This window comes from Suricata suricatta, chromosome 1, assembly GCF_006229205.1.
Source record: "Suricata suricatta isolate VVHF042 chromosome 1, meerkat_22Aug2017_6uvM2_HiC, whole genome shotgun sequence".
In the NCBI taxonomy this organism is placed as follows: Eukaryota; Metazoa; Chordata; class Mammalia; order Carnivora; family Herpestidae; genus Suricata; species Suricata suricatta.
In genome coordinates, this window is record NC_043700.1 from 15,815,344 (window position 1) to 15,878,216 (window position 62,873).

Consider the following 62,873-nt stretch of genomic DNA (forward strand, 5'->3'; position numbering starts at 1 on the left):
AGTTCTGGTTGACGATGCCATGTTCTTAGGAAATCTCCCCTTCTTAAGTCGATTGACCCAAACAGGGTCCACTCAGATCCTCCCCTTGGGAATCGGTGGAGGTTTCAAGTTGTGAGACTGGGGATAAATTGGCAGTTGAACCTCTGGGAAGAAGGTGCAGGGGAGAGAAGATGCACAAAAAAGAAATGGAGAGGATCCTGGAGGGTCCGAGTCCCACATTCCCAGTGACGCGGAAGTTCAGCTACACGCCTGCCCTGCGCACCCCAACCCTGGAGCCCAGGTGCCAGGCGGGCGCCATTTTGCCTAGGTTGGTCGTCTTTCATTTCTAACCCAAAGCCATTTAGTGTGTGTGAGCTCAGCTGCAGGATGAAGTAGGGTGCTCTATTCTTTGGACGTGATCTTCAGGCTCCTTTGTGCTATTCGCTACTTCCCCTCTAGTCTGGATAACATCAGCTGATACCATATGTCATTTATGCTAGTCATTTAAATGCAATCAAATTTTTAAAAATTAAGATTTAATCGACATTATCTTAGTTGTACTTGTATAACACAATGGTTTGATATTTGTGTGTGAAATGAAAAATGCAACAGCGTTTGAGGAAATGCAGAGTTCCCATTGTTCCTAGATCGTCGGAAAATGAAAAGTCCCATGCTTTACCTTAGAATAAATTGGGATTAACCTAACCTAAGAGTCTAGTTTCTTAGCTCCATCCCCAGATGAATTTGTCATGCTTTTCTTGCTTTAGTTACACCAGGTTCACCCCAGTTTTCCGTCTGGTTACCTGTGTTCCAAATTCCAGGGACAAATCTCTCATCTGAAGTTACTACAAAAGGCCCGTGTATTCTCTCCTCCCCTTCTTGTCCAGAAACTGGCCAGATGGATTATTTCTTTGGGCCTTTGACACTGAATTCAGTTTCTAAATGAACTTGCAGCCTATAGCTGTGCGTACTCCCTCCCGCTCTGGTGATCCTAGGAGAGAATTTGTTGGCACTTTCTTTTTCCTTCCCATCACTTCCTGTCTCCTCCTACCCAGCAGTTTCTTGTTGCCGTTTATGTGAACTCCTTCCTGTCTTTCCTGGTATTAGTCAATGTAGGCTTCTTGGAAATAAAGGCTATGCTCAAACTCCTATTTCTATATAAAAAAAGTATGATAGTCTTTTCCTCAAAAGAAAAGTCATTACTGTATCTAGACACTATTATCTTATTTCTAGAATGGCTTATCTTTAAATACTATATACAGGTTAAAAATACATGTTTTAGTTGAATGGTGAAGGGAATTCTGACACCCTCCCAGGATGCAGGCCTAACTCTCTTTTACCCATCTTGTACTCTTAAAAAAAAAGGTTTTTTTTTAACCTTTATTTATTTCTGAGAGGCAGAGCACAATTGGGGAGGGGCAGACACAGAATCTGAAGCAGGCTCCAGGTTCTGAGCTGTCAGCACAGAACCCAAGGCAGGGCTTGAACTCATGAACCATGAAATCATGACCTGAGCCCAAGTCAGATGCTTAACCGACTGAGCCACCCAGGTGCCCCTACACCACTGTACTCTTGGTCTCTTTTTTGCTCAAGTTTGAAGTTTTATTCTTATGGAAATAGAGTGAGTTAAAACTTTTAATCCACTCAGGCACAATTAAGTTTTTCCTATGGCCCCAGCTTCGTAAGCTTGTGATTGTGCTTGGGTTTCAGCCTCCCGCGCCTTCATGATTACTTGTTACTCCACTAGTAATGTTCAGTGTTGTATCCAATGTTGATCCGTTACTACCAGAGACAAAGCTGTTTATGAAAGCCAAGGGTGGAAGTGTCTCCTCCTGAGCAACTGAATGGAACCTCAAGAGGACACCTGCTCCCCCCAGAGGACAGTCCCAGAAACAGAACCAGTCTGGCTCTTAGTCCAGTGTTCTCCCTTCCTTCTTTCCTCTCTCCCCTCCCCCTTCCTCCCCCTCTTTCTTTCTTTTCCTTTTTTCTTTCCTCTTTCTCTTTCTCCCTCCCTCCTTTCTCCCTTTCTCCCTTTCTTCCCTGCTTTTCTTCCTTCTTTTAAGAGTATTTAGTTTCTTATTTATTCGTTATTTCACTCTCTCCTTCAATAATTGTCCGCCAAGTACTCTTCAGGGCTCTGGGGATAGAGACCAAAGACTAACAGCAAGGTGAGGACTAGTGTGCGGCAGAAACACAACATGAAAAAAAGCAAATAGGTAGCACGATGTCAGCTAGTAGTAGGTGCTCTGAAGAAAAAGAAACCATAGTAAAGACACAGGACGAATAGAAGACCCCTTTTTAAATGAGATGCATAAGGATGGCCTCTCCTGTTTCCTACTGCCCCTTTCCTCTTCCTGATTCCTTACAAAGGGCAGATCATTCTACCCTCCGCTTCCAGCTGAAGCGTCACTGCAAAGGTAGTCACAGTGGTTCTGTTAAGTTCTTTATTTTGTAATTTATTCGGTTCACATATATTTTACTTTCATATGTAATTATAATAATGGTGTTATATATGGAAAATACTATAGTTCTCACTGAGGTGTACCGGGAATAGCAGAGCCTAAAGTCTGACCCTCCTCAGGGACCTTGAACGCCACAGTGAGGCAGACAGCAGAAATCTCTCAGGCGTCAAAGGTGCACCTCCCAAGACCTTGGTCAGTGAACTGAGATTCTTTTCTTAATGAGCCACACAATGTAGCTTTTGTTCATCTGCCTCTTTCCTGGCCACACAACAGCTTCCTTAGAAATGCAAGGCTTTTCTCTTTAAAAAAGAAAAAAAAACAAGGGGGCGCCTGGGTGGCTCAGTCAGTTAAGGTCCAACTTTGGCTCAGGTCAGGATCTTGCAGTTTGTGGGTTCCAGTCCCACGTCCGGCTCTGTGCTGACAGCTGGGAGCCTGGAGCCTGCTTCAGATTCTGCGTCTCCTTCTCTCTCTGCCCCTCCCCTGCTCATGGTCCTTTCTCTCTTAAAAATAAATAAACATTAAAAAATTTAAATAATTAAAAAAAAAACAGCAAGACACAAGTTCTCTGAACACTACCAGGGCAGGCCCCCACCGGGGCTCCAGCCCAGCCTCCCACCCAGCCTCCCACCCCCGAGGGGACTCTCTTCCATTCCTTTCCCCCAATGTGTCTACGCCAAACCCCCTCTTTCCAAGCCACTTTCACTTCGGATAAATTCACTTCTATATCAGTGTCCTTTTGCGTGTCTCAGCTGACTGCAATCTTAGCAGTTTAAAACCACCTTACTTCATCCTTCTGTGTTCTGTGGCTCAGTAGGTGGGCTTAGCTGGGCTCCTTTTGTCTGTCTCACAAGCCCCCAGTCACTGTGGGTGTTGTGGGAAGAATCCTCTGTCAAGCTCATTACTCATTTGTTGGAAGTATTGCCACTGTGGGGTCCTTGCCGGGGGCCTATCTCCCACCTGGTGGCTGCCTTCCCTTAGGCGAGAAAGGATGTGTTGGGATCAGGCCCCCACATAATCTCCATTTTGATTAACTCAAAATCCACTGTCCAGTAATTACACCTGCAAAACCGCTTCTGTCACGTGACACAACATCATCCTGGACCATCATACATTCGGTCCCTGGGATTAGATGGGGAAATCTTGGGGACATTTCAGAATTCTCCCTCCCCTGCCTCTTTTCAACTTACTTCTCGTTTGGTTCTTCAAAAAAGAAATTTTTAGTTATTGCGTTGCTAGACCATAATGTTTTGCTATAAGAGAAATTAAAATGGAACCCAGAAGTATATGCGAGCAGGTTAAAGTCTGTAATCCCACCTCTGAGGGAAATCATCTCTGAGGGTTTCTGCTGTGCTTTGGAGGCAAAGGTAGATTTGCTGCACTCATTCATTTTTCTGCTGAGGCTGGTAACAGATAGGACCCCTAATTTAAATTCTTTTATACGGCACAGGGCAGAGGACTTTTGTTGATTGCTGCTGGGCTAGTTGATACCCTGAATCCACAAGGCAGCAAGCACAGCATGCACATTTGAAATTTGCGACTTCATTACAGCCAGAAAATATTTTACTGGCAACTAATGCTACATTTTTAATAAACACAGCTCTGCATTGCAGTAATATGCATAAAATATTTATGTGAGGATCAACTCCTTAAAAATCTAATTTACTAGCTGGAATGATGTACTGTAACTTTGAGGGTCAGAAAACAAAGGAAATTTAGTGGGCAAGTGATTATGGTCTTTAGGCAGTTTAAAAAGCACACACACACAAAAGAGAATAAATTATTTTATGTGGATCTCATAGGCAAATCTAGGACTGAAGGATAGAAGTTGCAAAGAGGTATATCTCAGTATATATGGAGACTTTTTATTAAAAATAAAAATAAACTAGAACTCCCTGAGCAGGAGCAGACGTCTGGGAAAAGCAGTATGGTGGTTTTTTTTCCCCCAGATGAGGCATCCTGACGGGGAAGTCAAAACTCGGCCAGGAGTGCTATATTGCAGGTTTCAGCTTGCTTTATCTGAAAAGAACCAGATAGTAAATCCTTTCTGCTTGCAGGCCATACTGTTTGTCACAACTACTTAACTCTGTACCCTAGGCAATTGCAAGGCAATACATGAATGAATGGGTGTGGCTATGTTCCAATAAAACTTTACTTAAAAAAGCAGACACTGAGGAGTGCCTGGGAGTTCAGTCAGTTAAGCATCTGACCTGGGCTCAGATCATGATCTGGTGGTTCATGAGTTCAAGCCCTGCAATCAGGCTCTGTGCTGACAGTTCAGAGCCTGGAGCCTGCTTTGGATTCTGGGTCTCCCTCTCTCTGCCCCTCCCCCACTTGCACTCTGACTCTCAAAAATAAATAAACACTTAAAAGAAAAAACAGGCACTGAGCCAGATTTGATCTGTGAACTGTGGGTTGTCAGCTCCTGCTATATCTCATTTCTGGAATTTGGTAGAAGAAGGACCTTAAAACTTCAGTGTCACTTTACATGCTTCTTTGACTAGCGTATGGAAAAGCATAGACAGCATTTGTCAAAAGATCCTCCCAAAAGGAGCTATCTATACTACCCTTTAGCCAGCTGTCATCCAGGTCACTGTGATAGAAAAAGTTCAGTTAGATGAGATTTAGGCTACATGACTCCAAATAAGTGGGGATGTTATGAACATTTCTGAAAATGGAGATCCGTGCACGCATAGGGCGGCCCTAACATGAAATAGTTAATATATTAAATAGCTGAACACAGGAATTGGACATTCATAGAATATGTTGACAGGACAAAAAGTTGGAACTGTTGGCCAAAAGCCAAAGTCAATATTGGAGCCAAGCAAATACTGCCTGCAGTGTCCCAATAGGAAGCCTTGAGGACCATCCATTTTTAAGTGGCGAGAGACACCATCACCTCTAGAACAACGGAAGCAATTTTGCTTTCAGGTAGAGGATTTCTATTATTCTTATTGCTTCCAAATTTTGTGTGTCTGTGTGTGTGTGTGTGTGTGTGTGTGTGTGTGTGTGTTTTAATTAAGCATAGTTCTGCTTTGAGAAGAGGCTATCAGTGTATGTTCTAATTTCCGGTGTATTTAGAGAGTGCAGAAGGAACTGATGTTCTTATATATGAAATCTTTTAGTGTCAAGACCTTTTAAAAGGAAAGGGAATATTGACTACTTTAAATTTTTAAATGAGCTTGAAGATGTTGAGTGCTTTTCTTTACGTAGGGATTCTGGATGGACATTATTGCCATTATTTAAAATAATGTTCTTTTTGCTCAAATCAAGAGGTTTCCCAACTGTTTAACTCTCCTCTACCAACTCCCTTTCCATAATTATCAACCACATAGGTGGCAAGTGACGGTCAAACACAGTTGTGGTCTAGAGGTCTCTCTGGGAATCTTGTGCCAAGTACCCAGCATTAAATACACAGAAAGCTCTTGTTCCTGGTACTGGTAATTATGTGCTTAGATTTGCGATGCAGACGGAGGAAAATCTTCCTCACCGCAAGTTAGGCTTCCTGTTCCCCGTGATCTGTAACCAGCAGGATTATGCATGTGTTGCTTTCTCTTTTAGGATGATGTCATTCAGGCAGGCGGCTTATTTCACTTGCTTGTTTGTTACCGTTTCCTGTGGTGAGTGGATCATTTCTAAGACCTAAAACTGTATGTGGGAGAGGAGTAGTTAAGAAGACTTGTTAGCCCCAGAGAAAGCCACTGAGCATATGGCCTCGGGAAGGAGGCAGACCCCAAAAGTCAGGACGTAAATCCTTTTAATATTCAGAGGTAACTGCTGCTTCTCAGATGTATTGCCCTGGATACACCGGGGCTGGGGAGCCCGGCAGTGAGAACGTCTTCGGACACATGTTGACAGAAACTTCTGTCGGTAAATGACTCTCTACTACAAAGCAGGTCTTAAACACTCTGTTCTTATTATCAACATATTTAAATTTTTTTTTAATGTTTATTTATTTTTTAGAGAGAGACACAGAATGTTAGCGGGGTAGGGTCAGAGAGAGAGGGAGACACAGAATCAGAAGCAGCCTCCAGGTCTAAGCTGTCAGCAGAGAGCCCTACATGAGGCTCGAACCCACAGACTGTGAGATCATGACCTGAGCTGAAGTCAGCCGCTTCACTGACTGAGCCACCCAGGTGCCCACTATCAACTTATTTTAAAAATCAGCTTTAAAAAAAAATCAGCTTTACCTGAATATTCAGTGTAGACATTTTATAGTGTCTGGGTCAAGCCAAATATTCTAATAAATACCTGGTGCATATTTTTACTCTTTTAGGCCACTGGGGAACTACTTCAGAAATGAAAGTATTTGGTTTGAATTTAAATTAGTAACTCATCCATTGGAGTCATTCTAGTTTCACTACCAGGCATGGAACCGATTTCTCTTTCTATCCATTCCATTAAAATTTCAGGGAATAAAAATGATTCTGGACAGTGTTTGTCATTGTTATAGGATGGCGTTTTCTCTGAGCCACCATTGTGGGTAGAGTCTGAGTCTATGCTGACTTAAAAAGACCGCACGCACTGATTATTTACTCCTCCCCTCCCAGATGTATGGCTAAGATAAATACCTCTTGGGTAAGAGTTACATTTGTAAAGAGATATAATTTCTTAAGGAAGAAGCTGATTCCCACCCCTCCCTGCCCAAAATGGAAATCCACCCCCATGTCTAATTGCTCTCAGTCATGATCATTACCATGTACAAATCCACTGAATACTGAGGAGTAGAAGCGAGGGATGCTATGGCCCATGGCTACTTCAATTTTATGTTTTTGGCAAAAAAAGTAGCATTCTAGGAAAATGAGAGGCGCAGGTAAGCAGCAAATGAGTAACCACTCATTGTTTGATGTCCTACAATACAGAAATGGCCACTGTGAAAAATCTTTTTTAGTCTTTCAGATGCTTTTCTACATGTGTCTATTTACATATATAGCAAAGATGTTATTAATTATGGATACTTTTTTATAATCCACTTCCCATTTATAGCTCTCTTTTTGTATATATGACATTTTTTGGAGCTGTGTCATCTCCACTACTCATGGTATTTTTGTATGCACATTTTTATACCCCTTCAGTTATTTCTGTAGAATAGAATTTTGGAAATAAAAGATGTTAGATACAAGGGAGTGAGTATTTTGGAAGGTTTATGATATACATAGTGGAATTGTCTTTCACAAGGGTAATTCTCTGGTTCGCCCTCTCCACCAGCAGATAGGAGTAATCATGTACCCCAGTTAGGTCACCTCCAGTAGTGATCCATTGTTTTGTGGCTGGACATAGACTCACCTTTCTGGAAACAGTATCCTAATTTGTTTCTGGGAAACCATTGTTGCCAAGTTTGGGTCTATGTACTTGTGACCCAGTTAGGCCGGGACAAGTAAGTAGGGGTACATATCCTGCTGGCTACAGTGACCTGACGAGAGCCAAAGCCCTGGAACAAGACCTTTGCTTACGCTTCTGGAAGTAAGAGTCTTCCTCTTATTATTATTTCCAGTTGGACTTGAACTAATGGAGAATACAAAGGCCTGAGCTTCTGGCACCACCTTGTCACTATGCGGAGCTTGAGAGTGATAGCAACACCATGGAACAGAGTGAATGTATGAAAGCGAATTGTATCTTGATGGGATCAGCCAAGTACGCTGTCCGGCTATTCCTGAAGCCAAATCCGCCATGGACTCAGCTTCCAAACCAATATATGTAGTTTATACTAAGTCACACTGAACTAGGATTTTTATCACTGGCAGCCACAATCAGTACATTAGCACTGGGAACTTAGATAATTAAAAATTTTTGCTAATCTGGTGAATAAAATGACATTAGTGATCAACATTTTTCATATTTTCAGTATTCAATATTCATACCATATTTATGACTTACCATTTTTCATACACTATTTGCTTGCATTTATTTTGCAAATTACCTTCTCACTTCCTTTGTCCAATCTTTTAAAAATAGGGTATTTTTCTTCTCCTTGTTGATGATGCATTTTTTTTTTAACAAGACCATATAACCTGCCCAAAATCCATGGACACAGAGCACACTGTGACATGTTTTATGTTATGGGATAACTTATGTAACTGCTTTAAAGCTCTGAAACACAATACAAATGAGCCTATCGTCATTATCATCATCACCGTCATCATCATTACCAATTTTTGAGGCTAAACAAGAACACCTATTTGAACTTTCCTCCCAGTCCACTCCAATGTTGGTGTGTTTCAAACCAATTGTACCTTTCCGTCAGCCGAGTCCCGTGGCAGAATGCGAACCCCCGCCTAGCACAGGATGTTGTTTGTACTCACGACTGTGCACTGGGACGGGGGAGGAATCCTGCGTGATACCTACTCGTCAGCCAAGCGCACCGGTTGTCTGAAACACAGGTCACTTTGCAGTAGCATTGTCACTGGACCAGCTTCTCAGTGTTTTGTGTGTAGCTGAAATCTAGCCTGTGCGCTTGGCAACTTGTATTCCCATAAGCTCCCATCTGAAGAGATGTCTGCCTTTTTTCTAAATATAAAACTTACCCAAGGGTTAGTCATCTTAGCCATACCTCTGAGAGGAAGAGAAGCCAGAAGCGGTCTTGCTGGGTTAGGTCATCATAATAGAGCTCAGGGCCACCATCCCCAGAGGGGTGGGTTAGTGTAGAGGACATTTTAATCTTCAGTGCTTAATGAAACACATGTGTCTAAGCTGTGCATTCCCTAAAGGGCAATATGAAAATAGACGTCCCAGAGGATGGACCAAGTTATCATTGGAATATCTTATGGTTAGCGGACTGTAGACTGGCAAGCAAGTGTGCTACCTGAGCTGGAAAAGCTCATTAAGCTGACTTTAAAGTGGATCTTTCTTTCATCAAAAATAAATAAACACTAAAAAAAAAGGTTGGGTGGGGGGCGCCTGGATGGCTCAGTTGGTTAAGCTTCCTACTTCGACTCAGGTCACAATCTCCCCATCCGTGTGTTTGAGCACCATGTTGGGCTCTGTACTGACAGCCCACAGCCTGGAATCCTGCTTCAGATTCTGTGTCTCCCTCTCTCTCTGCCCCTCCCCCACTCATTCTCTGTCTCCTTTCTCCGTGTCTCTCAAAAATAAATAAACATTAAAAAAATAATGCAGGTCTTTCAAGGTAAACCCAAATTCATGTATTAAAAGTTTACTTTTAACATATGAAACAGTAGATCATATGTTACTCTGTAACATACTCAGTAGATTATATTAATATTCTGATAATATGTGAGATGCAGGGTCCTTTAGAACTGTGAGCAATTCCAAACAGTGAAGAGTTCAGAATGGATTTTCAACTTAGCATAGGCATGCATTTGCATTTGCTTGTAGAAACCAAGCAAATAAATGTGTTCTCTATATGATCCCAATAAATACCCAATAACTCATAGTTTGCTTAAACTGAGATGGGGAACAACATTTAACATTGCATGCTGGGAAAAGGAACAGGGTCAGTAGTGAGAAGAGCTAGGTTTCCCTTCCAGGACGTTCATGAGCTACATGGATCTTGGGAAAGTCTGTACTGCTCTGATACTCAATTACTTAAAAAAAAAAAAAGTCAGAGGCATATAATGAAGTCTGTCCCTAACTTCCCTTACAGAGCTGTTGTGAGAATATAGCAGAACCCTTTGTTATGAAAGGGTTTTGAAAAAGAGATCATACGTAGTTGTGGTTTGTTAGTTTTAAATTTTTATATTTGACTAATGTTGACATATAATGTTACATTAGTTTTAGATGCACGACATAGTGATTGAACTCCTCTATGGTTATGCTGTGCCCACCACAAGGGTAGCTACCATCTGTCACCAAGGATACAACGCTATTACAATACCAGTGACTGGGTAGCCTATGCTATGCCTTTTAGTCCCGTGAATTATTCCTCCCGTAACTGGAAGCCTGTTATTTTTAAGGCATGGTATTTTCATAGCATGTTGGGCAACAGGGAGAAACCAAGCTAGCATTGTATTTTCTTGGGGATAATTTTTGTGCAAATTATTGTTTGATTTAATAAAACTCAACCAAGCTTTTGATATAGAAGTCTCCATTGAATGACTCTAAATCACATGACACCTTGTTCAAGTAGTCACCTTAATATGTCCCATTTCACCTCTTAAAGTCCTGTTGTAAAGCTCATTGGATATTTAGTGGAGGAAGTAAGAAGGTTCACAGCACAGATGTGTTTCTATCAAAATAATTGTTTGCATTCATTCCAAATTAATGTCTCCTTCTAATGATTATGTCCCAGGATGCCTGACTCAACTGTACACAAACACCTTCTTCAAAGGCGGGGATCTGACCGCCAGGTACTCCCCCAACGCTGAGCACTGTCGGATGATGTGCACGCTCCATCCTAGGTGTTTGCTCTTCAGCTTCCTTCCTGAAAGTGCCACCAACGACACAGATAAAAGGTAAGAGCTGATATTTCATTATTGGAGAAGCTGTCCATTTTTCAAACCAGAACCAGTGGTGTGCAAAAAGATGTAGCCATCTCAGGGTTGTTTCCCGAACGGGGTCTGAGGGCCAGCTTCGGTGGAATGATCTGGAGCGGTTCTTACATTAGCAGAGTCTTAGGCCACAGCCTTAGACCCAAACCGTTTGGCCTACAGGACCAGAGTGCCTCGGGGCTGGAAACACATATGTCAGAACAATTGCTGCTTTCACCGACAGTAGTAGAAACTAGGCATTGCCTATCCAGGGCCTCAAGGAAAATTCTTGAAAACCATTGGGTTAAGCAATGGACTCAAGGGAGGGTCTAAAAACAGGTGACTAGTCCACCTGAAAAGGAAACATACTTTTTGTCTGACTAGTAATTGGTAGATAACACCATCCTAGGAAAATCTAACAGAAGGCAAACATTTTGCTGAGAATAAAGTTGAGTTAGATCCAGAATCTGTGACCTCAGAAATGGTCTGGTCTGAAGGGGACTGTAGTGAATGAGTCTGGGCACCTGTGGAAAGTACCGTGTGTGTGTAAGGGGGGGCCGTACATGTACGTGCAAATATATAGTACTAACTGGCATTTTGGAAAAGTAAGAGCACTGGAAAAATAGTCACCAAAAATCTTATTTGGTCATAAAGTTCATTGAGTACAGCCAGGGTTTCATCATAATTTTCTTTCATTTTGATCAAAATACAGAATGAACATTTATGAGTTGTTCCATTTCCATAAGTCTTTTATCTTAACTCCATTTGAATTTAAAAATTAGAAACTAGACAATCATTCTCTGATTCTACATGTTAAACGTGTACGGAAAATCCAGACTGTATGTGAGAGGCATCAACTTTTTAAATAGAAAGTTGAGTTAGGTTCTAGAATCCTTGTGAAAGATTACCAACAATATTGATACAAAATCAGAAAGAAGTACTCCATTAGTGTGAACTAGAAAGGGTTAATAAGCCAGATGAACACCCTATAGAGATCCAACTCTCATGATTGATTTAATTTCTTGACTAAAAACAATCCCCAGGTGAAAACATAATCCCCCGAAAGTTTAGAAACATGGGGAAAAATCTTTACCTCTTTAATATGATTGGCTTTCTGTACTTAAAAAATATTTTTTGAAGATAAATAATGCCAAGGTTAGGTATTACAAAGACTGTTAGATTTTGTGCAATTGCCTCTAAGAATACTCTTTCTATCAACCGTCAGGGAAGCTCATTATTTTCCTTATTCCTGGCCGTATTTATTAGTATATAGAAAATGTGAGACACGGCCTCAATGTGTGTTTATTATTCTACTTTCTAACTGACACTACTTTTGAAAACAGATTTGGTTGCTTCCTGAAAGACAGTATTACAGGAACTCTGCCAAAAATGTCACGGGCAAGTGCAATTTCTGGACATTCCTTAAAGCAGTGTGGCCATCACATAAGTGGTAAGCTGTTGATTTCTCAGCTAAGTTTGAGTGAGTAATGGGTTTGCCTTAAAAGAGCTTCTGCTCAATGTCTGTACCGCCTTGGACTTCTGGAAGGGAGCTCTCAGAAAGCTAGCAGACTTGGGGCGCTGTTGTGGATGTGTGCTCCCTCCTGCTGTTATCAGTTACATGCTTCAGGAGGCTCTCTTACTCATGAGGTTAGCCCTACAGCGTAAGATTTGCAGAAAGTGGGTGCCCATTCAGACGGCAGCCCCTTCCCCACCCCCAAGTGCAGATAAGACTCTCAAAGAGAACACAGAGAGTGTCTCTTTCCCTGAGAATTTCTACACCAGAGGTTCTCAGTAGTTCTCGACCAGGGGTGACTTTGTCCTTCATCCATGGGACATTTGTCACAACGTGGGAGGATGCTACTGGCAGCCAGTGGATAGAGGTTGGAGCTGCTGCTAAAGATTCCACAAGACATAGGGAAGCCCCTATGACAAAGATTTGCTGGTCCCAGATGTCAGTAATGCAGAGGTTAAGAAACCCCATGCAGTCCCCAAACTGAAGGCCTGAGCACTGTAAGTCTCGCTAATAATAATACCTCTGGGGCAGCTGGGTGGCTCAGTCAGGTAAGCAGCCTGTTCTTGATTTCTGCTCAGGCCATGATCTTGTGGTTTGTGGGTTCGAGCCCCATATCGAGCTCCATGGTGATGGTGTGGAAGCTGCTTAGGATTTTCTCTCTCTCTCTCTCTCTCTCTCTCTCTCTCTCTCTCTCTTTCCCTCCCTCTCCCTCTCCCTCTCTCTCTCTGCTCTTACCACTTGCTCATGTATGTATGCTCTCTCTCTCTCTCTCTCAAAATAAAGAAACTTAAAAAATAAAGAATAATATTTCTTTGAAAAAATAAGGCCAGGAAATTTAAATTCTAACACATATTGCTACTAATAATCTTGTGAAACAATTTCCAACCCTATCCTAATTTAAGGCAAATGAACCATTTCCCTGACATCACTGATCTGAAAGTGAAAAGTAGAGAAAAGAATCTCTGAATCAATGGGCTGGCAGAAACTTTGGACGCCCACGTTGTGACTCTACATCACCGCTGTTTTACCTTTACTGTTTACAGTTAATTCTGTCGTCACAAATTTCAGGTGTTTTAAAGGCTTTTTAAAATTTTTTCAATGTTTATTTTTGAGAGAGCGAGAGACAAAGCACCAGCAGGGGAGGAACAGAGAGAGAGAGAGAGGGAGACACAGAATCTGAAGCAAGCTCCAGGCTCTGAGCTGTCAGCACTGTGCCCCGTGCCGGGCTTGAACTCAGGATCTGTGAGATCATGGCCTGAGCCAAAGTCAGACACTTAACTGATGGAGCCACTCAGGTGCCCTGAAAGTTTTTTTTTTTATCCTTCCTCCCCCCTTAACCACCAACCACTCCCTCAATACTTACGTATATGCTTTGTGCCTGCAGTTTGTATCGTATCTCGTCCTTCATTATAAACATGGGCATCTGACTTTGCCAATATGTAGCTTACTTATTTGAGGACGGGTACATGTCCCATTTTATAAGATCAAATTTATGTCCTCATACAACTTAGTGTAAATTATTCAATTAGGCATTATTTTTCATTACGTTATCATAATGAAATTTAAGGAAAAATATTTTGCTTTTCTCAATACCCTTTAGTCATTGTTACTTTTCCCCAAACTTAGTCTTACAGAACTTAATGTTCCCTTCTAACTCTCCCTGAGTATCTCAGATTAAAGTGAATAATTGCTCCTAAGGATATAAAGTCCCTAAGCTCAGGACCAATTTTTGTGTAAAACAGTTATAGGTAGATTTATAGCTTTCAACTGATCATAAAGAAAAGTTTTAGTTTGCAATTATCCCCTCCCAAATCAGTGAGTTTCTTTCCTCATGTGCACCAGAACTGGAAAGAGACTTCATTTCTAGAATCTACACTCCTGTGTGTGTGAATCATTGTGAATCATCCACTGTCCCACTTACCTTAATATATTGTGTTCCTACTAGTGTGTACATTTTCTGTCATTCCCACCATTAAATCTAGTTTTATGACATTTAAAAAAAATGTTTTATTTTTGAGGGAGTGAGAGACAGTGCGAGCAGGGGAGGGACAGAGAGAAAGGGACACACAGAATCTGAAGCAGGCTCCAGGCTAGCTGTCAGCACAGAGCCCGATGCAGGGCTCGAACCCACAAACCATGATATCATGACCTGAGCTGTAGCCGGATGCTCAACCCACTGAGCCACCCAGGCGCCCCAAAAGGCAATTATGACATTTTTAACCATACCCCTTAAAAGTGGAACATTACATCCAATACATTATGGTTTATTTTGCTGGTTTCTTTATCCAAGGGTCACTAATGAATTTGAATGCTTAAAAAAAAATTGGGGTGTCTGGGTGGTTCAGTTGGTTGAACAGCTGACCTCAGCTCGAGCCTCACATCGGGCTCTGTGCTGACAGCTCAGAGCCTGGAGCCTGATTCGGATCCTGAATTTCCCTCTCTCTCTGCCTCTCTCTTGCTTGCACTCTGTCTCTCTCTTTCTCGAAAATAATCATTAAGAAAAGAGTTTTATAAAAAATAAATTTAAAAAAGCCTAAATCATAAATTTGGTTGACTGCCTGTTAAAAGAATGATCTATATTTTTTGTATATAAGGTACATTTCAACTGAAAGAATGCTTAAGTGGAATTTAACAGAATTTTAAAGCAAGAATATGAATGGTTTTGTCATGAATATACAAAAACTGTTCACCTTTTATGATGATGAATTGACACCTCTGTGTCAAAGGCAGGGCTTACAGATGAAATTCACCTCTAGGCAGGAGTAGTTGGAACAGAAAGCCAAGAAATAAGCAGAGAGAGAAGCTTCTTCATTCATGGCAGGAAGTCAAAGGCCCAGCGGTTAGTATAAGAATGCAAATCCCTAGAACAATCAGGGGCTCCTTACTGCTCCTTATTTGTCTCCCAGTGCTCATAGTTAATTTCAGGGTGAACTATTACCCATCTGGCTGCAGGTGCCTTACAGTTTGGGAAGCAAAGTAACCCATTCTTCATGGTCGTGCTCTAAAACCTATTGGAATCTGTTTATTTCAAGCAGAGTTTGATAATCTCGTAACAAAATGTTAAATCCGCTAACTAAAAGGGCAGCTGTGAAAAAACAGTATTATCCTTCAAAACTACCCTGCCGAATTGATGATGTACTTCTAGAAGTAAACGGACTGAATTTGCTCTCTGCATCTTATTTGTACAGCTTGCCACCGAGACATTCATAAAGGCATTGATATGAGAGGAGTCAATTTTAATGTCTCTAAGGTTGAAAGTGCTGAAGAATGCCAAAAAAAGTGCACCAACAGCATTCACTGCCAATTTTTCACATACGCCACTCACACATTTTACAAAGCAGAGCACCGGTGAGTCAAATTCTTAGGCTTTGTCCTTTCTGATGGTGCCTTTGAGATTTAATTGTACACTTTATTACTTTTTTCTCCCAATGGAAAACCAAACAGGGCTTCTAGACCTAACCACTCTGCTTATTTATTTACTCAGTTTTGTTGTCCATTTTTCTAAGGAGACTCATTTCCATTGCTTGGGGAATGAGGGTTTGGTTGACTATTGTCTCCCACCCCATTCTCACCCTAACCTTCCCTGGGCAGAGCAGAAAGATGTCTCTGATTAATAATACAAACTCCAGACCCACTCATTTTCAAAGTCATTGCTCTGATTACTTCACTACCCGCCAACCGTGGATCATTTCAATGCAAAATGGACTTCTGCATGCATCTTGCAGTTTAGAGAGAAAAGTAACCTCTTTCCTTCCCATTCAGGAACACCTGCCTGTTAAAGCACAGTACGGGAGGAACCCCCACCAGTATAAAAGTCCTGGCTAATGTGGCCTCTGGATTCTCACTGAAGCCCTGTGCACTCTCAGAAATTGGTAATTATATGGCTACTATTTCATTTTTTAAAAATGTGTCTAATGTTTATTTATTTTTGAGAGAAAGAGACAGAGCGTAAGCGGGGGAGGGGCAGAGAGAGAGGGAGACACAGAATCCAAAACAGGATCCAGGCTCTGAGCTCCGACATGGGGCTCAAACTCATGAGTGTGTGGCTACTATTTCACTATGTGATTGTAGTAGGCAGACTTAGAGTCTCCCAAAGATGTCCACACTTATTTCCTGGAACACGTGAATATGTTACCTCACATGGCAACGTAGATGTGATTTGTAGATGTGATTAAGCCAAGGATTTTCAGATGGGAGATTATTCTCTATCTGTGGGTGGGCTCAACATAGTCACGAGAGTCCTTATAAGAGAAAAAGGAAGACACAAGCATCAGAGAGAGAGATTTGAAGACGTGGCACTGCTGGTTTTCAAGATGGAGAAAGGACTCCCAAGCCAAGGAACGAGGGTAACCTCTAGAAGCAGGAAAAGAGCTCCCCAGAGGAACAAAGCCCTGCCGACATCTTGATTTTATCCCAGTGAGACCCATTTCAGCCTTCTGAGTTCCAGAACTGTGAGATACTAAATGTGTGTTGTTTGAAGCCACTGGGTTTGTGTTAAGCGGTTATAGCAGCAATAGAAAGGTAGGACTGTTACATTGCAGGGAAAATGAGGTCATTTCTTGGCAGTGCCCACTGTCTAGTGAAACCCACTCAACCTTAATTGATCAGTAAAGTGCTGTGGTTTCAGACATTTAGGTGATTTCAATAGAATTATCCAGAAAATTGTCAAGACCTTCCACCATATTTGGTTTATCAGGGTGTTAATGATAAGATATTGCTGAGACCCAATCACCAATGACCAATGCTACCCAGTATCCAGGGCTGTCTCTGTGTCAGGCTTTGCGTCAGGTGCTGGGCTAGGTCCCCTCTGCATGAGATTGAGAACTTGGCAACCCGGCATCGGTTTTCCTGTTTCCTTTTCCCTAAGGTACCCCCTCCATGCTGCGTACCAGATTTCCAGTTCAAATTTACTGATTATTTAATTTTTAAAATTCATATTTGGTTCTTTTTAAAAAATATAATCTCTATCTCTTTCTTGATATCCTTTATTTGACAAGACACTGTTTCCTATTTTTAAGTTTTTTTAAACATGGCTTCCTTTAGGTCTTTGACCATATTTTAAATAGCCAGCTTGAAATCTTTGCATAATAAAAAAGGAAGTTTATACTTCCTCAGCAAAGGTTTATATTAACTGCCTTTTTTTTTTTTTTTTCCTGTGCACGGGCCATTCTTTCTTGTTTCTTTGCATGGCTTGTAATTTTTTGTAAAAAATTGAGAACTTTTATTTATTTAAAAAACATTTTTAAACATTTATTTATTATTGAGAGAGAGAAAAACAGAGTGTAAGCAGGGGAGGGGCAGAAAGAGAGGGAGACACAGAATCCGAAGTAGGCTCCAGGTTCTGAGCTGTCAGCACAGAGCCCAATGCAGGGCTTGAACTCACGAACCGTGAGATCGTGACCTGAGCCGAAGTCGGATGCTTTACCAACTGAGCCACTCAGGTGCTCTGAGACTTTTTAAATAATAGCATATGGTCACCCTGGAAATCAGATTCCCTCTTTCCTCTACTTCCCCTTTTTGTTGTTACTGCTATTTGTTTGGTGGCTTTTCTGAACTGACACTGTAAAGTATTTATTCTTTGGATAATATGACCACTGATGTTTCTGCTTGGTTTTCTTAATAGTTAGCTAATGACTGGACCAGGATTTCCATACATGCCTGCAATCCATAAGTTCTCCGGTCTTTGACAAGGGATTTTTTGTGTCGAAGCCTGATTTCAGTGTTCAGCCAAGGCGTTTCACAACCTCGCCTTGATGACCTTCCCTTTCTGCTGATGCAGGGCCAAACGGCAGCCGGCCTGGGAGCCTAGGACTTCCTCAAATCTTTCGGGAGCACGATCACAGCCCTGGTCATGCCACACAGCCCTGTACTCGCACGTGGCCTTCTAGATTCCCAAGAATATGCCCAAGACTTTCGCCACCACCATCTTTCCCCTGGTTTTCCTTTTAAGATTTTTGTCAGCCTGTTGTTTGCTCTGGCTGTCACTGCCCTAGGAAGCTGCGATGTCACATAATTGCCCCCATTTGTTTGTTTGTTCTAGACAAACACTTGCAAGGAAAAGGCTGCTGGTTAACACTGAAGAAGCTCTCAACCTTGTAAAATAAACTCAGTCCTTATGAGTAGGACGTTCTCAAGAATTTCCAGCCAAGTCAAACAATGGCGTTTAACTGGGGGTGCTGAGGGGGCATTGGAGCAGCCCAGCCCCATCCCTTCCCCTCCAGGGCTGCCGGACTGTGGCCTCTCTTCACCATGATCGTGAGGCTGTTTTCAAGGCTTCCATGAACCTGGGGAGGGAAGAGCAGGAACAGGGCAAGTTAAAACCCCACAAAACTCACTCTTCTTTTTTAATTTTTTAAAAAATATTTATTTATTTTTGAGAGAGAGTGAGAGACAGAGTGCAAACACAGGAAGAACCAAGAGAGGAGGAAACACAGAATCCAAAGCAGACTCCAGGCTCTGAGCTGTCAGCATGACATGACTATTCTTTCTTTCTTTCTTTCTTTCTTTTTTTTTAACATTTATTTATTTTTGAGAGACAGAGAGAGACAGATCATGAACAGGGGAAGGGCAGAGAGAGAGAGAGGGACACACAGAATCGGAAGCAGGCTCCAGGCTCTGAGCTGCCAGCACAGAGCCCGACGCAGGGCTCGAACCCACAAACTGTGAGATCATGACCTGAGCCAAAGCCGGACCTGAGCCAAAGTCTGACTCTCAACCGACTGAGCCACCCAGGCACCCTGACTATTCTTTCTTTTAATGTTTATTTATTATTTATTTTAGGGGAGGGGCAGAGAGAAAAAAAGGAGAGAATCCCAAGCAGTCTCTGCACTGTCAGCACAGAGCCTGACTTAAGGCTAGATCTCACAGAGCGTGAGATCATGACATGATCCGAAATCAAGAGTCAGATGCTGAACTGACTGAGCCCCCCAAGGGCCCCCAAACATACTGCTCTTATAGAGAGTCAGCTGTTCTTGAATAAACACTCCCTGGACGGTTCTAATCTGATTAATTTCTAGAGTCCTGAAAACACATGCCCGTGCTTCCATTACTTTTACGGAAGAGAGGATTTTCAGAGCCCTTCCTCTGCCGTTTCCATGACCATCCTGGAGTGCTTTTGATAAAACAAATGAAACACACACACAAAAGTAGCTCTAAAAAAGAAAATCATCAAATAAGACAGCCCCTGGCTTCTATCATCTGGATGGGTCAGATAGTGACGGAAATTGTATTCAGTTCTGAGTTGCAATTTCCTCCACAGCAATGGATGCCTGGAGCACTTCAAAAGTGGGTACCGGGACCATGAGAAATCTGGAAGTAACGGAGAACAGGAAGTGGCTAAAGGGACGGGTTAAAGGGATTTAACCTGAAAGAGAGTCAGGATGACTATCTTAATTCTTTGTTTATAAAGGGCGGTCTTTGGAGAAGGGATGAGACTAATGTGTGTGGCTCCATTAGGCAGATCTAGGTATGTGCGACCACGAAGAAACAAGAAAAACAATCCCTAACACCTAGAATGGTTCAGAAAAGAATTAGGCCTTGTTGGGGCACCTGGGGGTGGCTCAGTCCAACTTCGACTCAGGTCATGATCCTGCAGTTCATGAATCTGAGCCCTACATCAGGCTCTGTGCTGACAGCTCAGAGCCCAGAGCCTGCTTAGATTCTGTGTCTCTCTCTCTCTCTGCCCTTCCCGTACTCACACTGTCTCTCAAAAATAAATAAATATATTTTTTTTAAAGAATTGGGCCTTGTTATGAGGAAGTGAGTTCCTATCACTATAAATATCTAAGAAAAGTTGAACAACTTGTCACGGATGTTTCTCAGGGGATATAGTTGTAGATTGGCACAAGTTTTCTTTCAGCTTCCAGAATCTCTGTTGTTTTCAAAAAGATGTAATTAGTGGAGGCCTCATTTCCTAGACTGCCCATATGTAGGTATTATGTCATGGGAGGTACTTGCTTTTGATACAACTATGTTCATTTAAATTAGGACTCCTTTTGTCCTTCCTGTAAATGCTATCATTATTCTTTAGGCTCCCATCATTTTAATAAAATTTATGGTATCAGGTTGAGTAAAACAGAGTAAATAATATGAACACAAGTAAAATACATAATTAAGAGATTAGATTTATCAGGGCCCCTGGGTGGCTCAGCCGGTTAAGCTCCGGACTTCAGCTCAGGTCATGATCGCACAGTTGTGAGTTTGAGCCCCGCATCGAGCTCTGTGCTGACAGCTCAGAGCCTGGAGCCTGCTTCGGATTCTGTGTCTCCCTCTCTCTCTGTCCCTCCCTGGCTTGCACTCTGTCTCTCTCTCAAAAATAAATAAACATTAAAAAATAATTTTTAAAAAGGAAATAAGATTACATAAGGGTAATGAAGGTGGGGTTTCTCCTAATTTCAGCGTCAGTCACCTGATATTTTTGTTAACTCTTTTTATTAAAAATTTTTTCATAATATTCAGGAAAATGCACCACAAAACCTTGGGCTCCTAAGGCCTGGAATTCAGGGTCGAGGTAATATGAAGAAAATATGAGGATATGCAGAGTAAACTGAATACTTTGCACTGGTCGGCATGGAGCTGGACACACAGACTGAGCTATTTCATTTCTTTGATGGAGGAATCTTTTATCAGATTTCGACCAATTTTTCCTTCTTCCAAATGACAAACAAGTCTGAGGGTATTTTAACGGACATGTTTTTTCCCCTGATGCTGTTTAGTGTTATGAATAACAAAAGGTCATAATTTCCTTAGTGATGAGGCCAAAGCCCAGGTTACTCTGGCATCGTGTCATCCGAGGACCGTCTTCCCTCTGAGTTCACAGGCTGCCACAGGGACATTTTCCAGCATCTCACGTTTTCCGATGTGGACGTTGCCAGAGTTCTTACCCCAGATGCTTTTGTATGTCAAACCATTTGCACCTACCATCCTCGCTGCCTCTTCTTTACTTTCCACACAAAGGAGTGGCATCTGGAACTGCAAAGGTAGGAATGTATAACATTCGCTCTTGTTCTGTCATCACCGTAATTCGATAGTTTGAGTTTTTGAAAACTTTTGTTCATCTCCCTCAGAGCACTCTAAACCACAGTAGGTCCTCTTCTGTCAGGTGCAGGTTAGTTAGGAGCTTAACTGACTTTTCCATCTACCTTCTTTTTTTTTAAATGTTTATTTTTGAGAGAGAGAGAGCGAGCAAGCCAGCAAGATGGAGAGTGAGCATGCCTGGGTGAGCAGGTCGGGGAGGGGCAGAGAGAGCGGGAGACTGAGAATTCCTAGCAGGGTCCCCACTGGCAGCCCAGTTTGAACTCACAGTGAGAGCATGACATGAGCCGAAACCAACTCAAAACCAAAAGTCAGACACAGGGATGCCCGAGTGGCTCAGTTGGTTAAACATCCAACTTTGGCTCAGGTTATGATCTCGCAGTTCATGGGTTTGAGCCCTGCGTCAGGTTCTGTCCTCACAGCTCAGAGCTTGGAGCCTGCTTCAGATTCTGTGTCTCCCTCTCTCTCCCCTTCTCTGGCTTGAATTCTGTGTCTGTCTCTGTCTCTCTCTCTCTCAAAAATAAGTAAACATTTTTTAAAAAGCACACAAAAAACAAAAGTCAGACACTTAACCAACTGAGCCACCCAGGCACCTCTCCACCTACCTTCCCTTATTAAAACATACCATTATATCCATGGAGCAGCAGCAATAATTAAAAAAGGATCAGATACCTTTCTTAACAATCTTAGTGTTTTATCTTATTAGCTTGAAGTAAAAACCTTTTGCTGGCACTTTCTTTAATGCTGTCTCTGGTGCCCATGTTTCAGAAACCTGTTTATCCTGCTTGACCTCTTTATCCTCCGATAACCTGTGTTTTCCTTCTCTACGAGGGGGCGCTGAGGGACAGGTGCAAAGTTAGACAATAGCGGGAGCAGCAAAAAACCCCAGAATTTGTTCCGAGCTCTTTTTCCTTTCTCTTTTTAATTAGAAGGTGGAATGTTACCATTCCCCTCTTTTCAGGTTATCTGTGCCTCTCGGTTTTCCTCAGAGGGAGATGGGGCTTGGTTTTTACATTTAATCTCCACAAGTGTTTAGAGGCGTGTGGTCTGTTTTACTTTGCAAAGAGTTTCTCAGAAGAATAAAATGTGCAGAGGTGCTTTTCAAAACAAAATGCTTTTGGTGTTTGCCCTTAACACAGTTTTGTTTCTCTTTCTTTTGCTTCTTCTTCTTCTTTTTTTTTTTTTATAGAAATGTTTGCGTTCTTAAGACTTCCAGAAGCGGGACGCCAAGTTCCCCAACTCCTCAGGAAAACACCATGTCTGGATACAGCCTTTTAACCTGCAAGCGAACTTTGCCTGGTAATGTGGCTCAGCAATGACAGTACATAGAATGAATGAAATGTTGTGATCTTTTAACAAGTAATAGCAACGAAACAGTCTTCGGCATACCATCAACTTGTGTAAATGTGGTTTTTGCTGCTCTCATTTTATGTCTTTTTCTGTCTCTAATTCACACAGAGCCCTGTCACTCCAAAATTTACTCAGGAGTTGACTTTGAAGGGGAAGAGTTGAACGTAACCTTTGTTGAAGGAGTGAATGTTTGCCAAGAGGCTTGTACTAAGATGATTCGCTGTCAGTTTTTTACTTATTCTTTACTCCCAGAAGACTGTCGGGGAAAGAAGTTAGTGAACCTTTATTTGTCAAAGGCAGTCAGCAAGACAATTTCATGAATTATCCTCCTCTGTGAAGGTTTAATCTTTATACCGATCCTTTTATCTAGGTGTAAGTGTTCCTTACGATTATCTTTGGATGGGTCCCCAGCTGGGATTACGTATGGGACCTGGGCGAGCTCTGGCTATTCTTTGCGGCTGTGTAAAAGTGGGGGCGGTTCTGGTGAGTGAGCCTCACTTCTTCACGGAACTGTAAAGGGTTGTCTGTGTTATTTTGATAGCTTGCTTAGTCTTAAACAACAGCATTATGTATTTTGTTTCCCTTGGCTAAAGAGAACTCTGATTCACCTCTACTTCTAAACATTAAGTTTAATGCGCTCTTTTCAGTCTGCTCAACAAAAACAGACACACGCATTGTTGGGGGAACCAACTCTTCTTGGGGAGAGTGGCCTTGGCAAGTCAGCCTGCAAGTGACGCTGAGAGCCCGGAGCCACCTGTGCGGAGGGTCAATCATCGGACGCCAGTGGGTCCTAACTGCCGCCCATTGCTTTGATGGGTAAGTGTTGGGTGCGTCTTACTCAGGATTTTATCTTGCCTTTTTGTCCCAAAAAATCTAAGTTCAGTTTCTCGGTCTTCATGTCAGTTTATTAACTGAAGTTTATTCTTCTTGAATAAAAGGCATTTTAAAGCGGGGCTGGTATTCAAAATGGTGACCAACTAGGTAGGGCCTGTCTGAGCACTGAAAGGCATGAGCCATCAGCACAGTGTGGCCTGTTGGCAGGACTGACTGACGTCCCTGGGGGCTGTCACTCCTGCTTTAAAGAGTAACGAAAAAATGCCCCGCCTGCCGCTACCTCTATCCGCTGCTCCCTGAGTCTATTCTTCAAAGACTTCATTTTCAGGCCTATAGAGATTTTACTTTCAGCTCTCTGACTCACACATATACTAAATAATATTAATAGTGAAAACAAAAATGTGAGAGTTTATTACCTATATATTTCAGAGAGTAAAATCTGATCTAATATTTCTGTTTTATTGGGCAAACTGTACACATGGCAGGATTTTAAAGTTTTAAAACACTTAGACTTTATAGTTAGAACAGAGCATGAATCACAGCTCTGACACTTATCAGAGGTATGACTGACCTTGGGTGACTTGTAAATAAATCTTTCTTAGCTTTCTTTTCCTATCTGTGAAATATGAATAATGATAATATCTAATTCACAAGGTTGTTGGATTAAGTGACATACTTAAAATCCTTAGGACTATACTTGGAACATCATTTTTTTAAAAAAATAAGCTATAATTGGGGCACCTGGGTGGCTCAGTCGGTTAAGCCTCTGACTTCCGCTCAGGTCAGATCTCACGTTCGTGAGTTCGAGCCCCGAGGCAGGCTCTGTGCTGACAGCTAGCTCAGAGCCTGGAGCCTGCTTCCAGTTCTGTGTCTCCTTCTCTCTCTGCGCCTACCCCTCTCATGCTCTGTCTCTCTCTGTATCAAAAAAAAAAAAAAAGCTATAATTAAATAAGAAATGTAAAAATGGACAAAGCATAGGAATAAGCAAGAAATACTCATAGCTCAAAAGTAAAAGATAGTTGGTGTCTCTCAAGAAGTATTTTGTTTTCATAAAATTCTCCTTCTTCCTCCGTCTAAAGGGTATGGCCTGAGCGGCATGTGTCAGGACTGAGGATCCTGCTGCTGAAATATGCCAGGGTCAGTGGCCCCGGTGGGCAGAGCTGGGTCCTTCATGGCTGCCACATAGCAGCATGGGCCCCAGGTAGCGGAGCATGGGCATGGCTAAGGGGCAGGCTACTGACCTGGAAGGAAGACCCTTGAAGGGAAATAGTAGGTCCCCTTTTGACTAAATGCCTCCCAATTTGGGGTCAAGGATTTTCATCCTTTTTTTCAGCTTTATTGAGATAAAATTAATATATAACATTGTGTGAATTTAAGGGGTGCAATGTAATGATTTCACACATGCATGCATTGCCAAATGATTAGTACATAAAGGTGAGTTAACATATCCATGCATCCATCACCACACTGAAATGTGTGTGTGTGTGTGTGTGTGTGTGTGTGTGTGTGTGTGTGGCGAGAACTTTTACGATTCACACTCTCAGGACTTTCAACTATTTCGGGTGTTGTTACCTGAGGTCACCATGCTGTATATTAGGTTCCCAGGCCTCATCGTGTTATAACTGGAAGATTGCACCTTTGACCAGTTTGCTCATTCCTGCCGTGACACGCTCCTGAAAACCACCAATCTCTTCTCTGCGTCTATGAGTTCAGTTCTTTAGATTCCACATAGAAGTGAGAACATGTAACATTTGTCTTTCTCCGACTTCATTTAACTTAATACCCTCAAGTCTCATCCGTGTTGTTGCAAATTGCAGGATTTCCTTCTTTTTTGGCTGAATAGTATTCCATGATATATCTCTATATAAGTATATATATCAATACACAAACACGTGCATAAATATGTATGCACATTTATATGCATATATATAATACATTTATGTATATATAGTGTGTGTGTATAGAGAGACATTTTATATATATATATATATATTATACCACATTTTCTTTATCCATTCATCCATTGAGGAACACATAGGTTGTTTCCATGTCTTGGCTGTTATACATAATGCTGCAATGAAGGGGGTGCAGGTATCTCTCAAGGTAGTATTTTCATTTTCTTTGAATATATAATCAGAAGTGGAATTTTGGGATCTTAAAGTAGTTCTATTTTTTAATTTTTGAGGAACCCCCATACTGTCTTCCACAGTGACTGTGCCAATTTACATGAAGAACGTTCACTCTTGGGGGCACCTGGGGGGCTCAGTTGGTTAAGCGTCCAAATTCGTCTCAGGTCATGATCTCACAGTCTGTGAGTTTGAGCCCCGCATCTGGCTCTGTGCTGACAGATCAGAGCCTGGACCCTGCTTCAGATTCTGTGTCTTCCTTTCTCTCTGCCCACCCTCGCCCAGCTCACACTGTCTCTTTTTCAGAAATAAATAAACATTAAAAACAATTTTAAAAAAACCTTCATTCTTGAAGGCTCAGTGTTGTTGAATCTGTAAGAGATAATATAAATGGAAACACGGATTTAATGTGAAAAAAAACCACTTTGCACCTCTTTGCATGGTTTCCTCTGGAGTTTTATGTGAACATATCTCACAACTCTCACTGAATGATGATAAAAATTTCCCAATCTTTACACAAGATAAGACTTTGATTTTGATCACAATTTTAGTTTTACTTTATGTTTACTCGTATTTTATTTATTTTATTTTTTAATATTTATTTCATTTTTGAGAGAGAGAGAGAGACAGAAGACAAGTGGGGGAGGGTCAGAGAGAAGGGAGACATAGGATCTGAAGCAGGCTCCAGGCTCCAAGCTGTCAGCACAGCGCCCAAGGCGGGGCTCAAACTCACAGACCACAAGATCGGCACTTGAGCCTGAGTCGGTGCTCACCCGACTGAGCCACCCAGGTGCCCCTCTATACACTCATATTTTATAGAAGTAATTTAAATGTTCATACTTCTTGAAATATATTTTATTTCATATTTTATATCTATTTATATATTTTCTTATATATATATATATATATATATATATATTTCTTTTTACCATGCTCCAAGGTGTGCTTTATTTTCCTTAATCTTACAAATAATTTTCTGTAAGAGCCCAGAGCAAACTGGAAGATTGACAGTAGGCGCGGGGGTCCCCAGAGAGCCCCCCAGGCTGGTTGCATCTGCTCCGGGCGTGGGCTCACAGCCAGCTTGTTGCTCATGTGCACCTTGCAGGCGGCTCTTCTCCAAGTCGGGATTGAGGTCCTGAGTCACGATGGCAGGGGTGGCGAACCCTCCAGGTTCTTGGGAACTTTCACTCCGCCGCTCCGGTGTTCTCCCTCACCCCTTTTCTCTCCAGCTTGGCCTTAGGGAAGTCTGCAGGCTTGTCTGCCATTTTCTCAAACCACCTTGGAGTTCCACTCTGAGCCTCATGCCTGGTGCTTCCACTCGCTTTTCTCTAGCCAGAGACCTAGATAGATAATTATTTTTCAGGTTTATTTATTTTTAGAGGGGGAGGGGACACAAGCAGGGGAGTGGCAGAGAGACAGGGAGAGAGAATCCCAAGCAGGCTCCACACTGTCAGCGCAGACCCCGTTGTGGGGCTTGATCTCTGGAATCATGAGATCATGACCTGAGCCAAAATTCAGAGTCATTCACTTAACCTACAGAGCCACCCAGGAGCCCCTAGATAGATAACATTTTAAATAACTCTGAAGCCTCCCTAACTTTCCCAGTGACAGGGCTTATGTAACGTTGGTCTGACTTCTTGACAATTCAGGATTTCATGGAAGCAATTGCTTTGAGGTTTGGTGAACCACGCAGGATTTTCCCACAATAAACGGTGAGTCTCTCCCAACTAGTTTCTCTCAGAAGTGGGACAGCAACATTCTTCTATCTTTACTTACAGTAAACATGGAATAACTAAATAAATGTACATTCTCAGTGTTGTTAACTAAAATCTTCAGAGATTCAGGACTGCTGCTGGTGGTGGTGACAAATCACCAGGGAGTAAAACTAGGTAAGAAAAAATGTCCCGTATGCAGTATTTTCTTCCTGGTTCTTTTTTTGAAAGGTAAAGTGAAAGGAAAAAGGACCAATGTCAGAGGCCAGTCTTTCTGGTTTCAGATAGGTATGCATTTTTTTTCTCCCAGGCTTCTCCTGCCGGACATTTGGCACATTTATAGTGGCATTTTCAATCTGTCCGAGATAACAACAGAAACTCCTTTCTCACGAATAAAGGAGATTATTATCCACCAAAATTACAAAGTCTCGGAAGGTGGTGATGATATTGCCTTAATAAAACTTGAGGCTCCTTTGAATTATACAGGTACGTGGTGTAACCGAGGAGATGCTAGACGGCTGAGTTCAGGGGTTTAAATTTTCCCATCAGTTTGAATAAGAGGGCAGAATGCAGACAGATTGTCTTTATTTCCTGGTTGGTGGAGTTGGAGGAAAGGTGAGGATTGCCAAGGGAGGTAGCATCTGTGATCTGGATAAATACCTTCTACGTAAAGGTCAAGACATATTAGTTGGTTTCTTCAGGTAGGAATACAACCAATACATTATTGAAATAATGCACAGAGGAAATGGTCATGTGGGAAGCCTGGCTCGCTTTGACCAAAGTAGCGGAGCTTCCATTGCCTGAGGCATATTAGGAATATGTGAAGGCAAATGGGGCCAGATCCTAATCCCCAGGTCGAACGTGGGTAGAGAGGCTGATGCAGAAGGAGGTTCTGGGAAGCCGGGAGTGTGGTAATTGGAGGTGTGGCCTTTGGAGGAACTATGCTCCATGGCCGGTGAATGCCCGCTGAGCCCACTAACCATCCTGAGACCTCGGGCAACTTGCTCTTACCTCTTTGCACCTTGAATTTCCTCCTCTGTAAAATAAGCATGATAATAACTCATTCGTTTGTTATAAAAATTGTCAGTTAATAAGTTAAAGCACTTCAACAGCCCTTACAGTAGTGCTTGGAGATACTCTGTTATTACTCTTCCAAGTATCATACAGGATAAAACACAAGAGCTTCTAATGCTTTTGACAGAAACTTGTATTCTGAGGTTTAAGATTTAATCCAGAAAATTTGACACCAAACATGTCATGTGAAAATGATTCCGGAGATGAGAAATTTTCTTGAGTCATTGACTTAGCAATTGAGCAGAAAGCAAAAGGGTCGTTGTCCTTGGTGCTGCTCTATAGAAAGAGAACCCATGAAAAGAAATGTATGTATTTTCAAAGTCAATAACCATACCTTTATTTAACCAAACTCTAATTTGAAAATTACCTTTCAGAATTCCAAAAACCAGTATGCCTACCTTCCAAAGATGATAAAAATATAATTTATACTAACTGTTGGGTAACTGGATGGGGCTTCGCGGAAGAAAAAGGTACAGCATGACTTTTTAAATGTTGTTCTTAAAAGAAGTCTTATATCGTCTCAAATATTTACTCTGATTTTTGAGAAGATGTATTTCTATTTGGGTCCGGAAAAATGTATGAAGTAACCTTTTAAGCATCTTGTTTTATAATAAAGGTCACTTGTGTGACTTCTCATAAAGGGCTGGTCCCATATAGGGCTAGGGAGAACATTCAAGCCCATCCTGTCCTCAGTGTTAATAGCGTTCCTGCCTCTCTGTGCCACTGTCCTGCCTTGACATTCAGGACCAGGAGCATAGGCAGGCAAACTTCTCTCTCTCTCTGGCAGGCTCTTAATCTTTCATTCATTCATTCATTCATTCATTTTAATACATCCTTCTTACAAGCTGATGTAGCCTATGAATCACTTCTGGAAAGGTGCTTTAAAAAATTTTTAATGTTTTTATTTATTTTTGAGAGACAGAAAGAGACAGCATGAGCAGGGGAGGGTCAGAGAGAGAGGGAGACACAGAATCCAAAGATGGGCTCCAGACTCTGAGCTAGCTGTCAGCACAGAGCCTGACGCGGGGCTTGAACCCATGAACCGTGAGATCATGACCTGAGCTGAAGTTGGATGCTTACCCAACCGAGCCACCCAGGTGCCCCTGGAATGGTGCTTTTAAATGCTTAAAGAAAACACACAGAAGTACAAAGTACCACAATGAAACTGGAGATGAGTTATCAAAATTTAAGCGGATGTGCTATAATAATACATGTTTCTTTTTTAATATGTGAAATAGCAAGTTGTTCAGGTACTTGCTGTAATTTTGAAATTGTGATGAGCACCAATGATATTTGCTGTTATCTGCCACAACTGTAATATGCAAATATCATAACCATGACACAAAAATATCTGTGCTTTCTATTGATGGCAAGGTTGCAGATACTGCTAATACTCCCTTGTTGGGGGCTTTGCTTCATAATTGCAAGGAGTTAGACTGCAGTTGGAGATCGGTGAAAATAAAGATGTATTTTCCGATCCAAGGTTACAGAATAAGTGAATTCTTTCTGCCGACCCCTGTTTAAGAACCCCTGCTCATGGGTGGTTGGTGTATTTCAATTGGCCTTGAATTTTCCAGGAAACATACTCTTCTCCCTTTCCAAAACTATATTCCTGCACGTAATATTTGCCTCATTCTTCACATATTTAAGCTTGGCATACTCTTTCCATCTTTTCTGACTTACTCCTTAGTCGACAAATTCAAATTTTTCAAGTTTTTTTTTAATGCCTTTTATTTATTTTTGAGAGACAGAGAGAGACAGTGTGAGCAGGGGAGGGTCAGAGAGAGAGGGAGACACAGAATGTGAAGCAGGCTCCAGGCTCCGAGCTGTCAGCACAGAGCCCGACATGGGGCTCGAACCCACGAACCGTGGGATCATGACCTGAGCCGAAGTCGGCCGCTTAACCGACTGAGCCACCCAGGCGCCCCCAAATTTTTCAAGTTTTTAACGAGTACCTTAAGACAGGAAGGAATTTTAAAAGTAACCTTAACTAAACAAGGAAGGTTCCCTCTAAATGTTCAAGGGGGAACCTGGACAGTGGTGAAAATTTATTTATTTGTCAATAAATTGTTCTTCATGGAAAATATTTGCATTAACTCAAAGAGCAGTATGCTCCTCTGTAGCCAGAGGTCTGGTGGGTTTTCCCACCTTGAAATTGTATATTTTAAAACGATCATGTTGAATATATAAAACAAAAACCAAGAGGTAAGAACTTTCAGCTTTTGGGTTGGAAGAGATAAGAGGGATTTTCTGAGAGACGTCCATTGAGATGAGAAGATGGCAGGGGACATGGAAAGGCTGTCATAACATTGAACATCAGAGGCCAAAACGTGGCGTGCGCATGCTCTCTGTTTTCTCAATTTTCCTTCTCTTTTACTCTCTCTCTCTTTGTGTGATTAACGCTACTTTCTCATCCTTACTATTTTTAATCTAAAGAGGTCACCTTAATGAAAAGTTCATTATTCTGATTTGCTTTAAGACTTTAGTATTTTTTTATATGTATCTTATTTCTACCTTGTGAAGTTATATATTGGTTACCTCATAGGGAAAATCCAAAATACCCTGCAAAAGGCAAATATTCCTTTGGTATCAAGCGAAGAATGCCAGAAAAAATATAGACATTATGAAATAACCAAACAGATGATCTGTGCTGGCCATAAAGAAGGAGGCAAAGATGCCTGTAAGGTAATACATTTGATTGTGCAAAGAGCACACAGTGTGAAAATTAACTTCAAAGTATGTTTTTCATAGGATGTTTCATTATATTTTTCTTTAAAAATTCAGAGCCAAATAATCTGGCAATTTTGTTAGTAACCCTTAATAAATACATATAATTTTTATTATATATAGTATATTATAATTTATGCAGAGGCACACTATGTTCAAGAGAGCACAGTTATACATAAAACAATTGTACTAAAAGATAGAACATTAGATTTATTTGACACTGAGGTTATGACATCAACATTTCCTTGTTGGAATAAACAGGAAATGCAACTGCACATTACTGAATTCAATTATTTAATTAAATAGGCAATGAGGCTATTAGGTTATTAATTTATTTTTTAAATTTTTTTAATGTTTTTTATTTATTTTTGAGAGACAGAGAGAGACAGCACGAGCAGGGTAGGGTCAGAGAGAGAGGGAGACACAGAATCTGAAACAGGCTCCAGGCTCTGAGCTAGCGGTCAGCACGGAGCCAGACGTGGGGCTCTAACCCACGAACTGTGAGATCATGACCTGAGCTGAAGCCAGACGCTTAACTGACTGAGCCACCCAGGCGCCCCGAGTTATTAATTTAATTCAACAGCCAATGAGGAACATAAAACAAAAGGATAAGAAACTGGAAGGGGGTAGTGTAGGCAGTGACTGCAGAATTTTAAAGGCACACCTGTCATACTTTCTATTTTATTTTTCCACCCACGGTGACACAGGGAGACTCAGGCGGCCCCTTAGTTTGTAAACACAGTGGAATGTGGCATTTGGTGGGCATCACCAGTTGGGGTGAAGGCTGCGGCCGCAGAGAACAACCAGGTGTCTACACCAAAGTTGCTGAGTACGTGGACTGGCTTTTAGAGAAAACCCAGCTCAGCGATGGACACGCCAGCCTTGGATGAAGTGACCAGCGTGAAGAAGTTTACGAGAGGTGGGAAGAAATCCAGTTGGTAGCATAAGTCTTACAACCTAAATCCAATTCAAGCCCTGAGCCGTGGGGTCGCAAAATCATGGCGAGCGGTATCTACCTCGTGTCCTTGTCATGAGGGTAAAAAGCGACGACACATACAGAGCTGCTGAGGACAGTGTGTTGCACAGGCCAGAGTTGAACGTTCTGTAATAATGCTGATAACAGGAGATAACAATTGAACATTTCCATGATTATTTGTTGTGCAATAAAATGGCAAAGGAATGTGATTTTTAAGTGTTTTCTTCTGATTGTGAAGGGAAGGTAAGTGACTCCAGATTCTAGCACAGATGGTGCTGGAATCACTCTCATCTGACTACCGCCTCTGGATCACACTGTATCTTAGAGACAGTAGTTTCTTCTCTCTCCCTCACCTGCATGGTCGTTAAAACCTACCACTGCCCGCCTCGCTTGGGGCAAAGTGCCAGTAAGCTTGCATTTTGTTCTGCCAAGTGGGAGGGAAGAAACCTGTGTAAGATTCACTTTTCCAAGAACGAGATGGGTTTTCTGAACCTGGGAAATAATAGTGCATCTCTTCTTTTTTTTTTTTTTTTTTTTTAGGGTTTATTTCCTTATTTTGAGAGAGAGAGAGAGAAAGAGTGAGGAGGGGAGGGGCAGAGAGAGTGGGAATCCCAAGCAGACTCCGGACCATCAGCGTTGAACCTGATGCAGGGCTCAAACTCTCAAACCATGAGATCATGAGTTCTGCACCTTTCCATGTGGGCCTCCCACCTTGTTACCTGGTACTGCCTCATGGCCCCAGGCTGAGTGCAGGAGAGGCTGGGAAAAATTCGATGTAAATCCATATGAAACCCAAATTCCAAACGTGCCAGTGTGTAAGTTACAACTGGTACTAGGTAGTTGGATTTAATTCAGTGAAATTGACTTCACACTTACTGAGAGTTGACCATTTACAAAATATTGTGTAAAACCAGTAGAAAAACAGAAAAGCAAAGTTTCTAAAAATATTTTTTCCCTCCACACTGAAGGACGCACTAAGTCATAGAAAGGGCTAAAGACGGAAGTGCTGGAGCAAACCCACGAGGTCCGGCTTCCTCACAACCCCCACGAGAGGGAAGTGTTTACTCCAGAAGTAAATATTCTAGATTTTCTAAAGTCTGGCTGGGTTTCATGAAACAATTAAAAATAAATATAACTTCTTCTTGGGCACACAATAAAGAGAGTGGTCCTTGTTCCGTGTGGGTGTCATTTTACCTTTAAAAGAAAAACAGTGGCTTGTTACGAGAATCTTTTGTCTCCCGCTTTTAGGATTAATTCTAACGGGCATTTGAACAGGACTTTGGAATGCTTGCTGCGCAACCACTGGTCAGGGAATGACCTCATTTTGGCAAAACCGGGAGGAAAGTTTTGAACCGCGAACTTGCCCTGGGGTGTGAGTGATTCTGTTAACAGGTGCCAACGATCCGGGCCGCTGGTCCCGGGATGGTCCCTGTTCCTCACCAGGTTTTCACAGAGGGGTGAACAGAGGAACCCTTCACATAGGAGGAGTCTCATGGGACTCAGAAATGTGCAGGAGACTCGGGAGGGGAGGGCTTTGGGTCACTTGCACCTCCCCAGGAAGAGTGAGGAGGACACATAGGCCACTGGCCTTGCCGTCCAGGAGAGGGCAGCAGCAGCACCCGGCCCGTAGGCCAGCACTGCTCTTCCCGGGGACACCAGCCTTTGCACGCGGGGAACGCACAGCACGGGTACGCGCCTCATCCAAGGTCAGCCTCTGTCTCGTTCTCACAGAGGTGTGCAAAACCTCGAACTTGAGTTTAAGCCTTTTAATTACTGCCGACCCCTAGCTCCTCATCAGATTGTGAGCAGATTTGAAGGAGGCTATCTTTCATTCATATTGCATATAAATGGGCATTCAGTAAATGTTAATGAATAAATGCATCTTATTCTAAAGAGGAGGCAGTGGAGGCTTGAGGAGGTAAACAGATTAGCTCAAGGTCACTGGCAAGGACAGAGCCCGACAGAGGTAGCATTCGAATGTTCCAGATTGTGTCTCTAGCCCCTCTCATGTTGCCACGTAAAAGCTAACAAGAGCAACTCTCTCTCTCTCTCTCTGTATGTATGTATGTATATGTATATATATACATATATTTATATATATATAAAACCATCATTCGTTATATTCATTATCCTCTAAAGCAGTGGCTCTCAACTGGAGACAACCTCTGCTCAGGGGACATTTGGCAATGTTTAGAGACATTTTTGGTTGTCACATCTGGGCAAGAGAGTGCTAAGGACATTCGGAGGATAGAAGCTAGAGATGTTGCTAACCATCCTACAGGACACAGGACAGCCCCTCACGACAAAGAATTATCTGGTCCAAATATCAATAATGGCAAGGTCGAGAAACTCCCATCGAAGGTCAGCATATAATCACCTTATAATCAAAAGGGGATATTTCAAGGACAGCAAGAATGGGGCTGTTGGAGAAGAGAGGCTGCGCCCTCTTTGAAGGCAAATCCTGATGGGAGAGAGAGGAGCTCCAAGAGAAAGCTGACTGTGGCCATGACCGAGAAGAGGGGTCTCCACTCCAGTGCACCTGTGCGGTTTTCTCTGTCTCAGACAGGGATTTTAGGTCATCAATGCTTCTAAGTTCTGACTTGCACTTGGGTCTCTGCAGACTAAGTTCTAGATTATTTCGAAGATTTTGTCTAGTAATTCGCATTTCCATTAGCCTTCAAAAGCATTTTATTTTACTGGGTTGGGGGAGGGGAACCTTTGCCTTTAAGATAAAAGTAGTTGACGCTAAAATTGTAAACTGCAATGGCATTAGTTGAAAGAAGTCTTTAGAATACTTACTGTTAGTTTGAAAGGAAGGTCTCCTTAATCTCAGAGAATCGGAACAAGACTCTTATTCCACTTTTACTTGAATGGATAAAGATAGTTTGGAATTTTTATATTATTTTAAAAGCTTTAGAGAGTTCACTAACTAGCTAAACCAAACTTAGGAAGTTATTATTTGGTTTCCCAATGAAGTATTGCTCTCATTGGAGTCTTTCTGTTTCTCTAAATAGGGTTGGAAGGTTATCATTATGGTCTTTTCATTAAAGCTTTAGGATAGAGATGGGGTTTCATGGAGTGAACAATACAGGGATGTAAGGACTTTATATAACTTTACATATCGGCTTTCCATGAAAGCCTGCCTTGGCATAAATTTGCCCTTGTGTGTTTGAGCTTCACATAAAGCAGTGCATCATAAATATGTACTTTTTGTGTAATTGGAATGTACTTAATTTTAAGTGGGAAACTCGAGAAAGCAACTAAGGATTCTTTCTGCCAAGACACGTCACCCAATCTTGGCAGTAGATGAAATAAAAAATATCTGAAGAACTGCCTTCCTGATAGAAGGCCACTACAGTCCTTAGCTCATTGTGTAAAGACTTTTTCCGAGTCCAAATCTCTTTTAATTTTCTGCCCTATGGAACACATCACTGTCTTGTCCCTTCTTTTCAGAACGTTTCCAATTAGTTTATATGGAGCTAAGCTTCAAATCTACATTACTTCACTAATTATTCCCTCACTGTCTCCTTCAGTAAGTTCTCTTTTTCCATAGTTCCATTTCCATAAGACTTTTGAAAATGGTGTCCAGTGTTCCTAATCTCAGGACAGTTCTGTTCACAGGCACTTGGCCACTGGGAACTTGGTCTTCCACACTTTCAGAAACGGTTTGGATAATAGCAACCTCGGTATAACAGCATAAAATGAGATTCTATCTGTCTCCAAATATTAAAAGGCTCAAAGTAAGCTGGTGGCATTTTCTAAGTTTAGAAGATCACACTCATATCACCACATTGTCCCTGAACAAAGTACAATATTTCCTCTGATACCAATAACTGAGAAGGATCTCGAATGGGGGACAAACTTGTAATTTTATTTCTCCTTCTATGTTCAGAATGTTTTTTTAATTATGACTGCATTTGTAAACCTAAGATCGTACTTTGCTTTTCTATGAAAAATTAGAAGTCTTCTCCGAAACAAAATGATCTCTCTCTAAAATTTATGTATTTATTTTTTGTTTTTGTTTTATTTTTGCAAAGAGCTAAAATTTATGTAAATCAGACATATTAAAAAGGGGTTTTGGGGGGGCTCCTGGGTAGCTCAGTCTCTTAAGCATCTGATTTTGGTTCAGGTCACAATCTCACAGTTTGTGAGTTTGAACCTCACATCAGGCTTTGTGCTGACAGCTCAGAACCTGGAGGCTGCTTCAGATTCTGTGTTTCCCTCTCTCTCTGCCCCACCCCAACTTGTGCTTTGTCTCTTGGTTTCTCAAAAATGAATAAAGGTTAAAAAAATATTTTTTAAGGGTTAAAATTTGTTTTAGGTTTTCAGGAGACCACATAGAAATCCTGAGCCCATTGTCTAGTATTATAAATGAGGGACCTGAAGCTTAGAGACTTAAAGCAACTTGGCCAAGGACCCACAGGTAGCTCAAGAACCTTGAGCTCCTTTCTGCTCAAGTTCCATGACTAGTCTGCTAATGAATAGCCTAAAAGAGGACATGCCTCATCCATGGCTTCTATAGAGCTTTGAGCCCTTTTTTCAAGGTCAATGGGAAGCACTTTACAAGTACAACCAGGTGAAACCCAGGAAAGTATTTCAAAAGCTTTCCTATGATCTACAACAGGTCCTATCACTAGGGGGCGCCTTCCAAGACAAAAAGAATTGACCTGTTTTTTTTCTGATTGCTTACAAGAGCCAGACACCTGACTTCCCAGCTCTCCTTTTGTCTCTGAGCACGGACCTCTAAAGAAAGACAGGGAAGTCCCACATTTCTCCTGTTCAAAAACAATTAAGTTAGACTTTCAGTGTTTGCAAGATGAATACAAAAGAGCTTGGCTTTCTGACACAAATTGTGTCAACATAACTTCGAAGGAGGCAACTCGAAATAAAGGGAAACTGAATCTAGGAGCGGGGAGCACTTACCGTCTGCCCATTCCCTTCTCCCCACCCCGACAGGTGAGGTCCCCGCTGGTATATTTCGTATTAGTAAGTCCATCAGATCTCCCTTGTTTTCTTTGTAGACTGTGAGCCTCAAGCTAGGCTGGAATTAATGATTAACAGCTGATGTTTGAAAGTGTGGCCAGCTGTGGCTAGCAGGCGTTCTAATGTGAGTGTCCAACTGCTAAGCCACACAAGCCCACGGTCTCTAGCAGTCTCTCTGGGGGTCATTTAAAAAAAAATACAAAGTAAAATAAGAGAAAAAGATTTAATGTATTGCAAGAGGAAGCAACTCAACCTAGGTACATTTTTGATATCTCAAGATTTCGAGGGCTTTCACAGACCTGCTGTAGGAAAAGACAATGTTGCACAACATCGGGAACAGGTAAGAGTAAATATTAAAGTTAAGTGAACGTTTTCTGCACAACCTCTTTTAGAGGAGGATGAAGCCCATTTTGGAAGAAGAAAAACACTCTTGTTAAGAATGTGGCAAATAAGCAAACAAAATATTTTCAGGTACGATTTCAAAACTTTTTTATTTTTATAAGTAGAAATTTAATTAAAAAATTAATTCCAGTGTTAACCATTTGAACAGGTATTACTTCTTAGATTTGTTTTAATTTGAGTTGACTGGGTTTATTGTTATGGTACTATACTAAATAATTACAGTTCTAAAAATTAATGAGTACAGTTTTTGGGAAAACATAGAAAAGATACAGTTCTTATGATGTTTTAAGTTTATGACCATGTCTTATAAGTTGTTTTTTTTTTCTTAACAAAAAAAAACCATCATGTAATTTCTGCCCTTGACGGAATGTATTAAATAAGCAAACACCACCAACAAGCAAAACAAGTACTACAATGTAAAAATATTAAAAAAAAAGAAAACCCTCTCACATGCATAAATGAAAGATTGCTCACAAAGAACTCACATCTTTTCAAGCTTCAATAGTAAATATTCTGCTACTATGTATTAAATACTGCATGCCTTGCCCAAGCTAAGATGAAACCACATCATAAATCAATAAGCATTTTGCATTTTCTTTCATTATCTACTCAAAGTCATGCCTACTGCACCTCTAAACATTTCATTAAATCCAATGATACAGCAAACACTCCCAAAATAAACTTAGATTGTATTGCAGTTTAAGATTTCTATCCAGCAATTATTCCTTGAAGTACTTTGTTCTACCACTGGGGTCTTAAAAAGTTTTACACCAGAGAATGATTGATTTATTAAAATTTGTCTGACTTGATATTTTAGAAGCTTTTATCCTTGACCAATTTGAGAGGAGATGCAGAATGAAAGAATAATTTAATCAGTAACGAGTATTTGACAAATTAGCAAGATCAATATTAAAAAAATAACAGGTCTTTATTTGCCTCACTGGTAGGGAGTTTTTCACAGAGCACAGTGAGTTCAATGCTTTGTGGGGGTAAGTACGTTTTTAGGCGATGGAGACGGTCTATGAATATACTTGCAGCAGAATTTTTTAAATGGTAACTTCATGAGTAGAAAATCATTTAGAGCTCTTCAAAAGGTACAGAGAGAGACTTCAAAGATGGAAAGAAAGGAAACAGTTGGAAGGGAAAACAAAAATGGAAAAATTGGGGGCACTTGGGGGCTCAGTCAGTTAAGCGTCTGACTTCGGCTCAGGTCAGGATCTCGCGATTTGTGTTTTGAGCCCGTGTTGGGCTCTGTGCTAACAGCTCAGAGCCTGGAGCTTGCTTCAGATTCTGTCTCTCTCTCTCTCTCTCTCTCTCTCTCTCTCTCTCTCTGCCCCTCCGCCTCTCATGCTCTGTCTGTCTCTCAATAATAAATAAAAAACATTAAAATTTTTGAGAAAAAAATGGAAAAGTTGAAGTTGGGGAGGGCTCAGATGACAATGAGAAATATCTGGCTAATGGGGAGCTGGCGGCAGCAGGGAAGCAGAGATGAGGGGACACCCCTGTCCGTTCTGGGCTTTTCTGAGCTAGGAAAGTGTTGAACTCTGCACACAACCATGTTCTAGGGTTTGGGGGAGGTAAAATTCAGCATTAGGGTAAGAACCTGCAAATACCATTGTTTTAACAGCTCCTTTCTCTCCCTATTTCTTGTGAATCCTGATGTCAGTAAACTAATTATAAATTCACGTTTTATGTTCTAAATACACATACACTTTTCTTTTTGTAGGATGATTTTATTATATCAAATGGTACATTTCACTTTATTTGCCTCAGTTTCCGGTGGTAAGTAGAGCTTAATCTTAGATAAGAATTGGAAACCGCTTGATTTCCTGCTTTGAAGACTGGAAAACCAAAGGGTTTAAGCCCTGTCCTTAAGGGCAGTCCCATGCCATCTACTCCAAGGAAGGACATGAAATCATTTTATTTTTCACTTAAGGCTCCAGGGGTTTTCAAAGCAGGGAACACAACTGAAGAACAGGCATTGTTCAGAATAGTAGCAATCTGTGTCCATATATATAGTCATACCCAAATCTCTATTTATCTCCAAACCTTCATCCCTCGGTACAAGTCTGGTGGTAATTATTACTCTCTTTGCATCAAGTGGTGGGATTTCTGTGGACAAGGGGAACATTTCCAGGTGCAAATAGACTCTTCATTAATGGGGGGCTGCCTCACAGTCCCCACAAAGCCACACGGAGCTTGGGGAGAAGAGGCACGTTTCTGTTAACCTCCAGGTCATTCTTGAAGCTGTCAATTTTGCAGAAAATTATGCTGTAGGCAGAGGTTATAGTTGGGTAATTTAGAAGGCTTATGTGCTGAGTGTTTTGAGCACAGGCTGTGGAAAGGATCCTTGACACTGTTTTTCCTCAGAGATCTCTTTGGATTGTATTCTCAGAATATTGTTTTAAAGGCATAAAGTAAAAATACAAAGGATTACCAAGAAAATCAATTATATTGAAGTATAGTTAGTTAAAATGTGAAAAAAACCCAGATATAAAAATAGATGCACTTCTTATTGACACATGGTGTAACAAGATTTAGTGGTGGGTCTAAAACTGCATGGTAATAATTACCACCAAGCTGGTGATGAGTGGTAATGTTATTTGGAGGTTTCTGCAGCTGTCGTGTTTTCTTTTTTAAATCTGTAATGTTATTATGACAAAGCAGTTACTATGAACTCTGTGGTTTGTTACATTAATAATGGAAGGCTATGTCACATTTTAGGTAGAGGTTAGTGCAAATACAGTTGGAATTTTCCCCATCCAAGGTCATGGACTATCTAAATCCTAGAGCCTCTAGTGAGAGTTTTCGCTGCTCTGTGCATGTTTATTGGTATGTTGTTTGAGGTATAATTTATCCTTTCCCAAGTATTTCATTTTCACTATATGTGTACATATACGTTTATATATAGTATGTGTATGTTACATATGTTATATACACACATATGTATATATGAAAGATATTAAGAAGGCTTCTTACTGGGAATACACTAAGATTAAAAACTACAACCTTTTATTCAGTGACTGAGTAATGATGACCCAAAGAGCCATAATCTGGAACATTGGCTATCTCTTTCTAAAAACAGAAAAAAAAAATTAGTCTTATCCAATTTAGCTTTTAAAAAATGTCTGTATGGTTTCAGCCAGAATGGGATTCAGTTATTTTTCTGAGAATCTTCAGTTCCTATTACTAAACTGGCCCATTTTAAATGTGAGGTGATACCGTGTATCACAGCCAGGGCCATCGAACACTCTTGAAAAATGACCACTCTGGATCCTTCGTTTTGTATAAACAAGGAATTTTGACAAACAGAAGCAGCAGGGAAACAGAAAGAAGGCAGCCCGTTCCAGACTTGGATGCAGCCCTAAGGGACATCTTTTGCCAGTAAAGCTCTGAGAAATTATTCAGTTACCTGCTAGGCACCCACGTCTCCAAGACAATCAGTCATAAGCACAATTCCATTGAGGCAAATGTGCCATTTTGTGATTTCCTTTCCTGTCTGATGCTGCTAAGCCAATACAATGACATAAAAGTGTTGATTGCTCTGATTTCCAAGTTCAGGCGTGTTTCCTGTTATGTAGACCTACTTCTCTTGCCTTTGTAAGATTATTATCTAATTCGATATGTGCAACTAAAACCCCAAATAACTCATGCCGTGTATTCCCTCACAGAATGTATAACTAAGCTGTTCACAGATACTGGCTTCCAAGGAGGAGAGGTCACTACCGTTGCCACGCCAAGCGCCAAGCACTGCCAGCTTGTCTGTACCCACCACCCGAGGTGTCTCCTCTTCACCTTCATGGCTGAGTCGTCATCTGAAGATCCTACCAGATGGTAAATGTTTGTGTTTCTGTATGGAGGAAGTAGCTTTTTCGGGATTATTGCCTGCCAATAAGTATTCATCTTCCATTTTGTAAGATGGCAGGTTAACAATGGGAAAACATGGTGTCCTTCAATTAAAATACAGAAAAACTGAAATTGCAGAAAAAAGATCACATCTAGGCAGATCAGGGAGAGGCAGACGTGCCTCATGGTGTGGACTTTACGGCTTCTCTGTGGTCTAGATTTTAATGGTGCCCTCATTTCTCCTTACTGTTGTTATGCCTCTTAATCGTTTTGTTCCTTGCTTTTTGATTGATTATTGATAACTGATATTATTCAAATTGGTGCTTTTCCCTCACTCACGTATTTTATTGGGAAATAAATGTTTATAAATGTAGTTTGAAAGAACAGTGCAGTGGTCCCCTGGCACCACCAACACTTTTGCCATTTGTGCCTTATCTGTCATCTTTCTATCTACCTGTCTGTTTAACCATTTGAAATAATTTGAAAGCATTATAACATTTCACCCCTAATTATCTCAACATATATTTTCCTGCATAAAGGAAAAAATTGTAACAAGAACCCCTTTATATTATCTGTTGTCCCCTGAGTATAATTTATGGCTATTAACCAGTATCTTCTCCAGATTCACAGCTGCATTTAGTGATTTTGTGTCTATAGTCATACTTTTAAAAGTTTTAGGACATTTGGGGGCACCTGGGTGGCTCACTTGGCTAAGTGTCCGACTCCTGATTTCGGCTCAGGTCATGATCTCAATGCTTTCATGAGATTAAGTCCCACATTGAGCTCTGTGCTGACAGTATTGCGCCTGCTTGGGATTCTCTCCCTCTCTCTTTGTCCCTCCTCTGCTTCTGCTTTCTCTCCCTCTCTCAAAACAAGTAGATAAAAACATCTTAAAAATTTTAGGACATTCCATCCACCACTTTTGTTTCCATGTTGAACTTGAAAATTCAGTAATGAAGCTTTGCTAGAGACGTAAGTTGTGGACATGTTTGTGTATTACTGCTCCGTTCATAGAGATTTACCTAGTATCCCGAACTTAAAAAATGGCTACTCTAGAATCTACAAAGAGGGCTGGCAAACTTTTTCTTGACAAAGCCGTGATTAAATATTTTAGGAATCATGGATCCAGAAGCAAAGTCAAAGATATAAGTACTTATAAAACTATTCAAAATGTAACCATTTAGAAATATAGACACAATTCTCAGCTGATGGGCGATACAAAACAGGCAGAGGGTGTCTGACCAACAGGCCATAGTCCACTCCTGTTTCCAGTTAGGAGGGAAGAAATACCGTATGTGATCTCTTACGTGTAGGGATGGCAGAATGGAAAAAAATAAAAGCTGTCTGTACTAAGAAAATATTTGTTTTGGCATCAGATAGAGCAGTTTGCTTCTTTCTCTCTGATTTTCTGTGTGCTGACTTTTAAGGTCCATTATTTTAAAACATAAGTTCTCGTGCAGGTTTACTTGTGTCCTGAAAGACAGTGTGACAGAGACATTGCCACGAGTGAATATGACAGGAGCAATTTCTGGATATTCTTTCAAGCAATGCCCACATCAAATAAGTGGTAAGATGTTGTATTAGAATTCTTAAACACTCGTTCCTATGATATATGTAGTTATATCACTTATGGTTTTATGGCTGTAAAATGAAACCCTGCTATGTGGCCTTAGAGTCTCCTAATGAAGTTCTTTCACTGGAGAGTGAAAACTAGCACATGCACGACCCATCCCCCGACGCCCAGCTTCAAGTCTTAGATGTAAGTCCATATTTTTGTAACGTTCATTTATTTTTGATACAGAGAGAGACAGAGCATGAGAAGCAGAGGGGCAGAGAGAGAAGGAGACACAGAACCGGAAGCAGGCTCCAGGCTCCAAGCTGTCAGTGCATAGCCTGATGCAGGGCTTGAACTCACAAGCTGTGAGATCGTGGCCTGAGTCAAAGTTGGACGCTTAACCAGCTGAGCCACCCAGGTGCCCCTATATATTACTTCAGGGCACCTGGATGGCTCTGTTGGTTAAGCGTCCAAATTCATCTCAGGTCATTATCTCATGGTTTGTGTGTTCAAGCCCTATGTCAGGCTCTGTGCTGACAGCTCAGAGCCTGGAGCCTGCTTCAGATTCTGTGTCTCCCTTTCTTTTTGCCCCTCCTCCAATCATGCTCTGTTTTTCTCTGTCTCAATAATAAGTAAACATAAAAAATAAAAAAAATAAACATATTACTTCAAATCAAAGGAGCACCTAGAAAGGTTGAGATGACACTTGTCTTGTTAGTGAAAAGATCCTCAAATAGGTTAGCGGATCAGTCAGTCAGTGGCATTAAGGAGACAAGGCAGGCTAGGGTGGAAATGAACACAGGAACTAACAAGCCTAATATTATTGCAATAGAAGAAGGGCATTTGCATTCTTCTTCTCCTTCCATGTGAGTGTAGAAGTTAGGCAGATGAAGGTGAGAACTAAGGGCTTCTGGGAAAAAGTGGCTGCAAGAGTTGAAAGTCAGGAAGAACAGTTGGTGGCGTAGCACAATTCCACAGGGTCCTGGAGTCTGGAGGGCCGCCATGCTTCCTGCTTCTCTCTCCAGCTTGCCACAGGGACGTGTACGTGGGCCTGGACATGAAGGGCATGAACTATAACAGCTCGATTACCAGGGATGCTCAGGAGTGCCAAGAGAGATGCACAAACGACGTGCACTGTCACTTTTTCACATACGCAACAAGGCAGTTTCCAAGCCCGGAGCATCGGTGAGTGAGCCGCAGGCTGAGCCCGAGGACAGTAAGCAGATGATCATGTCATCTGACGGAAAACAAAGTTCCTCCTCAGCTTGATGCCAGAAGCTTTTTTCAGCCCCTAAACATTTCCAGAACAAGTATAGTGTCAATAGTTTTCTTCACAGAAAGTGCATTTAAGGACCAACTTCGATATGTTTCTTTTATGTTAAGGACTCTGTCTTTTTACTGACATTACTATGTACATAATATATATTTTTACATATTGGTATATGTATTTATATACTGTGCTAAGTATATAAATAATATATATTTATATATATAAATAAATATATAGATCTGCTTAACACATATATATTTCAAAATATATATTATATGTGCATTAAGCAGATTTATTTTATAACAATATTATAACAGTGTTATAGTATATTATAATTACATATTATACTTATAATATATATTTATATATATAATTGTTTAACGCAGATATATGTTATATATATTTGTTATATGTATTTATACATTGTTATATATTATATATATATATATGTCTGCTTAATGCATCTCCTAGCTAATTAAAAAACTGATACATTTCTTAATTGGCAATTTTGAGGCAGTTACAGTTGCTCTGACTGTGTCGTTCCCAGCCTAAGGATTCTAGAACCAAAGGAAAACCTACGCAGACCTCTCTAAGTCAGAGTTCCTTATCTAAGACAGTATAACTAAAGCCCATGTGAAGTGTTTTAAAATCGGCCCCATACCAGATTTTGAAATATTCCAGAGATAAGTGTGTGAAAATGTAGAAATGACCTGATCTCTAATGATGAATCTGTGTTTTCTTTTTTAAAAAAAGTGAGGGAAAAATATCACTACCTTTTATATTTAGAAGTATCTGAGATGTTCTAGGGTTGTCTAGTAAACCATGCTGATTTAGAGCCCAAGAAAAAAAGGAGAACTAAGTTTAAATGACAGTTATTTGGATTCCCCTTTGGGTTTTTCCATTCCACTCTCCACGTTCACAGGGAGGTGAGTGCAAAGCAAATCAAGCATCCGAAACTTATTTCAAAAACAACAGTGATAAAACCAAATGCTCAGATTAAGAAGTAAGCTTTCACAGTTTGCGTTCAGCCTAGCTCAGCCTACATCTTCTTAACATGTCTTGTGTCGAGACTTAACATGACAGGGACAGCAAGCGAGGAAATGGAGAGTAGAGAAGGGCTTGAGAATTCATTACTTCCTACCTCCAATTCATCAGGTCATCATCTCTCCAAAGCTGTCATTTCAGTGATGAAAAATAGAACTGACAAGACTCAGAGGCGCTCCAGTCCTAGTGGAGGAAGGACTCAGGTCCCGCTGTCCTGCGTCAGCTCGATGCTGTTCAGAGCAGTTCCTTAGCTGTCAGCCCAGGAAGTCGCTAATTTGGAATCTATCATCTCATGTTGTTTCCTACTGATACTTAGAAGAGTAAAACATTTTTCCATTTTTGTCTTTATTCAGTAACATGTGTCTATTGAAGCATACCCACATGGGGACGCCAACCAGGATAACGAAGCTCAGTAAAGTGGTGTCTGGATTTTCACTGAAACCCTGTGCGCTTTCTAAGCTGGGTGACCGTTATTTTCTTACTGAGGGGGCGTAGCCATTGCACATAGCGGGTGCTGGTGGTGTGCGTGATGGGCCTAACTTAGGACACCGCTGTGTGCTCCCTGATGAAATGGACCCAATGATCTTTTACCTTCTTCGTGCGAGAAATGTCATTACGTCCCATATAATTAGAGCTCTTTTGAATTTAAAGTTTAAAACAACCCCTCCAGTTTTCCTAACCAAAAAAACATTAAAGATCTTGGGATAAAAAAAAAAAAAAACCCTGTAAAAATAATTGTTATTCAGATTTTATTTCTTTAGAGCAATTTTAGGTTCACTACAAAATGGAGGGGAACATAGGGAAGTCCCACATACCCCTGCCTGGGCACATGCAGAGACTGCCTCATTATCAACACCCCCCACCAGAGTGGTACGTTTGTTACTGTTGATTAACCCACATTGACAGGTCACAATCACCCCAAAGCCCGGAATTTACATTCCGATTCACTCTCGATGTTGTGTATTCTGTGGGTTTGGACAAATGTATAATGACGTCCATCTATCATCACAATGTCACACAGAATTTGTACTGTCCTAAAAAACTCCTCTGTGCTTAGCCTATTCATCCCTCGTCACCTCACAACAAACTTTTTATAGGGAATTTACAGATACTATGACTGGGATTTTACTGCTAATATCGGTGAATTGATTGCTTAAACACGCTTTCTTCTGTCACCCAGCTTGTATTAGGGACATTTTCCCTAGGACGGCGTTTGCAGACAGTAACGTTGCCAGTGTCATGGCTCCAGATGCCTTTGTCTGTCGCCGCATTTGTACTCACCATCCTGGTTGTTTGTTTTTTACCTTTTTTTCTCGAGAGTGGCCAGAAGAATCTGAAAGGTAAGGAGTTAAGATGAAGATTAATGCTTTTTTTTTTTTTTTTCAGAAGCAAGGCATAATTTTATTCACGGCCACATGCTTTTATCACGGCCAGGCTAAACCTGATCTCCCTGGTGTTAAGGAGCAGAGAATGGCTTCAAACAAAGGGGGCAGTGAGATGATATGGACAGGTCACGTCATCATTTAGTTAACCAATTACAGTTCACAGCATTCCTTGGTAGCCAAGGGAGCCAATTACATTGTAATACACAGATGTTAGTTTTGGCGGGAACCTATCATGTTAAGGTTCTTTGTCCCTTTAGAATGACCAGTCATAGTTAGACACCTAAGATGTCGTGAGAGACAGTGACCAGGTGACTTTCACCTGTGGACTTTGCTTCAGCCAGGCCTTAGTAGAAGGGTGGGGTTACTTAACAGAATCTGATGTCCGAAAATCTGAGGCTACCAAAGACTCTTGTTTTCTTCAGCTGAGGGAGGTCTCTGCCCACAGCAAAGGGAGAGTCGCCTCTTTGTGAATGGAATAAAGAAAATAAGGATGACCATTAAGACACAGTTTGGTCCAATGCCCAGTTTGAGGTTGTTGAAGCTGGAGTAGAAAGGGCTGGGAATATCAGTGAAATGTCAAATCCAAAGTGAAGAAAAGTGGAAATGAAGGTCTCTGTTAATGGAATTGGGGGGAATTGCGGAGGGAGGTTTGAGGATTGAGTTGCTGTTTTCTTACTGATGGGTGTTCATACAGGAAACCATACTAAAACATGGGAAATTTCTTTGATCATTAAAGGGATATCTGTTGGGATTGTTGTTCCTCGTTAATAAGATTCACTAAAACAAACAAAAACAAAAAACAAAAAACCCCACGTAAGTCGCCTTCAAAACCTAGATTCTCTGTATTATCTGATTGAGAGTTCTCAGAGCCGTTGGCATTTGCTTGACTTGGCTGCTCATGTGGGGAATGTGTCCGCCAGAGCAATCCAACTGCGCTGAGCCCTCGGGTTCCTTGTTCATCAGCAAGTCTGGTTTTCCGTTGAGTGACTTTTGGAAGTACTAGGTCAGTGACATGAAAACATATCTGTTACTTTCCTTTACTCACAATATAATTTGTTTGGTGCCTACTGTATACCAGGCACGGTTCTAAACACCAGAGATACCATTAGTGAACGCAATAGGTAAAACCCTGCCCTACTTGGACCAGAGTGGAAGTGATAGACAAGCAGTCAGGGTGGGGTAGGTTGTCCGGTGTAGAGGCAACAAAGCTTGTTGACTGGCTGTCTGCTCTGAAGGAAAGAGTCTGTGAGAGCTTTAAGGCTTTTGGCCCAAAGAATTAAAAAGATAAAAATACCCAAGACTGGGATGCAGATTTCATGAGGGAAGAGATTCCTAGTGGACATCCAGAGAGAAATGTGGAACTTGGCAGTTGGAAAGAGAATTCTGGAACTAAGAAGAGAGGCTTATGTTCTGGACCTGTGTCTGGGTATCACTCGTATAGCACTGGTAATTGAAGGGACTGAATGCAGTCAGAGAAGAAAGGAACCTCAAAGATTGCATTATAAATGTCACAAATTAGAAAGATACCTTTGTACTGCTGTGTTAATCACTGCTCAGCTTCTTTTTTACTCCTTTTATTACGTTCCCAATCAGTACCTGTAAGAGGGGTAACACATCGGATCCTCAGTACAGGGTGAGAGAGGAATGTGAGTACTATAAGCCAAGACTTGGCTTTCTTTTTTAATGTTTTGTTTATTTTTGAGAGAGAGAGAGACAGCATGAGCAGGGGAGGGTCAAAGAGAAAGAGGGAGACACAGAATCTGAAGCAGGCTCCGGGCTCTGAGCTAGCTGTCAGCGCAGAGCTTGATATGGGGCTCGAACCCACGAACTGTGAGATCATGACCTGAGCCAAGGGCGAACGCTTAACCAACTGAGCCACCCAGGCACCCCAAGACTTGGCTTTTTAAGTTTAAATTAATTCAAATTAACTAGAACTAAATATTCATTTCTTCGGCTGTATCAGCCACATTTCACATGCTCAATAGCCACATGTGACTAGGGGCTACTCAAGTGGATGGCACGGACATGGACCATGTCCATCACTGCAGAAAATTCTACTGGATAGCACTCCTCTAGACTGTGATTTGGGGCTAACCAGGAAAAGTTATCTTGTTCCAAGAAAACGCTGCTCGTGTGGAGCCTGTGATGAATGTCACTTATCTCTGTCTGAGCCTAATGCACCTCTGGATAGCATATTTCTCCATAGCATGGAAATTATGGAATCTTTGAAGTAGGCGAGGAGTGTTGAAAGAAGGTAGATAAGGAAGATGCTAGGAACACTGACAATAGAAACAGCTTGGAAAAGTTTTTGGAGGCAAGTGGTTTCGTGTTGAAGATCTGCCTATAACCTAGGGATCCTGGGGTCTGACTCAGTGATATATGAAGAGTACTTGCAAACTGAGAAATTGTTTACTATTAAATACCAACATGAATTGACTTTTGTGTGTGCTATAAAAATGATTCTTTTCTTTGATATGTTTTACCTAAGGTATTTATATCCCCCCCCCTTTTGTTTTTACTGTTAGAAATCTTTGTCTCCTAAAAACATCTGAAAGTGGGTTACCAAGTACACGCATTACAAGAAACAAAGCTCTTTCTGGCTTCAGTCTGCAAACCTGCAGGCACAGTGTCCCAGGTAAATAATGAAAACACTCTCTCCTGGTCAGGATCAGCAAACCTGAGGTTGACTAGAGGTAAGGTCTGGTGTCTCCTATCTGATATGTGATTTCCTGCCTAGTGTTCTGTCATCCCTCATTTTACCACAACACCGATTTCTTGGGAGAAGAACTGGACATCGTTGACGTGAAAGGGCACGGAGCTTGCCAGAAAATGTGTACCAGCTCCATCCGCTGCCAATTTTTCACCTATTCGCCATCTCCAGAATCTTGCAACGGAGGGAAGTAAGACATACAAAGAGTTACATGGATACTCCTGTCCCATCTCCTTGAGGGTGTGTTATGTTTATACTACTCTGTTTCCAACCTGCAGGGGTAAATGTTACTTAAAACTCTCCTCAAATGGATCTCCAATGAAAATACTTCATGGGAGAGGAGGCATCTCTGGATATACATTAAGGTTATGTAAAATGGATAATGGTGAGTTTAATGTCACCTGAGAAAGTACATCTGGAGAAGTTATTCTCTACCAAGTATATCATGGCTGTCAAAGTCAATAATAACCACAGAGGGGATAAAAGTAGTACAGTCATGAACTTAGGTACAATTTTCTGTTATTTTTCCTCCTGTCATCCAGGCTGACCATGTTTTAATGGTAAATATGGGGCCTCAACTAAACTGTGTATTGCCTAATATTAAATTAGCATGTCTTTTAATTGGACACATGTATATAGCTGGTATTTTATGGTGAGACTCAGGCTCAGTCAATACTTTTATGTTTGATTCCTGCTATGAAGGCCAACTGTCTTTTGTATTATCCCATAAAGTTGAGTATCGGTCAGGAATTTGGTTAATCAAATTATTTGTTTTCTGACCATTGACTATTACTTGGTTTTTAGCTGAAACATAAATAACTGCCATATGTTTGAAAAAATAGGTATTTATTCAAGAAATGAAGTAGCTCCTCTCCAGGGGCCTTCATTCTTTCAGATCCCTTACTAGTGTTCTGTATACTTATGAATATTGGCAAAAATTTACAGTAAAACTCTATTTATGACAATGAGTGTGACAGGGTAGAGAGAAAATAAAAAGATTGTTTAGATTAAAACAGGACCTATAATATGTATAAAGTATAATAAAAATTACAGTGAAAGTAAGATCTGCAGTGGCCGCTTCTAGGGGGTAATTTCTGAGCACAGTAGTGAGGGATGGTTTGTAGGCAAACAGAATGGTCTCCAGACAGAATCTCCAACAGGAAGGACCCTATCACACTCCTCTCTCAGTTACCATAGTAACTTATCATGACTTTAGTGCTTACTAATTTACATAAAACCACATGTCTTAGACTTTTCTTGCTTAATGTGCAATATTATAATGTACTATGGATTTAGGATTCAACTGAGATTTAATGAACAAAGTAGAAGTGGTGATTCTACTTTGTAACAGTTATAAAAATCTTCTGTGTCAGAATTGTTCCTCCACTGAGAAGGAGAGTCAGTCCTTCACCTCTGAGAACTTGTGTCGTAGCATGTACAGTATTGTGCCTGATCTAACATCCCAACTAGGAAACCATGCCTTCTTGGCGTGTAGAGGAACGTGGTGGCCCAAGCCCCTTTAAGAAGCCAGAAAATTAAGTTGTAGCTCATATATTCTCTGTTTTCCTTACAATACATTTATCTAAGAAGGAGCATTATGATAATTCTGTTGTCTTAGTTCTGCTAAGCACGAGAAGGGACCCTTGGCAGATGCTGCTGTCAGTGATGTTGATGTAGTTTCTAAAATGGGAACCATCACTTAATATCTTAAATTGCAGAATCCGTTCCTCACTCTCCTTTTATTACATTCATCTCTGATGAATGTATGGATTCTGGCGTGTGAAAGCTACAGAATGTATCAGGTGGAGATTGATAGCTGAGGCAGAAAATACAAGATAAAGGAAAATAAAACCTTAAGACTTTTTAGTGCACCTTCTGAAACTAGATAATTAGGATTTTCCTGCACTATATAAGATGAAATCATACCCTAATGGGAGGGGATAGCTAACTGAGGTAACTATCATGTCTTATCCTGTCACTGGTCTTCAACACAACTTTCTAAAGATACAGAGGAATTGCTATCAAAATAATTGTTTCCTAACACAAAATCTAACATTAAACACAGATATTTTCAGCATTTTGTTTGAACTGGGAGACAAAATAGAATGAACATCGAGACCTATCATTTATCCCTATTAAAGTCATTATTGAATTGTTTATAACATTTTTTAGTTACTCCGTACCTATTAATTTTCATAACCTTTGACTTTCCTTTCTTGCAAATTGTAAGGGCTTCCCTATAATTCCAGAATCTAGTCAAAATCCTCAAAATGTTTCTCTGAAATGAACTTCACCTCATCCACTCTCAGGTGAGAACACTCTTCTCACAGGCACGCCAAGCTTGCTCCTGCCTCCGCTTGCTACAACCAGTGTTTCCTTCAAGACTTCTCTTCTCCTGTCCTCTCCTCCTTTTTGAAGTCTGCCCCAGAATTACACATCCATTTTCCTGTTGAGAAAACACACGGCTAGAGAGATTGTTTTACACCTACACAAAACCAGGGAACAGACCCTCCAGGCCTTGGCTTTTGACTGGTGACCTTTGGCTAACTTCACACTCCTCCTCTAGCTAAGGACACGAAGCCTCCCCATCCTCTGAGCCATGCTAGCGTAAGTGTGGTCTGGGTGTAGCATGCTGACATCACCAGTGAGCCTGCTAGAAAGAAGTTCAGCAACCCCCACTCCCTCAAACTGACTCAGAGTCAGCATTTTAAAAGATAACCAGGTGATCCCTATGCACATTAAAATATGAGAAGCATTGTTCTAGAATACGATTGTTCTGGAACACCTCATTCCAATTCCATCTAGGTGATTGGGGCAGGTTTGGCCAAAGCTCCCATTGGGAGGGTGGGTTCTCATGTTTGGCATCCCAGGAAGTAGAAGCAGGAAGGACTATCCTGCCCAGGGAAGCTAAGACAGAAGGAAACCAAGGGGTAAGTGTGAATCAGAGTGCTCGAGAAGTCTCAAGGGTTGAACCAAGAGAACTCCAAGCTGTCAACAAAGCCATAAAGTTGAAGCAGTTCACAAACAGAAGAGCAGCGCATGCACGGATGGATGGTGCCCAGCTAGAGCAGGAGACCCTGGGACCACCGGTCAGCCTGAGTAGAAGCAGATAGAGTGGAATTAGACAAAAGCTATAAACTGAGAGGAAGGTGCTCGGTTTTCTTTCTAACAGCATTTGTCAAACTTCAGCAGGGATGGTTGACATTCAGATTACTAGGCTCCACTGTCCAAGTTTCTGATCTACTGGGTCTGAGGGGGGCTCGGGAAGTTGCATTTCTAAGAATTCCCAGGTGATGCGATTGGTCCAAGGGCCTCACTTGACAAGGATTGCTTTAAGAGAACCTTCAGGGTTATCATAGGAGGGAGGAGAAGACGGCCAGGCAGTACTAGAGGAGACATTCTTTGAAGGCGTGCAATTAGAAGGTGACTTAGTCATGCAGTTTTCCCATGTTTGCTTTGCTTGCTGACTTGGTTATAAAATTTCTTCAAGTCAAGGTAATGATAAAATACTGAATTGAGGGAAGGTTTTCTTCTCTTTGTGCCTGAAGGGACATAACTGCTGATGGAAAAGGGAGATTTAGGAAACTACTCATTGCAACGCTTCTGTTGTAGCGTGTACGACCAAAATCAAGCCCAGAATTGTTGGAGGAGAGGCATCTGTTCATGGTGAGTGGCCGTGGCAGGTAACTTTGCATATCACATCACCCACCCGGAGACACCTGTGTGGAGGCTCCATCATTGGAAACCAGTGGATACTAACAGCTGCTCACTGTTTGATCGGGTCAGTACGATTACCGATTTTACTAGTTCCCCGGGGCTCACACATATACTGAACCTGCGATTAGCATTTTAGTAAATTCTTTAAAAATGTAAATTATCCTATTTGCTAAATTAAATTTCTATAGTAAAAAAAAAAAAGGCAAGAAGGAAAAACACTTATGGTCTACCAGCACCAGATTAGGTGCAAGAGTATGACGGCATTCTTCCGCTTTCCCATTTAAACACATCCACGTGCTCAGGGGTTGTTCTTGTTATTTCCGGTCAGAACATGTCATCTGTGCTTGTCTTTGGCATCAAGTCCAGAGCTAAACACAAGGAGAATTTCCCCTTCTCTAAATCTGTCATTCTCTCTCTCCTTCACCTCTTCCCTCCTCTCCTCTTCCCTCACCCCCTTCTCCTCTTTGCCTTCCTCCTCCTCCTCTTCTCTCCTTTCTCTTTTCCCCCCACCCCCCACCCCCCACCACCATGTTTCCATGTTTCCAAATACAGTAGGAAGGGTTCATTATGCATCCTCAGACTGGATTCCCTACTTGAATATTGGCCAAACCTAAAAGCTCTGTCAGGAGAGTATATGTACTCCAGGGAATTTTAGTTGGCCAAACTTCCTCTTTGCACTTTGGTATTCTCTGAGTTTCCGGATATGGTTTTGTCTATTTGTTTTTATTTACACTCACGTTATAACTCAAAGATCTGTTTGAAGTCAATAGCCTCCTTCACCTTGTACCTTTTCCATATGGGAAAATGGAGTACAAGAAAATTCAAGTGAATTTCTCAGATTCGTAGCTCATCAGAGGCAGGGTTGAAATTAACACCCAGAACTCTTCATAATTGGGAAGGAGACAAGGGGGGAAGGTGGGAGGAGGGGGAGGAGGAGGGGGAGGAGAAGGAGGAGGAGAGAGAGAGTGAGTGAGTGAGTGAGTGAGTGAGTGAGTGAGAGAGAGAGAAGGAGGGCGAAAAGAGCATTCATTCATTCATTTTTATGTAGTTAATATAGTAAATGCTCACCCAGGACCCTCTACAGGAGGAATATGTGAGTGAAAAATCTTAGCATAAAATCACTCTTTTCCACCAAAAGCCTACCACCAACAGAAAATATTAGTAATAGCTAGGTAAATAATATAGCTCAAGGGTTTGGGAATAATTTGGTGATGGAAATTTCTTTTCTTCTATTGTTTATTCCTTAGGATAGAGTCACCTAAAATCTTGCATGTCTATAGTGGCATTTTAAATCAATCAGAAATTAAAAATGACACATCTTTCTTTGGGGTTCAAGAAATAATCATTCATGATCAATATGAAACGGCAGAAAGTGGGTATGATATTGCCTTGTTGAAACTGGACACAGCAATGAATTACACAGGTATGTAGAATTTTAGATGGAAAGTTATCTGCAATGCTGACCTTGATGTAATGTTTGACACTGCAGATTCATGGGCTGACCCTCACAATTTCAAGATGGTGTGATCATGAGAGAGGGACTGCTAAGCTAGTCTTTAGTCTGTTAAGGCTGGCACTATTCCCTGATCATTATATCTTACTTTGGGGTGTGCGCAAAGCATCAAGTTTTCTCCAGGTTTCTTCAGAGTCACAGAACGACGTAACTCTGTAACACACTGGAGTATAAAGATGGTTTATATCTCCCTTTTAGGGACAAAAGGATTGCAGGTCAGAACGAGTAAGCAACTTCTACAGGGTCAACAGACCTCCCAGCTGGACGGAGTTAGGAGGCAGGGCTATGCCTGACCTCTCCTTGTTCCCTTATCCCGGGATGCGTGATGTATAATGCTGAACACAAGGAATGAAAATGAGCGACAATAAGGCAAAACCTGAATATAATAGAGAACACACTAAATAATGGAAAGTGAAAGAAGAGAGTCTCCCCTGGGAGAAAAGATATATTTTGTTTCTGGTGACTAAACTATGGTTTTTAAAATTTAGATACTCAGAGACCCATATGTCTACCCTCCAAAGGAGATCGGGGTGTAATATATACTGAGTGCTGGGTGACTGGATGGGGGTACAGAAAATTAGGAGGTAAGAAATGATGTTTCTCTGTGTGCTCCATCCGAAAGATAAAAAACACAGTTTAGTCTTAATCTTTTCGGCTGTATCAAGTCCTTCCGCTAAAATGTGAGTAAATAATCACATCCTTCAACTACAGAAAGCATTGCTAATGAAGATGAAGAGACAAAATCACCCAAGTGAGGAGGATCCCATGTCTGTTTGATTGGAAATTTTAAATACGACAATCTCTTTTTAATGACTAATTATTTTTCATGAAGTTTAGTGTGAAACCTAGCACTTTTCATTAAATGTCATAGCCTGTTATCCAATTATTTTCTCTGGGAAGTAATTCCAGCTACAGCCATACTTAGTTTTAACGGAATGTTAACAAATAATATATTCTCTTTAACTCTGTAATTAGAAAAGGGTCTATGAGGTAAACCTAATATTTTTATATAGGTATGATTTTGAGTATACACATTTATATTATGTACATGATTATTCCAGTCACAAACCAAAAATTTTTTCAGACAAAATACAAAATACTCTCCAGAAAGCTAACGTGCCTTTGGTGACAACTGAAGAGTGCCAGACAAGCTACAGGGGACATAAAATAACCAATAAGATGCTCTGTGCAGGCTATAGAGAAGGAGGGAAGGATGCTTGTAAGGTAAGAGTGCTTTCAGTCATTGAGTGAATTCACACGAGAACACTGAGTGCATTTAAGAACTGGTCTTCCTCCCCCAGAGCAGGGAGTCCTGGTCTATATGTTTTACTTACACTGAAGTGTATAAAAGGGCCGAGAACAGAATTTTAGGTGAAATCACTCTGAGACACATGTATTTAAGATGAGAAGCATCTGAACCGATGTGTGCACCTTTTCTTTTCTCGCCCTGTCGCAGGGAGACTCGGGGGGCCCCCTGTCCTGTAAACACAACGAGGTCTGGCACCTGGTGGGCGTCACCAGCTGGGGAGAAGGCTGCGGTCAAAGGGAACGGCCCGGGGTTTACACCAACGTGGTTGAGTATGTGGACTGGATTCTGGAGAAAACCCAAGCAGTGTGAAAAGTCCCCAGATGCCTTCTGACCCCCTGAAGGGCAAACCAGATTCTTTCTGGGAGGAGGGGTTTTGGTTTGACTGAAGCAGACAGACACTGAGCCACCATTTCCCTCCCCTATCAAGACAGTAAGGCGCGGAGGGGCACTGGGATTTGTGAGAAACGTGCCAAAAGAAACAGTCATTTTCAAAATTCCCATTGTATGATAGTCATAGTTTGTTTTCAGCATTCAGTCTCTTGCCTTTTGATCACACCTTACTGAGCCAAAGAAACACTATACGGTGATATATCTTAAGATTAAAATATTGCCAGATATGCCAGGAAAGAATCGAGTTGTGTCACCAGAGGTTCCCACAGAACCAATAGCAACCACCATAAAAAGATTTGTTCAATGACAAATGGGGGCTGGAGAAAATGGGAACAAAGACACCCATCAACGTGGAAGACTATGACTCTGCCTACATGAACGTCCTTCTTTTGTAAAAGAAGAACTTGGTGAGATTCAATGGCATGTTTTCAGAATAATTGGGAATTTTTTCGTTATTTCAACTTTTAATATGTTTTTTACTTAGTTTAGGTAGACCCAAGCTATCAGTGAGCATGAATGTGGACTCTGGAATTTCTATATGGGAAAGGATTAAAGGCAATAGTTTACCTGGAAGTGGTAGCTTAGGGAAGGATCTTTTTTTTTAGTTTTTAAAATGCTTATTCATTTTTGAGAGACAGAGCACGAGTGGGGGAGGGGCAGAGAGAGGCAGAGACACAGAATCCGAAGACAGGCTCCAGAGGACAGGGGGATGGAACTCATGAACCGTGAGATCATTACCTGAGCCAAAGTCAGTCACTCAACCGACTGAGTAACCCAGCCACCCCATCTTAGGGAAAGACTCTTAAAAGTTATACTTGCCTAGAAAATTCTAGGTGTGTAAATTGCATATTTCGTCATTGTGGTTCTGGGTCAGGGAGGCCAATAGAGATGAGGAGAGCAAGCTGGAACTTTCCTAAAACAAGCTGCCACTGCGGGTGTAAGTTTACAAATCTGCATTTACAGATAACCAAGGGTCTGGACAGAATTCAGTACAAAATACATCCATGTTACAGGAAAAAAACCAATTTGGGAACAAGTGGATGGTTATCTTGGAACTCTCATCACCTTCAAAATAGCCTCCTGTGTACTCAGTATTTATTTGCCTGGTGATTGTTTCTGTTGTGGCTCAACAACTAGAATCTGCACGTTCTCCCCTGCCGTTTTCACCCTGTGTCAACAACTACACATCTCGTCCAAGATGAAAAATGTTTCCTGAGCACACTGCATGACGAGGCCCCGGTGGTCAGCACATATAAGCATGTCCCTGCTTTCACGGGCCCCAGTCTAGTTAGCATGGACAATACAAATAAACCAATTACACGAGTATAAAATGATTTTTATACTGAGGGATGCACAGGGCTCTATGACAAGAGAATGACCATTTGGAGCAGGTTCAAAGATTGGGATAAAAAGGAGTTTGTGCCGAGGAAGACGAGACACAAACAAAAGCAAACCCAACCCCACCTCAGAAAGGCTGGGATGGGTATAAAGGCGCCAGATCCAAAACACTTCCAGATTCAAGCCACACTGGACTGGAAACTTGAATGTCATTCAGGTGATCGAACAGCACTAGTAATCGTCTCATTGCCTGTTTATTTACCTTAATAGTCTTGACGTAACACTTCACATTAAAGAGAAAAGTGTTAGGATCTAAGTCTTCAGAACAAGAGATCTTTCCTCTATGTTCTCCACTTGTGTCTTTGTGGTTCAAAAGGAGAGGAAGAGGCATCCAAGGTGGAGGGCACCGTGTGTTACAAATCCATTTCTGAATAAACATTTGGTGTTCTTTAAAAGAGAAAGAGAAAGAGCTTTCTGCAAAGTCTTTCCTGGGAAATACTCGAGAAAAACAAAACATTTAGTTTGGTCAGATAACGTTGGAAAAGCCCTTAAATGAAATCACTGAAAGAAGGTATAAAATATACAATGAGAAGGTTCCCTGGTCCACACCCAAAAGACAGCACCCTGCACACCGATCGGCACTGCTCTCTTTCCACGTAGTGTGGTTCTGCCTGGGCAACAGTTCTGATCGGGATCTAAAGGGCTTCCTTGGTCCGTTTGTGGTTTTTTTTATATAAAAGTAGGGTATCCCAGCGGGGGGGCCACACACCAGCCCCTCCAGATGGACACTTAGGTGGTTTCCAAGTTTTGCACTCATTCATATGTATGCAGGTAAGTTTGTAGCATATATTCCAGAAGTAGAAGTTTCGAAAACAAAACAAAAAGCAGGAGTGCATTTGTAAGTTTGGTAAATATCCAATTTCTCTGCAAAAAGTTGTGGCAATTGTCTCTCCCCTTTGCAATGAAAGAGAGGGTCACGCTTTGGCTAACATTATAGCATCAACTTGGAATTTATTTTTTAATATTTAAAATTTAAAATTTTATTATTCTTGAGAGAGAGAGAATTCCACAAGGAGCAGAGAAAGAGGGAGACAGACAGACAGACAGACAGAGAATCCTGAAGTGGGGCTTGAGCTCACCCAATGTGGGGTTTGAACTCACAAACTGTGAGACCATGACCTGGACTGAAGTTGGATGCTCAAACTTGGGAGTTTTTGATGACCTGACAGGTGGAAAAAGGTGTCTCAATATAGTTTTATTTTTGCAATTTTCTTAATATAAATGTCACTAAACATCACATGTATAAGACTGTCAACTTATTAACAGCTCAATTTCTTGTTTAGATATTAAATTTAGTAGTTACCATGTTACCAAACAGAGCATGATCCTTGCAGTTTTATAAACATGTTAAGAATTGTTGAAAGAAAGAAAGTTCCCGAGCTTATCTTGTTCAAGCTGGACAATGACTCAGGGCTTGAAAATACTGGTTGCCTGTCCCCCCTGCATGTTGCAGACATAAATTTGGGGTAGAAGAGGCCTCATCTCAAGTCCAGGGTTGGACCCTGATTGGTGGGCCTCCAGCGAGGCACACTGTCTTCCTTGCCTTGGGAGTTAGTCTACCGGTGAGCAGGTTGAGGCACGTGGCACGTGACGTCCCCCGGCTACTGTGATTGGCTCAGATGGTCATTCCGAGCAACACGGAGGACTTTGTCCAGGGGCGCCTGGTGGCTCCGCTGGTTAAGCTGCGTATTGAGGCCGCGCTGGACGCTGTAAAAAGTGCGCAGCTGCATTACGGGCTCCGGCGCTCAGTGCGCTCATTCTAACACTGATCTGAATTCGAGCATTTTACATCGGTATCTGTGTTTCCAGTCCCCCCTCACCCCCCGCCCCCAGGCTCCTCAGGGTGTTAAAACCCATGTGAAGAGAATCATCTCTCCCGCCTTGCACGATCAGAATGTCACGCTCAAAGTCGCTCTAGTGTCTGCTTGAGCCCAGTGGAAGGTGGTATCCGGCACACGAACTACTGGGCGCCCACAATAGTGAGGGCGGAAGGTTAGTGATCACAACCTGGAGTGAGAGGCGGGCTCCCGCAGCAGGACCGTGAGCTACAGCAAGAGCGCAGCCTGGAAAATCCACATCCTCTCCCTCCAAGGCTCGGTTCTCCCGGCGCCATTTCAGACGCGAAAGGGTCAGATAGCAGACGGGAAGCTGGTCCCTTTGTCACAGCACGTCCTTCTGCTGCTACATACATATTAGAAACATTTCTGAGATGTTACACGTTACCCACAGGCATTTTACACCCAGGTGCTATGGAGCCTGCACCCACGGCATTGACCTTGAGGGTAGGCTGCTGTTCTCAGGAGGTATATGTTCTTCTCTCTCTTTCCTCTAAAGTCTAGCGGCTTCTGGTACAGTGTTGGGGAAAGTGTATTTTGAAATAAATCAGGAGTTTCTTGAGCAGACTTTTAAACAACCCCTGGAAGGTGTGATCATAAGGCCAGCACATGATTGTCATTTCATCCTATCCCCAGAGTCGAAATGGACATTCTAGAGTAAGCGAACGGCTTATTAAATGGATATCCTGAACATGAAATTCCGGAGGCCCAACAATTAGTGATTTGTATGATTAATCATTGTAATATCATTTTGATTAACAAGAACAAGGATACAAATCAGAAATTACAACATCTCCCTGTGATGGAGTGCGCTGTGCACCATGCTGTCTGCCTTACCCGATGCCCCCTCAGAGTCCTTATCCCCTCCATGTATGATAAGGTATTATTATCTCCGTTACAACAGAATGTCTTGTTATTTATGAATTTATGGGTGGGTGTTGTGGGGGAAGAAACATCAGCTTGTAAATATTTTCAAGTTAATTCTCCATTGTCCCACTAGATGGCACTCTTTACCTCTTTTTGTTAACATTTTAAAGCCTAGCATCCAGACGAAAGGCACTTACTTTATCTAAACAAATTCTATGTATATACAGTATCTGGAAACATTAGATCAAATCAACTGCTTCAGTTCAAATATGCTTGTCTCTAGACAGTAGTCCCTGAAATATATGTTCCAGAGTCCCCAGCTTTGGGTACCTCACTTCCCTCTAGTGACTATTGTGAGTCCCCAACAGTGGGGTCAAAGTGTATGAGGTGTCCTACGGCTGCGGGGCAGGGTCCTCTCTCTGTCCCACTAACCCATCCCTGTTGTCATTTACCAGGTTGCTGAGTCATATGGCTCAGGACCACTTATTTTGTATTGTTTATTTATTGTTGAGAGAGACAGAATGTGAGCAGGGGAGGGGGAGAGAGAGAGAGAGGGAGACACAGAATGAAAAGCAGGCTCCAGGCTCTGCTGTCAGCAACAGAGCCCGAGGCGGGGCTCGAACTCATGAACTGGGAGATCATATCCTGGGCTGAAGTCACAGGCTTAACTGAGCCCCCCAGGTGCCCCTGCTCAGGGCCATTTCTTACCACAACTTTGTGGAGTCCTGCGGTCCCCTCCTGCCTCCCCACCTTTCTACCACTCACCAACGCTCTGGTCACTCGTGCCTCTCCCTCCCACCTGCTCTGCAGAACACCTGACCGGAATCTCCTCCCTTGATTGCTCAGGCTGTTAACATCAAGTTGCACAATTTATTTATTTTAAAAAACATTTTTAAATAGTTTATTGTCAAATTGGTTTCCATAAAACACCCAGTGCTCTTCTCCACAAGTGCCCTCCTCCATCACCACCACGTCTTTTCCCCCCACCTTCCCCTTCAACCCTCAGTTGGTTTTCAGCATTCAGTAGTCTCTCAAGTTTTGCCTCCCTCTCTCTCCCCCTGGTCCTCCATTAGGTTTCTCCTGGTCTCCTGTTAGACCTATGAGCAAGTTGTACAATTTAAAACTAAGTCTTTGAATACTAGAGGTTTGATGATAATGTAAGGGAAAAAACCCCCACCTCCACAAACACATACACTCACATATGCACACACAGGCGCGCATACACACAGGTGCGCGTGCACACACACACACACACACACACGCACACACACACACTCAAGTGGACAGGGACACAATCATTTTCTCCACTGGTCAAGCTCCTTCACAGAGGTGTCCCTACTGGCTGTTTTGCAAGGCCCGGCTTAAGGGTCCCCCAACCACAGAGCCCCCAGGGGCAGAACCAGAAGCGTATGCTGTCCTGTGTCTACAATATCCCCATTGTCCGCCATTTCCGCTACTCTTGGCCTGGAAGCAGGTGTCCCTCATTCGGACTCTGCGTCATAACGTCAGCAGCAGCCTCTCGCTACGTCAGGACGCCTGCGGTATTTACGTCCCTTCCTCAGCTCGGGTCTGCGTTTGTCATCTCACATCCTCACGCGAAGGAGGGTGAGTACCGCGGGTAGTATGTTTAGAGAGCGCAAGGCCACGTTCACATTACGTTTATGTCGGTATATTGTTATAGTTGTTGTATCTTATTAATTACTGTTGATGTTTTTCTGTGCCTCATTTTTTAACCTGCTCACAGGTGTGTACGTGTAGGAACAAACATAGGTTTGGTACTATCTGCGATTTCAGGCGAGCACCGGATGTCTGGGAACGGGACCCCCGCGGGTGGGCCTGGGGGACGACTGTGTGGCCCAGTCCCAGAACGTTCTTAGGGCCAGCACGGTCACCTGTATTTGGCTGGTCCCCTTCACGTGAACAGAGCGGAGATGCGGCTCTTCCCTGACTCGCGCACAATGTCTAGTATGTTGGCAAGCTGGCTTGGGAGCTTGAAAAAATTGAAGACAAAAAAACCGAGTGGAAAGAGAGTGTGGGGAAATGGGTTTAAGGAAGCGGTTCTTCAGGGGCACCTGGGCGACCGACTCGGGTCGTGTCCCACGTCGGGCTCTGGGTTGAGTGAGGAGCCTGCTGGGGGTTCTCCCTCTCTCTTTCTGTCCCTCCCCAAGTCGTGCATGCTCGCTCTCTTTCTCTCTCAGAATAAACTTAAAAAAAAAAAAAAGGGGGGGCGCCTGGGTGGCTCAGTCGGTTAAGCCTCCGACTTCGGCTCAGGTCAGATCTCACGTTCGTGGGTTCGAGCCCCGCGTCAGGCTCTCTGCTGACAGCTAGCTCAGAACCTGGAGCCTGTTTCCGGTTCTGTGTCTCCTTCTCTCTCTGCGCCTCCCCCTCTCATGCTCTGTCTCTCTCTGTATCAAAAATAAATAAAAAAACAAAACAAAAC

The 62,873-nt window shown here is 41.8% G+C and overlaps 2 protein-coding genes across 3 annotated transcripts; both read left to right on the forward strand.

The window, feature by feature from the left end:
* The first annotated feature begins 5,361 nt into the window (after window positions 1-5,361).
* Window positions 5,362-32,418, forward strand: KLKB1 (kallikrein B1). The gene is made up of 15 exons (XM_029928557.1): window positions 5,362-5,369; window positions 6,000-6,058; window positions 10,687-10,849; window positions 12,208-12,314; window positions 15,566-15,725; window positions 16,140-16,249; window positions 21,196-21,355; window positions 22,600-22,709; window positions 22,869-23,031; window positions 23,131-23,243; window positions 23,408-23,576; window positions 27,743-27,918; window positions 28,881-28,976; window positions 31,052-31,191; window positions 31,941-32,418. The coding sequence occupies exons 2-15, from the start codon at window positions 6,001-6,003 to the stop codon at window positions 32,121-32,123; spliced, it is 1,908 nt and encodes a 635-aa protein (XP_029784417.1). The 5' UTR covers window positions 5,362-5,369; window position 6,000; the 3' UTR covers window positions 32,124-32,418.
* Window positions 32,419-39,321: 6,903 nt separating this feature from the next.
* F11 (coagulation factor XI) lies at window positions 39,322-56,770 on the forward strand. 2 transcript variants are annotated; one of them, XM_029930190.1, is made up of 15 exons: window positions 39,322-39,376; window positions 41,266-41,428; window positions 42,901-43,007; window positions 44,021-44,180; window positions 45,663-45,772; window positions 46,490-46,649; window positions 49,220-49,329; window positions 49,432-49,594; window positions 49,683-49,789; window positions 49,881-49,892; window positions 53,017-53,185; window positions 54,369-54,544; window positions 55,123-55,218; window positions 55,719-55,858; window positions 56,091-56,770. In XM_029930190.1, the coding sequence occupies exons 1-15, from the start codon at window positions 39,322-39,324 to the stop codon at window positions 56,250-56,252; spliced, it is 1,890 nt and encodes a 629-aa protein (XP_029786050.1). In that variant the 3' UTR covers window positions 56,253-56,770. The 2 variants fall into 2 exon arrangements, with proteins under 2 accessions (XP_029786050.1, XP_029785397.1); XM_029929537.1 differs by lacking the exon at window positions 49,881-49,892.
* The last annotated feature ends 6,103 nt before the right edge of the window (window positions 56,771-62,873 follow it).

Excerpts from the sequence above, each read along its gene's own strand:
- KLKB1 (XM_029928557.1), top strand. The coding sequence starts at position 6,001 with ATGATGTCATTCAGGCAGGCGGCTTATTTCACTTGCTTGTTTGTTACC. Across the intron at positions 10,850-12,207 it reads ACCAACGACACAGATAAAAG|ATTTGGTTGCTTCCTGAAAG; the intron begins GTAAGAGCTGAT and ends TTTTGAAAACAG. Across the intron at positions 12,315-15,565 it reads GTGTGGCCATCACATAAGTG|CTTGCCACCGAGACATTCAT; the intron begins GTAAGCTGTTGA and ends TTATTTGTACAG.
- F11 (XM_029930190.1), top strand. The coding sequence starts at position 39,322 with ATGATTTTATTATATCAAATGGTACATTTCACTTTATTTGCCTCAGTT. Across the intron at positions 45,773-46,489 it reads CTGTGCGCTTTCTAAGCTGG|CTTGTATTAGGGACATTTTC; the intron begins GTGACCGTTATT and ends TCTGTCACCCAG. Across the intron at positions 49,595-49,682 it reads GAATCTTGCAACGGAGGGAA|GGGTAAATGTTACTTAAAAC; the intron begins GTAAGACATACA and ends TCCAACCTGCAG.